The 62,610-nt window shown below is 39.9% G+C and overlaps 3 protein-coding genes across 4 annotated transcripts; 1 reads left to right on the forward strand and 2 right to left on the reverse strand.

Annotated features, from left to right (window-relative positions):
• Positions 1 to 17,913: 17,913 nt before the first annotated feature.
• Positions 17,914 to 19,517, reverse strand: LOC130461540 (uncharacterized). The gene is made up of 2 exons (XM_056829682.1): positions 18,278 to 19,517; positions 17,914 to 18,041 (listed from the first exon to the last, which is right to left on the reverse strand). Exons 1-2 carry the CDS (start codon positions 19,515 to 19,517, stop codon positions 18,007 to 18,009), a joined length of 1,275 nt encoding a protein of 424 aa, XP_056685660.1. The 3' UTR covers positions 17,914 to 18,006.
• An 878-nt stretch (positions 19,518 to 20,395) lies between these two features.
• LOC110789782 (chlorophyll a-b binding protein, chloroplastic-like) lies at positions 20,396 to 21,415 on the forward strand. The gene has a single exon (XM_021994484.2). It carries the CDS (start codon positions 20,505 to 20,507, stop codon positions 21,306 to 21,308), a length of 804 nt encoding a protein of 267 aa, XP_021850176.1. The 5' UTR covers positions 20,396 to 20,504; the 3' UTR covers positions 21,309 to 21,415.
• A 701-nt stretch (positions 21,416 to 22,116) lies between these two features.
• Positions 22,117 to 46,335, reverse strand: LOC110789781 (probable starch synthase 4, chloroplastic/amyloplastic). Of its 2 annotated transcripts, XM_021994483.2 has the most exons (16): positions 45,968 to 46,335; positions 44,150 to 44,471; positions 41,014 to 41,095; positions 39,831 to 40,893; positions 39,679 to 39,730; positions 35,101 to 35,223; positions 34,940 to 35,015; positions 34,091 to 34,275; positions 33,813 to 34,007; positions 33,662 to 33,733; positions 28,784 to 28,993; positions 27,416 to 27,541; positions 24,555 to 24,704; positions 23,091 to 23,152; positions 22,877 to 22,952; positions 22,117 to 22,698 (listed from the first exon to the last, which is right to left on the reverse strand). In XM_021994483.2, exons 1-16 carry the CDS (start codon positions 46,111 to 46,113, stop codon positions 22,522 to 22,524), a joined length of 3,117 nt encoding a protein of 1,038 aa, XP_021850175.2. In that variant the 5' UTR covers positions 46,114 to 46,335; the 3' UTR covers positions 22,117 to 22,521. The 2 variants fall into 2 exon arrangements, with proteins under 2 accessions (XP_021850175.2, XP_056684103.1); XM_056828125.1 differs by lacking the exons at positions 44,150 to 44,471; positions 45,968 to 46,335 and having other exon boundaries at positions 41,010 to 41,070.
• Positions 46,336 to 62,610: the final 16,275 nt, after the last annotated feature.

Consider the following 62,610-nt stretch of genomic DNA (forward strand, 5'->3'; position numbering starts at 1 on the left):
ATTATATACTTTTTATTGTGTTGGTACTACACAGCATCAAAGAATGATTCTGGCCCTCAAATACAATTTCCTTTGGATGTTAGTACAGTTGACTTGAGCACTCTCAAGTTCCTGTACTGTACTGAAGTACGATACATAAACAGCACAATCCCAGATAACATAAAAAATGATTTCAGTTGCATACTTGTACAAGTACTACACATATGTACCGCAGTTTGAAAAATTAAGCCTTTTTATTAAGAACATATACATATAGATATTGACAAAGTATGGCTTCTTAAAATGAGTTAAAATTAATTAATAATCAGTTGGCTAACAATAATATATGTATATAAAAGTAAAGGCTATCAAAAATTTTTAGAAGATCTTCTGTGAAGTCGTCTCAACTTTCAAGGTAAGACGACAATGAGATGTATATAAGTGACTCATTGTAATATGTTGCTAACGTCATCCTGAAAATCAAAATGTTGACACTAAATTCTGTTCTCTTCCACCAACAGTCACTCTTTAGGAAGTTCGGAAAAAAAGGTTCACCTATCCTAGTGTAGAAGTGGTTTATGATTAAATTTTCCAATAAATCAGTACTTCAATTAAGAGATGGAAGAGGAATAACCAGATCCAACATTTATTAAGCATCTACGTTACAGGGAAATCCGGACTCTAAATATACTAAACGAGAAGACTTAGTAACAAGAACAAGTCAACAAGTAATACTTTGGACTGCACCATTTTTTTAACAGAAGGACAAACCATTTTACAAGTGATATCAAGAAACTTTTCCCCATCTGAACATGTGTACCATAACCTGCACTAACTACTACAGGAAAAAAAAATCTTCTGTGTTGTTTTTCTTCCAGAAGAAATCTCAACAACATTGTTATCAAAGAATCTGATACTAAGGCCTGCTGATTTTATTACATTTACTTATGAAGCACCAAAGTTTTTCCAAAGAATCGGACTCACCTACCAAAGTTCGGAAATTATGCAGCACAAAAAGTTTCAAATTCATGTTTACCTACTACACACAATGAAAGCATCAAAAACCCTATGTAGAAACATATTAAACAAGGTTGCTACCTGGTAGTCCCACAGTAGTCCATCTCAGCTAGCCTCATCAACGCAACACTGCAGATGCATTGGATTACATGTTATATGACAAGTACAAAGCATGCAATGTAAACAAGGAATACAAATTTAGGCCAAGTGACCCCAAGCCAGTGCTAAAACATGTTAACAACAACCACTCAGTGACAATCAAATAAACCCAACCCTGAAGTAATTAATGCACTGTTTACATTTCTTACCCGCAATTCCGGAAAAAAGTACCGAGTATTAATATTTTCCATGTGCAATCATTTAAAAGGGTGGCAATCCTTACAATAAGTTCATTTTATTATCACATTAGATAAAACTGCGATTTTCCAACATTTGGTATGAAAATTTGCCAATTTCCATAATCAAAACATAGATCTGCCCCTGATATTCCCGTGTTACATGGACTCCGTTACAAGTATCAAATATTAATCTAGGTCCTCCATTGCCAAATTTGGTTCCATATAAAAGGGTGTTAATTTCTTTAGTTGATTGACTATACTGTCACGTTTTAGTAATTAATAAAGTTGCATTTATTTTCCCAAAAATAATAACCTACTAAGACTAAAGTTTTGACCAACAACAATAACCTATAATACAGTTCTTAAATCAGGGAAGAAGCTTACAACGGAAGGATTCAAGAATAAGAATTATCCAGCAGCAAGTTCAAAAATAAGAGTTACACGGTCGATGTTCGATAGGGATTTTGGAGTAAGGGTTTTCTAGATAATGAAATTTTCATTAGCACTAATGAAGACAACCATTCTCCAGAAACTAAGTCATGAAAACAGCACTCCCTCCCACAAGGAATGTGTCCAAAACTGCAGAGTCGTCCAATTATCCTTCAAGCAATGAGATAATCAGAGTAGCAACCCCACAAAAAAGCTTAGTGCCAACTTCAAGCTTAGCAGCTAAGATTACATTGTCTTTGATAGTATAAGCTTGCAACTGATCAAATACTCAGACATTTCTATCCAACAACAACAATTTTTGTCCTTCTAGTAGTGGTGTAGTACCCATGTCTGACTATCCTTATCAAATATGACTATCTCAAGGCTGAATATAATAAATTCCAATTCCAAAAAATCACAACACATGCTACACAGCACCAGAATAAGCAAACCAAAAAACGGCACAATGAAGAAATTCTTACTCGACGAAATCTCAAGATTACACAAACTCCCATCTTCTTGTTTTAGCAATACCCTCACCCTCCCCCTCTGCATAAATTCTCTTGGATACGCCTTCTCAGCCTACAAATTGAAAACCACTTTAAAGATAGGGGACATTGAGAAATTCAACGAAATTAACAAAATGAATCCAATAAAATTCAGACGAAATTAAAAAGCAAAATTGAAGACGACGATCAAAATTACAAATAAAATCGAACCTCTTTATGGCAAGGAAGATTGAGAAATTTGCAGCAATCACCAATTTCATCGCAAGTAGGATTTTCGCAAGCTTTGGTAGTGCAAATTCGGCGGCTTTCAGCAATTGTTTTCTTCGAATTGAGTGGGGAAGAACACCTCTGTTGTCGCCTGAGAAGGAGGAGAGAGGGTGCGAGTGTGGTTTCGCCGGTCACCTGAGAAAGAGGACGTTTTGCGGGAACTGTGAAAGGGAGGAGAGAGCAGGAGGTTAATTTTATTTTTATTTTTTTAAGTTCCTAGGTTAAAGTTGCGCTTGTATGGGAGGGATATTTTCAGATTTTAATTAATTTTTTTTTAAAAAAAATATTCTTAAAGGTTACCCTTATTTGATAAGGGCAACTTTTGATGAGCAACCTATAAAGATTTTTCCTCTAGTGTGCTTCCGTATTTTTCTGTTCCTTAAATTGCTTTAAGTTCGCAAAGAAACTCACTCAAGTTCGGAATACAATTCACCCCCCTCCCCTCTTGTGCGTGTTCCTATAAGACTATCACCGCCACACGTCCAGTCGGAGAAACATGCAACAACACTCAGCGCAAATAGGGCTAGTCGTCCAAGAAAAAGCAAGGGGGCTAGTCGTCCAAGTAGCAAGAAGGCTAGTCGTCCAAGAAAAAGCAAGAGGTCGGGCTAGTCGTCCAAGAAAAACCAAGGGGGCTAGTCGTCCAAGTAGCAAGAGGGCTAGTCGTCCAAGAAAAAGCAAGAGGCCGGGCTAGTCGTCCAAGAAAAAGCAAAAGGGCTAGTCGTCCAAGAAAAGAAAGGGGGCTAGTCGTCCAAGAAAAAGCAAGAGGGCTAGTCGTCTAAGAAATGCAAGCGGGATAGTCGTCCAAGAAAAAGCATGGGGGCTAGTCGTCCAAGAAAAGCAAGAGGGCTAGTCGTCCAAGAAAAAGCAAGAGGGCTAGTCATCCAAGAAAAGCAAGGGGGCTAGTCGTCCAAAAAAAATCAAGGGGGCTAGTCGTCCAAGAAAAAGCAAGGGGGCTAGTCGTTCAAGAAAAGAAAGGGGGATAGTCGTCCAAGAAAGAGTAAGGGCTTTAGTCGTCCAAAGAAATAGCAAGAAACTAGTTAAGAAAACCACCCAGACCTGATGGGGGCTCGTTATGACATCAAGCCTGGTTGTTAACTCCTCAACTAGCATCTTTCCCCATGTATTCCTATCTCTTCTTCAAGGCAACTGCAACAGTAAACGTACTACAGTCACTCTGATGGGACTAGTTGTACGAGGTCGTTATTATCTCTTTTTTCTCAAAGCATCTGAAGCAATAAACATACTACAGTCACTCTGAGGGGGCTAGTTGTACGGGATTCCCTATCGGCGTACCGGACACCCTTTATAGGCAGAATGGTCAAAAAGGCCAGTCAGAGACATTTAGTCCCAATCGGCATTTTAACCTAATCAGGTCCAGTCGGCCTAATTAGGAAGGTAATTCCACGTAAGCCTACACAAGTCGTTGTCCTACGAATCTTCCGCTAGATTGTCCGTACGGGTCACCCGCCTATATATATGGATCCTGATTTATTGCCAAAGGTAAACTCACCAATCATTTCACAGTTCATTAATTACAGAGCAATCTACATTACTGACTTAAGCATCGGATGGGTGATACTCGGACCACCGCCCGAGGTTAGTTAACCCATTTTACTGTGCATGTCACAGTCGAAGGTGATACATACAATCCCAGGTCAAGTCCTCCAACCGTTCCAAGTCCACTACCGGAACAATATCTTTTTCGCAATAATATGATGGTACACTTTTCTTTTTCATCCATTTAAAAAAAATTGGTTACACTTTTTCTTCGAAATAATCCAGTTGAATATTCTTGTACAGTATATATCTTAGGCTCTGTTTGGCAACACCAACTGAAATGAAGCTGAAACTGATAAATTAACTAAAATCGATAAGGTAGCAACTAAAACTGATAAGGTACTGAAATAGATAAGATAGATGATTAGATAAACTGTTTGGTAAAACTAATGGTTTAAGTTATTGAATTTTTAGCAACATTTCATTTACTCCTATATCAACGTTTTTTTTTTCTATAAATAAATAAAATAGTAATAGGAAGTACATGGTATTTTAATTTAGGTTCTTAAATTTGGGTCTCTAAAACCAAATAATTTTTAAAAGAATGATAAATGGGATGGGTCATTTGACAGACTTGCTTTGGATTGGTTTTGTAGAAAATATTAACGTCATTTGGCAGATTTATTTAGGATTTGCGTCATCTCTCTCATGTTTTCTTCTCAATCTTTATTTTTTTATGTAGTTGGTAATTCTCCCACTTTCTTCTGCATCTCTCCTTCCCTATTTCTTTATTACGTTCAAGAACAAATAAATTCGCCATTATTTTCTTTCTTTCAGATTTTCAAATTCGTTCAGTTTAATTCTAAAATTTTGTCAAAAACCTTAAATCTCACCTTCAAATCACCATAAAACACTTTAATTTGCTGAAAATTCAGGAATTAGCATAATTGGATTTCTAGGCTTTGATGAACAAGGAAAGATGTTGTCATTGAAAAAATTGATATGAGATTTGATGATAATGTGAGAATTGGTTTCCCTGCCTTCACATTGATTGTGTAGTATCAATATATACAAGGTAATAGTTACGAATTAGCAATATCCTAGGCTAGATTTACGTAACTAATTTGTACAGCATATTTGCTAAATAAATAAATACATATTCTATCACACCCCCGCAGTCGAAGCGGGAGGTTGTCGTACGCTGAGACTGTCCCGAAATTCGTCAAATAGTACGCGCGGAAGCCCTTTTGTAAAGATATCGGCAATCTGGTAACGGGACGGAACATGTAAAATGCGGACTTCACCCCGTGCAACCTTCTCACGGACAAAGTGAATATCCATCTCAATATGTTTAGTGCGTGTTAGGGGGGAAAATACCCTCTTGGTGACGTGGGCATGCGTGGCAAGAATTGTGTGCGTGGATGCCAACAAGGCGTGAGGTGGCACTATTCGAACGGTCTTCCCAACTGCTGAGCTCAAAACGGACGTTACAACCGTTGATGAAGACGGACTTCATTACGGATTTATTATCTAATTATGGGCAATTATTCCATAAACGTTACACTCATGTTGTAAATGCCTATAAAATGGCTTAGTCATGTTTGTTTTAGATACGCAATTCTCAAGCAATAAACTTACAATTACCTTATGCTTTTACAACTTGTTCTCACCATATTCAATTATCTAGCTCGATCGATTGTTAGAACCACCATCAAGACAAGTTCGTCCCTAAGTCAAATTTGTCCAAAACAATTTGGCGCCCACCGTGGGGCTGATAATCAAAAGCAGCTCGATAATACCATTCCAATCACCATGGCCGGAAATGCTAGCTCATCCGACGAAATCACTCGTCGCTTCGAAGCCATGGAGCAGCGCATCAGCATCCTCCAAAGGGAAAACGAAGCGCTGCAATCCCAAGTCAGGTCTACCGCCTCCATCGCCGCCGGATCCAGGTTCCAATACCGACGCGACACCTCCGGGCTGAGCCGCCGCTTGGATCTTGATGCTACCCCGGATCACCCCCTCCATGTACCCTTTGGCGAACCTGGAGGTCCTGTTCTCCAGCAGATCCGCGAATTCGATCCACTACCGAATCATCCCCGCTCTAACCCGAGTTGGCTTCCCCCACCTTCAACTCAACCATTTTCCGCAGGAACATCGACGACAACCGTCACCACGACGGCTGCTCGGGTCATCCCATCTCAGGCCGGCACGGCGACATCCGCCATGATGTCAATCCCTACCTCCCCTCCAGCATCCCGACCGTTACCACCCCCAATGGTGACCATGTCGATGCCTCTACCCGTTTCACTCCCAACACAAGGATTGGCGCCGGTAGCTCAGATGCAACGGGACCAGATCCTCTCTCGGCAAGTCGTCCAACCTGTTGTCAACGTAGTCGCTTCGGCACCAGGAGCACCCCCCCCCCCCAGTTGATGAAAGCTCCTCCAGCCAGCCAGGCACCACAAGCAGCGTTGCCAAGCGCACTAATGCGACCTGACTCTTCTCGAAACTATTCTCCATACACTCCTCTTAACAGGTCAGTCGCTCCGGTTAGTCACGGCTTTGTAACGCCTTTCCCTTATGTTGCAGGTACCCACGCGACTCAAGGAACGCCCCAATATATGCAACAAGTGGTACCGCAGTTTACTCCCCACCAACCTCATGGCGTATACCCCCAAAATACCGATTATCAGCATCTCCACGCCAGTCTTCCCGAAACCTTCAGCCCACTCGTCCCGGTGCTCAACAGCATCTGCGAGAACACCAATTACCAACTCCAACAAATTATGACCATGATAAACAAAATCCCAGGAGTACCAACACCAATCAAAGAAGCCAGCCTAGACAGTTATGCCGACTCGCTGTATGCTGATCCCATTGATGTAATAGACATCCCTAAACGGTTCAGTCCACCCAATATGCCTATGTATGACGGGACGTCCGATCCAAGAGAACATATCCTGACCTATAAACAACGGATGATGACCATTCCAGTTCCCAAACAAATGAGAGAAGCCAGCCTCTACAAAAGGTTTGGTTCGACGCTAGTTGGGCCCGCCTTGAAATGGTTAACCAACCTACCAAATGGATGCATCACCTCTTTTGCTCATCTCGACAATATGTTCAATCAACAATTCCCCAGCAGCAGGTGCCTAGAGAAGCAAACAAGTGACTTGTACCGAGTAATTCAACGCCCTGACGAACCTCTGAAGGACTACATAGCCCGTTTAATTAGGGAGAAGGTGACCTTCCCTGAATGTGATGTCCCAACAGCTATCAAAGCATTCAGACAAGGGTTATATGGCAAAACCAATCTCTGGAGGGATCTAATCAAATACCCCTGCAAGACGTTCGAAGATGCTCAAGCTAAAGCAATGGCCCAAGTGAGGTTGGAAGAAACTCTTCATTCTCGGAAAGGGGGCAACGACTACTCGAAGACGGAAAGACGATTGCCCTACCCCGAGAGAAGCAATGATCGTTCTGCTCCTTATTCCCGACCTCAGCACGTAGCAGTGGTGAAAGATGATGACGACTCCGACTGGAAGAACAGCCCGGATCTACCTCCAAAAATTAACGAATATTCTTTTTGTGTTGACACTGTAGGTCTAATGAACCATCTTTCAATGATGGGGAAAGCAGTGCAATGGCCGCCGAAGTCTAGCAAACCCGAGTCGAAGAAGGATCCCTCGAAATGGTGCGACTTCCATGCTGACATCGGCCACACAACCAACGATTGCGTCTCATTGAGGAGAGAAGTGGCTTATCGGTTAAAGAACGGACATCTAAAGGACGTCATGTCAGACAAAGCTCGTGGAGTCGTCAACAAAGACAATTCTAACTCTCCATCTAGACCTCCTCCACCTCCTCCTCATACTAAAACTGTGAATTTTATTGCTGGAGGTTCTGACATTTGTGGTTTAACTTATTCTGCAGCGAAGAGGCACGCTCGAGAGAACGAGATAGATAGACCGGCCCGAGCCGTAGCCGCCAAGTATCTAACCCCTATATCCTTTGATGAATCTGATGCAGGGGACATCTCGGATAAACATCGCGATGGCCTAGTGATCTCCATTCCCGTTGGGAATTGCATGATCAAACGCGTCCTTGTCGACAACGACAACTCAACTAATGTGATGATGCTTGATGCCCTCAAAGAGATGGGGCTTAACCCAGATACGGACGTCATTAAAAAATCCACCGTGTTGATAGGGTTCAGGGGCGAAGCAAACACTACCTTCGGAGAAGTCACCCTACCTGTTTACGCTCAAGGGATCAACCAACAGGTAAAATTTTGTGTTATTGATTGCCCTTCATCTTACAACATTATCTTGGGCAGGCCATGGATCCACGACATGAAGGCCATCCCTTCGACGTATCACCAAACCATCAAGTTCCCAACTCGATGGGGAGTTCAGGAAATCAAGGGAGATCAACAAGAGTCCAAAGAGTGCTACAAAGCGGCCCTGAAGCCTTCGGCCACTAACAAATCCTCTTTATAGCAATTACAGTCCAGTTCTGAACCGGTAAGCTACAACGAGCCCAAGTCCGAACAGCTCGATGAGGTCATCCTGGATCCCGCAAAGCCAGACCAAGTTGTTTTTATTGGATGCGATGTTCCTGACGACATCAGGTCGGAACTTGTCGCATTTCTCAAGGCCAACGCAGATTGTTTCGCATGGTCCCATGAAGATATGCCCGGTATCAGCCCAGACGTCATCACTCACAAACTCAGTGTCGACCCCAATCATAAGCCCGTCAAGCAGAAGCGACGAAAGTTCGCTCCAGAACGCAACCAAATTATCAATGATGAAGTTCAGCAACTGCTAGATACAGGGAAGATCAGGGAAGTGAAGTATCCGGACTGGCTAGCCAATGTCGTCGTAGTAAGAAAGAAGAACGGGAAGTGGCGAGTCTGCATAGATTTCACTGACATCAACAAAGCATGCCCAAAAGATTCTTTTCCTCTACCCCACATCGACGCCATGGTTGATGCTACTACAAGACATGAGATGCTCTCATTCATGGACGCGTTCAGTGGATACAACCAAATTTTGATGCACCCAGAAGATCAAGAGAAAACCGCCTTCATCACGGAGCGGGGCACTTATTGTTACAAGGTCATGCCGTTCGGCTTAAGGAATGCCGGCGCCACCTACCAACGCTTAGTCAACAAAATGTTCAGAAACCAGCTAGGCGACACAATGGAAGTCTACATCGACGACATGCTCGTAAAATCCAAAAAAGCCTCGGATCATATCACACATCTCCGACAAGCTTTCGACGTTTTGCGAGAATACAGCATGAAGCTCAACCTCACCAAGTGCTCATTTGGAGTCTCTTCTGGAAAGTTCTTAGGCTACATGGTTACGCAAAGAGGGATCGAAGCAAGTCCTCATCAGATCCGTGCAATCATCAACCTACAATCACCTCGGAACCAGAAGGACATGCAAAAGTTAGCAGGCAGAGTGGCCGCCCTCAACCACTTCATCTCCATGTCGTCCGACAAATGCAAATTGTTCTACGATATTCTTAGGAAGAATGAGAAGTTCAGCTGGACCGACCGCCACGAAGCCGCTTTACAGCAACTCAAGCGATACCTGTCGAACCCTCCCCTGCTATCCAAACCAAAAGACAATGAAGAATTATAGGTGTATCTTGCGGTCACGGAGTCGACCATCAGTGCAGTATTAGTACGAGAGGAAGACGGGAAACAGCTACCTGTTTATTACATCAGTAAGTATCTACTTAGCGCCGAAACAAGGTACTCCCATCTCGAAAAACTTGTCCTTGCACTAGTTGTTGCTTCCGTTAAATTACGTCCTTATTTTGAATGCCATCCTGTTATTGTTAGAACTAACTATCCCATGAAGTCAATCATGAGGAAACCCGAGTTATCTGGCAGGATGTCCAAATGGGCGATTCAATTAGGTTGTTACGACATCAGGTATGAACCTCGCACAGCCATCAAGTCACAAGCTCTAGCAGATTTTGTGGCCGACTTTAGCCCGAGCCTCCAACTCGAAGTCGATCGTGAAGTAAACGTACTAACCGACACTGGATCCTCCTCAACATGGACCCTACACACCGACGGCTCCTCAAATATACGGGGAACGGGCCTCGGCATCGTGCTGAAATCACCACAAGGGGACACCATAGTGCAGTCTGTCTGTTGCGAGTTCAAAGCTACCAACAACGAGGCAGAATATGAAGCTTTGATCCTAGGATTATCACTAGCGCTCGACATGAACATCCGCCGACTTGAGGTACGTTGTGACTCTTTGTTAATTATCAGTCAGATTAATGGTTCGTATGCAGGAAAGGATTCGAAGATGCAGGCTTACTTGGAAATAGCAAAAAGGCTCATGAACAAGTTTGACTCATGCACTTTACAACAAGTACCAAGAGATCAAAACACCCAGGCCGACGCCTTAGCCAATCTCGGATCCAACATCAAACCTAAACTCACCTCCATCCCCGTAGTCCACTTAATGTATCCAGCCATCACCAAAGATAACCTGCCCATCACCGAACAGCCCCAACCCACTCAAACGCCCTCATGGCGCGACCCATACATACACTGGCTCAAACACAATACCATCCCACCTGGAGTTACCCACGAAAGGTCCTTCCGCATGAAGTCCTCCAGATTCATCCTCATCCATGGAGTATTGTTTAGAAAATCAGTTGCAGGACCGTACCTGAGATGCCTAGATCATGACGAGATCGAGTCGACACTGCGCAACATACATGATGGCGAGTGTGGAAAACACGCCGGAGGAAGAAGCTTAGCCCCCAAAACCCTTACCATGGGATATTTCTGGCCCACCATGAAGAAGGACGCAATCACCTTTGCTAAGAAGTGCGACTCCTGCCAGCGGTTCGCATCCATCTCTCACCAACCTTGTGAAGTACTCCACCCGATCTTGTCCCCTTGGCCCTTCATGAAATGGGGGATGGACATAGTGGGACCATTACCACAAGCGTCAGGGCAGCGCGTCTTCATGTTGGCAATGACTGACTACTTCTCCAAATGGATCGAAGCAGAAGCTTTCAAGCGAGTTCGAGATACGGAAGTCATCTCGTTCATCAAACGCAACATCCTCAGTCGGTTCGGTATCCCTTCCGAGATCGTCTGCGACAATGGTTCTCAGTTTATCAGTAACAAAACCAAGGAATTCTGCAGCAGATATAACATCACCCTACACACTTCAACACCGAGATATCCTCAAGCAAACGGCCAAGCCGAATCCAGTAACAAAATCATCATCAACAACCTCAAGAAACGTCTCGACGACGCCAAAGGAAGATGGGCAGACGAGTTACCTATGATCCTTTGGGCCGACAGGATGACACCCAAGACGGCGACCAATCACACTCCTTTCTCCTTAGTCTTCGGTTGCGAAGCAGTCATTCCTCCCGAAGTCGAGCTCCCCACAGCAAGAAGTAACTTCATGACTCCAGGGATGAACGACTCAGTCTTGGCTTACGACATCGATACCGCTGACGAACTCAGAGAAGCAGCATTGGTTAGGATGGCATCGTACCAGCAAACAGTAGCAAACAACTACAATAAGAATGTAAGGGTTCGAGTATTTCAACAGGGAGATTGGGTTCTACGCAAGGTCTTCCCAAACAAATAGGATCCTCGACACGGTAAGCTGGCCCCGACATGGGAAGGTCCCTACCGGATCGTAAGACGAACAGGTCATGGAGCGTACGAGTTGGTTGACAAAGATGACACACCCATCCCAAGAAGTTGGAATGCAACACACCTAAAACTGTACCACTTCGAAACACTCAAATGTTTTTTGCTTTCTAGTTTCTTTTTAAACGCAATAGGTACTCTAGAAGTCATCACCATTATGTCGACACCCCCGAGATAGGGTGCGCACGGCATATTGTGAAGTCAAGAACATCTCGAGCTGTATGCACTTATAGGCAACCAGAAGTTAAGTTCTTCCCCTCTATCTTTTTCCTTTCCTTTTTACATAATATTACCATTACTGACTTAGGCATCGGAGGGCCGTTGACACCACCAACGGCCAATCCTCACGCCACCATCTCGTTTTGCAGACAACATCATGACGACATCATAAGTATACACTTGGGAGGAACAGCAAACATAAGGATTCGACTCGACCTCGTCCAGTATTCTTCCTTGAACTCCCTCTTTATCTTTTTCTCCTTGTCGTAATTTCCTTTCATTTTCATGTCGCTCCATACTGACTTAAGCATCGGAGGGTCGTTGGCTCCACCAACGGCCAATCCTCACGCTCTGCTATGTTGACAGTATGATGCCTACATGGTGAAGGTACAACAAGGAGAAAACAGATGAAGCGAAAATGTGCAGTACAGCATACAGGAGAACATAATTAAAATTGCGTACGCGTGTTCAGAGACACAAAGTGATGAGAAATAAACGTTTGTTTTATTCAAACATGATTGTATACATTACATGTTACGAAGCTTACATTTACAATTTACATCTTACGAGTTGGGCCATACAAAATGCCTGGAAAACAACTGTACAAATTACAAAACACAATTTAGGCCATTACAAAAACGCCTGGTACACTACAATGTACAATACACATACAATGGAATACAGTTATACATTTTCTACAGTTTACATCTTGCAGGTTCTTCTCTGACAGACTGGAGGCGTCGCCAAAGTCGATCTTGAGGTATGTGCCCAACCTGCAAAAACAAAACACCAAAAAAAAAAACACATTTTTTCCAAACACAAACAAGCAAACACAGGATTGGAAACCCACACAAATATTTACATGACAAGCCCCAGAAGCATCCAAAAATACTGCCGCCTTCAAGGCGACACACAGCCACAAAATATCTTTTCGACCTTCCCAAAGGCCGAGCACACAACACATTGTTTAAAAACAAAAGAAACCATTGTGTGACAAACACAACATTCAAATAATTAATTTTTTAAGGAGGGGGGACAGAACTACTCCTGATGGTCTGCTGGGCCTGCATTCTCCCCTTGTTCGCCATCGCCTGGTGCCGCCATCGTCTCGACATCGGGGCTGGTTGCAGTTGCACCCTCCTCGACGTCCTCTTCATCGATAACGGCACCAGGGGGGATATAGTCCTCGGGGAATGCAGTGTTAATCTGAGCAATGTCCTCGTCAGGAGTCCAGTTCACATGTTTGCCCGCCTTGAACTCCTTCATCATCTCGGCCTTTATTTTCCAAGTGTAGTAACCAGCACACTCGTAAATCCTCGCCTTGACTTTGGAGAGAGACGTCTTCAGCTCGTCAACTTGGACAACCAGCATCTCCTTCTCAGCATTCAGCTGCGCGACCTCAGCAGCCCCCTTCTCTTGACTCACCTGCAGCGCCTCAGCCCTTGCCATCGCCTCCTTGGCCACATCGCCAAGGCGACCAACCTCCTGCTTTGCCTTCTTCATGTCGTTTTTCAATTTTACTATTTGATCTTCTAACATTATGACATGATGACGTGTGGCTAAAGCAGATTGCAGGGACTGTTTGAACGGAAAAGAAAAAATTCAAGAGTCACTACACTGACGAGACGAAGATGGCATGCAGGGAACGAAATTACAATAAAACAACAAAGGGAGCAGAGACATACCCTCCAGGCATCCGAGACGCTCTCAACAGTTGCAGCAACTGGGGACAGGGTCTCTTGACGCTCCCGGCTTGACGGCATCCACAGACGATCAACCTCGGGCCAGAGCTGAACCCTTGGCGCGTCTGTCGACCCATAGTCGTCGGGGAACTCCACTGCAAACTTCCTCTTCCGAGGCGGAGGTGGCAGTTTCTTCTCAGCAGGCATGAGCAAGCTGGTCTCCCCTGTCACCGTGGTGTCCGTTGAAGTCTTTGGCGGCTTCGGAGGTGACAACATGGTGATGGGTTTGGCTTGGGACATATTCCCTAGCGACTCAAGCCGCTTCTTCAGCAGTGCATCCGCAGAGGGGGCCTTACCAGAACGAGTCGAGGGGCCAGTTCCTGTTAAACAGTATTTATTGACGACTTAGTCTCGTCACAACAATTGTAATTTGAAAAAGGGCAACGAACCCGAAGTTGTAAACTAATCCTAACCCATGTTTACCTGTTGATGTCAACATGCTCACAGATTTAGAGATCTCTTCTTCTTGAGGCTCTTCACGCTCGAACTTGATGCCGATAAAGGCTCTGTCCTTTAGGGGAATTCCCAGCAGCACAGCAGTCTTCTCTATGGCTTCAGCACCGACACCAACTGTGTCAAAGGATGCACCTACAAAAACAAAAAAGTGAGACAAAGTCAAATCAACAAGCCCAAAAACACCAAAAAACAAACAAATACCTCTAGCCATCCACTCCCCCGTCAAAAAGTCGGAGTCGACCCTAAACTAGCCAACTCCACAAAAAAGAACCGACCCATCCACCCGCGGTCGTTCGACTTGTCCGCACCAAGGAGGGCCTCCCTGTCATTCTTGACATGCAGCAAGTACCTACCAGCCCCATAATTCTGGACCTTGTAGGTATACACAAGGTCCTCAACCCGAAACTCCATGTCCAGTTGGCCCCCCAAATGGTCAACCAGGCGCATTACCCTCCAGACCTGTGGCATCAGTTGCGCCGGCGGCACCGCCAGCGCCCTCAGAACTCCTCTCACCAGAGGCGAGAAAGGATAAGTGTATCCAATTTTGAAGGGGTACTCGTAGAAGCACACCCAACCGTCCGATACCCAATCGGCCCGTTCATCGGGCTGCGGCAACCGAATTACCGCCGACGGAGGAAAGCCACACTCCTCCCTAAGTGCCTCCACATCCTGCTTTCCCCAAGTGGCCGGCCGAGCATTCTTCTTGTCCAGTATATGGGTAGGGGCGAAAATTGGGCCCTCAACCAGATCGCACTCTACCACCACCTTCTTGTTCTTCGCGCGAGTGGATTTCATTCCCATTCGCTGCGACATGAGGAAAATCGGAGAAGAAGAGGAAAAGTAAAGAAGAAGAAGAATTGAGCAGTTACTTGAGGAAAGGAGAGAGAAAGGGCGCCGATCGTTTTTTCTGGGAAAGAGAGGAGAGAGATTGCAGAAGTGATTTCGGATGGTTGGAAGTGCAGCCTTATTTATTGGCGCAGGTGGACGGTTGGTTTGCCCAAGGCAAAGATCATCATGATTCTAACGCCGTCAGCGTTGGGGAGGTTAAGAGGCGGTTTCCCTTTTCCTATTTCGTAAAACCCATTTTTCCTTTTTGAACTTCCCGGAATAAAATTCAAAATGGGTTTGGGGACAATTGTTAGGGGGGAAAATACCCTCTTGGTGACGTGGGCATGCGTGGAAAGAATTGTGTGCGTGGATGCCAACAAGGCGTGAGGTGGCACTATTCGAACGGTCTTCCCAACTGCTGGGCTCAAAACGGACATTACAACCGTTGATGAAGCCGGACTTCATTACGGATTTATTATCTAATTATGGGCAATTATTCCATAAACGTTACACTCATGTTGTAAATGCCTATAAAATGGCTTAGTCATGTTTATTTTAGATACGCAATTCTCAAGCAATAAACTTACAATTACCTTATGCTTTTACAACTTGTTCTCACCATATTCAATTATCTAGCTCGATCGATTGTTAGCACCATCATCAAGACAAGTTCGTCCCTAAGTCGAATTTGTCCAAAACAGTGCGTTAATGCTGAAATGGATTACCTGTGAGGTATATGGCACTAACATTATCGCAGTAGACTAATGTAGCTTTTTAAATTGGGCAATGTAGCTCTAAGAGGAGATTACGGAGCCAACAAGATTCCGAAACAACATTAGCTACACCTCGATACTCGGCCTCTGCACTTGACTTGGAAAGAGTTGGTTGTTGTTTGGCAGACCAATAGACCAAGTTATCACCGAGAAAAACACAATACCCGGAGGTGGATCGACGAGTGTCTGGGCATCCACCCCAATCTGCATCTGTATATGATCGACGAGTGTGACGGCGATGCCCAAGAAGTAACTCAAATAACCCAAGTCTTTCATTGCAAATTCGGCATTGAGAAGCGACATAATAGACTTGCGTAGAGAATCTGTGGAAGCTGTTAGAATTATGTCATCAACATAGAGAAGTATGTAAGCAATATCAGATCCACGAGAATAGATAAATAGGGAATGATCAGATCGACTGTGAGTAAAACCAATGGTACTTACATAATCTGCAAACCGTTGGTACCATGCCCGAGGAGCTTGTTTCAACCCATATAAAGATTTCCGTAGGAGACACACATAGTCTGGATGAACAGGATCTTTAAATCACATGGGTTGATGCATATAGACAGTTTCATTGAGATTACCATGAAGGAAGGCATTCTTGACATCCAACTGATGAATGGGCCAAGATTTTGAGAGAGAAATACTCAACACAGTCCGTATAGATGCCAGTTTTACAACCGGGCTAAATGTTTCTTCACAATCCACGCCAACCTGTTGACCACTTCCATCACCTACAAGTCGGCTTTATGCCTCTCAAAAGAACCGTTAGATTTCTTTTTGTGACGAAAAATCCACATTGAACGGATTAAGTTAACATTAGGAGGGCGTGGAACCAAGTCCCACGTCTTATTTTGAGCCAAAGCATTATATTCATCGGTCATAGCAGCCTTCCAATTATGGTCATTTAGAGCACTAATGGGATTCCGGGGGATGGGTGAGATGGTTGTAGTAGTGGATATGCTCAAGTTGAATGGCCGTTTGGGCTTAAAGATGTCGTGTTGGCTTCTGGTTGCCATACGGGCAGGCTGTACTGGTGTGGGCCGAGGAGGAGTGGGAGATGTAGAGCTGGGCTGATTTGGCGTGGGGCCTGTAGGAGTTGTTTGAGGAGTAAGGGGTGCTGACTGTTGCGTGGACCCAAGAGGAGAGGAAGGAGCAGTGGTGCCTTGTTGGTCCGTTGGTTGCTCAATGGGAGTTGGGCCAGGAGTTACGTTTCCAGTAGGCAAGTTATATAGAAATTGAGGAGATAACCCATTGTCAAGGAATTCATAAGACATGGACACATGCTTATTTAATTTTGCAAATGGGAATTGAGACTCATCAAAAATAACATGCCGTGAAACGATTATTTTGTTGTTTGACAAATCAAAACATTTGTACCCCCGTTGATTTGTAGGATAACCTAAGAATACGCAGGGCGTAGAGCGAGCTTGAAGCTTATGGATTGTAGTGGAAGGAAATAAGGGATAGCATAGACACCCAAAGACTCGAATATGAGAGTATGACGGATCACGATGATACAAAACTTGGGTAGGAGATTTGAATCCTAATAGTTTAGTAGGGAGAATATTAAGAAGGTATGTGGCCATTTGTAGAGCATGATGCCAAAAGGATGGTGGCATAGAAGAGTGAACGAGGAGTGTTCTAACAATATTGTTGATGGATTTGATTTTCCTTTCCGCTTTACCGTTTTGAGGGGAAGTATGGGGGCATGAGAAACGGAATTGCAAGCCACTATTTTTGCAAAACGTTTGAAAGGGGCCATTATCAAACTCTCGGCCATTGTCACATTGAATGTTTTTGATATCTTTTTCGAATTGAGTGCGGATTAATGCCTTAAAATCTTGAAAAATAGAAAAGACTTGGGATTTTTTAGATATTGGGAATGTCCACAGAAAATTGCTAAAATTATCAAGAAGCAAGACATAATAACGATGACCGTTAGAACTCAATATGGGTGATGTCCCCAAATCACTGTGAATGATATCAAAAGGTATAGTAGTAACATTCAAAGATTCATAAAACGGTAATTTCATGTGTTTCCCCAAAGGACAAGAATTGCAAAAACTACGAGTCTTATTACATTTGATAAAATCATTGCTACGAAGAGAATTAAGAATGACGTCTCCCGGATGACCCAACCTAGAGTGCCAAGTGTTTGAGGATGCAGCAGCAAGAAAAGATGAATGGTTTGTGATGGCGTGATGATTGGCAGTAAATGGATAAAGCTCCCCGAAACTCTCACATCTCATTAGGCGTCTCCCCGTCCGGAAATCCTTCACAGAAAACCCAAAAGGATCAAACTCAACGGAAACCATATTATCATTAGTGAATTTTCGAACGGAAATTAGATTTTTGATGAGTTTGGGAGCATGCAAGACATTAGATAGGATTAAGGGGGGGTTAGACTGAGAGAGAGATTTATGACCATAACCATGAATGGGGATAGTGCTACCGTTACCAACAACAATTCCATTATTTTTGCTCAATTTTAAATAAGACGTGAGACTACCTAAGTTTGCAGTCATATGAGATGTTGCTCCGGTGTCCATATACCAATTGTCATCCGGCTGGTGAAGAGAGAGTGTGTGCATAGCTGCTTCCACATCGGTTGGCATATACCCAAAATTTGAGACAGGAGCAGTAGCATACCCAAAATTCGAAGCCTGCATATTGTAGGCCTGTGGTGGCCGTGCACCCAGAACCCTAGCCTGATTGTTGGAACGCTGCTGCTGTGGTTGATGCTGCTGTGGTTGCTGCCACGGTGTGGTTGGATAGGGGCAGGGTGGCATGGGCCACTGTGGAGGCGGCGGAGGAACCCAGCCGTATGGGTTGTACGGCCAGAATGTTGGAGGTGATGCTTGGTAGTTGCTGGTGGTGTGATTTCCACGGCCACGACCACCACCGATATTGTTACCATGGTTATTCCCTCCGTTGTTATGACCTCCGCGGTGGTGGTTGTTATTATGACCTCTGCCACGGTATGGTTTCTTACCTCGGTAATTGTTCCTCCCATTGCCATTGTTTGGGTTGTGACCCCCGTGATTCTGTGGTGGTGGAGGAGGCGGCTCCTCATCGACGACCAGAAGGGCTGCGCCGCCGTTATCACGAGCGGCCCATTCTTTGGTTGTTGAATCTTCGAGCTTGAGACGCGAGCACATCTCTGCGAACCCTGGTAATGTTTTCTTTTGTTGCATTTGAGACACGAAGTGTCGGTAAGCCTCTGGAAGGCCAGCAAGAAGACGCAAGACCAAGCGATGCTCGGAGACAGGGGCTCCGACATTGGCAAGCTGGATGGCTAGGGATTGGAGGCGGTTGGAATAGGCAATGATTGAGGGGAAGTCGGCCATAACTGTGGTGGTGAACTGGGTTTCAAGGAATACTGCTCGGGTATTCTTATTGTCATGGAACAAGTTTTCCACACGTTTCCATGCTTGCAGTGCATTGTCGCCCTGGACGAGGATTGTGTCTAAGATGTCAGTGGAGATTGTGCCATAGATCCACTGCAAGACGACATTGTCTAGTCGAGTCCAGAGAGGGAGGTCAGCCTCCTTTGCGGCGGCGTAAGCCGTTGCGGCAGCAGAGTCAGTTGGGGGTTGGATGTGTTCAAGAACGCAATGGACGTTGGCTTGAACTATGAAAAGGGTCGCCCAAGAGTGATATTTTCCTGTTTCCATGTTCAACGTTATAGGAATTAGAGATTTAACGTTGGTTACAGTGAGTGCTGAGTGGAACTTCGAAGGTTCACCCATGGTGGTTTGATGAAGAAGAAGAGAAGGAGGAAGAAGAAGAAGATTTTGGGGCGACGGCTAGGTTAAGATCGTAACCGTACCTAATCTGATACCATGTGAGAATTGGTTTCCCTGCCTTCTCATTGATTGTGTAGTATCAATATATACAAGGTAACAGTTACGAATTAGCAATATCCCAGGCTAGATTTACGTAACTAATTTGTACAGCAGATTTGCTAAATAAATAAATACATATTAAATAAATAAATACATATTCTATCAGATAATATAAGCTGCATGTTTCTAGTATTGAGTATAGATTCCGGTGAATATTGTTTGTTGTTTGATTAATTGTTTCGATGGATTTTGGTTTTTCTATCTTCCTTTTTTTAAAAGAAAATTACAGAGGTATAAAATTTTCATGACTGATTTCCAGACACTAGTTCTAGTAAAGTTTCAATTTCAGTCCATTTACCTACCTTAAATTTTATTCCAGAGCTCCTTACCAAACACTCGTACTTATGTAAGGTGACTTAAATTATTAGCGCCTAATCGTTTAAGGTGACTGAAATTGATTGCCAAACAGAGCCTTAGGCAAATATACAAATCTGCAAATATTTAAGATGAAAATATTAGGCAAAAATGTAAACGGCTCATATTTTTTGGGGGTCTTTGATTATCCGCCAACTCTTGTTAGTAAATGCGTTGGCAGGAGTGCGACATGAACATGAACTGGATCAATGCAATCCCAATATCCCCACATGTCCTCTCCACATTGGTCAATAACTAAACTTTAGAAAACATCCGACTCCATGGCTTAGAGCTTGCCACCTAGGATGGTACCAAAAATCTTCTCAAGCTAATAAGAAAGCAGATGAAGATATCCACTTAGATAAGAGGATACCTTCTTTCCTCTATTTATAATAACCAATCTTGTACATTTTTCTTCATCACTTGAAAAATTATTTAACTCACTACAAATTACTTTCAATTCCTCTGTTTTTCCCAATGGCTTCCTCAACAATGGCTCTTTCTTCCCCGGCCTTTGGCGGTAAGGCGGTTAAGCTTAACCCAAGCACCTCCGACATGATTGGTGAGGGAAGGATCAGCATGAGGAAGTCAGCTGGGAAGCCCAAGAATGTATCATCAGGAAGCCCATGGTACGGTCCCGACCGTGTTAAGTACTTGGGCCCATTCTCCGGTGAGGCTCCATCCTACCTTACTGGTGAGTTCCCAGGTGACTACGGTTGGGACACTGCTGGGCTTTCTGCTGACCCAGAAACCTTCTCTAAGAACCGTGAGCTTGAGGTGATCCACTGCAGATGGGCTATGTTGGGAGCTTTGGGCTGTGTTTTCCCAGAGCTTTTGGCCCGTAATGGTGTTAAGTTTGGTGAAGCTGTTTGGTTTAAGGCTGGATCACAAATCTTTAGCGAAGGTGGACTTGACTACTTGGGTAACCCAAGTTTGGTTCATGCACAAAGTATTCTTGCTATTTGGGCTTGCCAAGTTATCTTGATGGGTGCTGTTGAAGGTTACCGTGTTGCTGGTGGGCCACTTGGTGAGGTTGTTGACCCACTTTACCCTGGTGGTAGCTTTGACCCATTGGGTTTGGCTGAAGACCCAGAGGCTTTTGCCGAATTGAAGGTAAAGGAGATCAAGAATGGTAGATTAGCAATGTTTTCAATGTTCGGTTTCTTTGTTCAAGCTATTGTTACCGGAAAGGGCCCATTGGAGAACCTTGCTGACCATCTTGCCGACCCGGTTAACAACAACGCTTGGAACTTTGCCACCAACTTCGTTCCCGGCAACTGAAAAATTTGTGAAGCTGGTTCAATTGTGTCACAGTTTCAGCTTTTAATGCCTCGGTGTAGTAAATGCTTTCATTTTTTTTAATGGATGAGCTTCTTTTAAAATGCCAATTTTCTGTGCTAATCATTTGGCTCATTGCTGAGAAATGGTGACTTGTTACATAATCTCTTCTTTTGCCCAAAAAGATATATAAAAGAAATTTCAGTAATAGTAATCTACAATTAGGAAAGTAAGAAATAATTACACTGTCATTCTACCTGAACAAATATAATCTCATACTGAAATTTTATACTAACAAAAATAGGCAGTACATACTTCAGTAACTTGTAATTATAGTGTGATGTAAAGTGGACAATTCCATAAACTAAACCGTTTTTCTTGTATGAAAACTGTAGTGCAATTTGAAAAATTCACCAAACCATAGTTTTATTTTAAGTGCGTCTCCAAAAGTTATAAAAAGCCAACCAACAGTTTAGTGCAATATTATTCAATCAAAAAAAAATATTATTCAATCAACAAATTGTTATACCGTTTTAAACTATTTTTTTAAACCACTTACAATATTTAAGAGAGTGGTTTAAGCTACCTTCAAACAAAAAAAAAAAAAAAGAGTGGTTTAAGCAAACCTATCGAACCATAATTCCCGGTGTCGTGTGGTTTAAGAAAATTCCAAACTACATTTTTGTGATTTGGTTTGGATGTCAAACTGTACCAAACTGAGCTTCACATAAGGTGGCTAACACTAGTCATTGTGGATTATGGACTACATTACTATCAAACATCCGCCTACCATGGAAAAGGAAAACCGAAATTAAGTATCAAACAGTTCGTTCTTCTTTCATTTGAGTATTATGTACAAAGTGCTATACTTCCCCGCCTCCGCTAAAGAAAAAGCAAAACCTTAATCTACAAATATAAGAGATATAAATCTGTACAGATACAAAACAAGCATTCCTCTGTTTAACTTATTATTGTTCATCAAGAAGACAAGCTCCTTGAAAATAATGATATGCATCTCTTTTGATCAGCCGAGTAGTTCCCAGGATTTGTTGAATTGTTAAGTAACTTCATCACAAAGATCACTCTCGAATATGTCTGCAAAGGATGTGACCTCAACACAACAAGTCAGCATGTCTGGCTTTTATGGCTGTAATTGATGTAGTAGTAATCCTTGCATGCTAAATTAAATTGCTGTATACAACTGTGGTTAAAGAAATCAAACACGTTTTGTAGCCTTCGCTCTAGTCACCGACTTCGCATAAAGTTCTTCATACTGCTCAGCTGAAGATTCCCAGCTAAAATCCATACTCATAACCTTCTGGACAAGCTGTTCCCAAGTCTCTCTATCATTTTTGTAGTACTGTATGGCACGGTCTAAAGCACCGTTAAAACCCTGCATTGATTTTCCCAATTCAACAACAGAAAGAGAAATGTCAAAAACTCAATAGAGTGTCATGTTTTCTGATCTGACAACCCCCCCACATAAAAATTATTGTAACACTGTCATCCATGAACATTAAAAGAGAATACTGTCCACAAGAAAAGAAACCTAATTTTACAGTTCTACTTACCTGTTCATCAGGGGACAAGAATGTAAATCCGTTACGGAACTGATGTGGTATTGTCTCATCATCAACATCGAAAACACTACAGGTTTACAGATAGCAAGACATAAAAAGGTTAGTGCATCCTTTTCACCAAAAAATAAAAAGACACTAGCATACAGCCATCCAAGAGGACCTACGATCAATTTATCAATCCCAAAGTAACAAATAAAGAAAGTACCTGTCATTCAAGCCACCAGTCTTTCTCACAACAGGTATAGCCCCATATCTCATTGCTATCATCTACAACATAATCAGTAACTATCAGTTTGTTATGAAAGCCTGCTGACAAACCAAAATCGCATATCATAAAGCAGGTGTTACACCGTGAAGCAATTAAATTATTATAGTGAAAATTATAATAGTCAAACCCCAATTGAGCTTGAATCTTCTCTCCAGTGGAGAGTTCTTCTGCATTCTTTACTTATTTTTTTTTTGTATATAAACAAGCGGCCCAAAAAATATCACCTTATATAATAAAAGTACGGAGCTTTTGTTTCATAAATGTTGTCTGGATAGGTGGTTTAACATAACTCTAAAGCTTCTCTTTTACTCCAACAGGCCGCTGGCCACATTTTTAACTTTTTGTCATTTTTCCAACTTACCTTTGTTTAACATTCTTCTTCCATTTTCTATGCTTATGCTGGGATTGGAGTTATATTTTTTTCCTTTTCTTGATTATTTTACCGAAATACGATGCATTTTATTTCCTTTTACTACTCCTGTTTCTGAAAGATTTTATCTTTTCCGTTTTATTCAGTTTCTCAAAGTTCTTTTCACTTTGGTTTATTTCATATTTGTCATACAAATTTTACATTTATACCCTCATTTGGTCCACAACATACAACTTACAATATTTTATTTTGGGAGTCCACCACAACATACCCACTCACACGAAGTACTTTTCTTTCCAAATGCACCAAACCCGACAAAGTGAATCTGCTACCATTCCTTGATATTCCAAGGTCTAACCCAAGATTCTTCATAAAATGCAAAGAGTCGTTTCCAAAGGTAGCATACCAAAAGGCATGTGAGCACAACTCATTATTTGCCCAACAAAGCACGCAAATGTCAGGTGATATATCCGTTCTTGGGCGCAGTTTTGAGTATATCATTCGTGTTGAGCCTTCTCAAATCCAAAGTCCACACAACCCTAAGGGGGACCTTTGTTTTTGATAAAATAGTACTCCGTAATTACATTTTTTATTTTTTTATTATAAATTAAACCTCTACATTTTAAATGGTTATTGGAATAATTCCTCCAAATATGATAATCATTGTAATTAACCCCAAAAGTTGGATTGTGTTGGAAACATTGCACCCAATGGACTAAAGAAATAAATAAAATAAAACCTCCTCGTTATAAGCTAAATAGCTTAAATTAATCGGTGCACCGCTAAAAAGTAAAGCAAGATTTTGAGATTTTGGAATCGAAAGGTCTAGGTAGTTTGTCAGGAAAAACACTCTGTAAAAGACTCAAATGCTCTCACGTCAGTAACCCACTTAAATCATACAAAAGTGGCACCTTCATTCCAACCAACGTCATCCCTCTCAGATGAGATACTCGTTTCTTCTTATGCCCTCCTTTTAGTGAACCAAGTTTCTTAAAATTAAACAGTGAGATAACACCAAAAATCAAGCTTACCTGTGTAAGTCCACATGGCTCAAAGATAGATGGAATGATGAATATATCAGATGCCGCATAAATTGAACGAGAAAGTAATTCATCATATTTCAGTATCAGCCGAACATTATCATGATGCTGAAACTGGTTCGCAATACCCTCAAATTCTCTCTGCATAGGAGAAAGGAACCATAAAGTTTAAAGTATAAAAATTAGATATGCACGGCAGAAAATAAAATATCTGGGTGATATCATGGTATAGGTTAACAGTGTGATGCTGCAGCTCATAAATTATCAAAAATATTGAACACTATCAAAATATTGGGTGTCTTAATGTGACAACAAAAATAAACTTAGAAACATGAAAGTCCCCGAGCACTGTTACTACTTTAGATCCTCTGAATAGCACTCCATACTCTTGAAATCTTCATTCAAGCCAAAGTAGTTACCCCCTCGGGGCCCCCGTCCATTTGAAAAATATTAACTAAATTATTAACACCGTGATGCTGCAGCTCAACGATTATTAACATGAATTGGCTCCGTTGAGAAATTGCGAGCCTTCATTCCTGAACATCAACACAAATCCCCGCAGAAAAAACAAAATAAACTTCAAGGTGGAAGAAGGGGCCTAGAAACTCTGTTACTAGCTCTCCCCATTGGGATCCTTGGAAAAGTATTTTGAGTAAAAAAGCAACCAAGTACTCTCTTGGTTCTGCCAAAAGTTTCACTTAACAATTGGTTTGGTCCATGTACTTAATGTGTACCCTAAATGCAATTTCAGTAAATCATCTTACCCTGTGGCCACCATATGAAGACACTTTTTGACTAAATCTCACACATTATCTACACTCAATACTTAAGCCAAGCCAACTACAACACTTCTAAGTACTCAGAAACATGTGCAATATTCAAAAGCTATGTTCATCAGAAAAGTGTAAGTTTCGAGAATATGAAACTGGTGTATACAAATGTTTATTGGAAAGCTTAGACATTCCCATTGTGCCTTTTGAAATTTCTGCAGGATTTCCATGATTTATGACTTAGTTGTCTCTCTTAAGCTGTTTTTGCCTATTCTTCAGGCATTTACGTACCTTTTCCTCTACTTTTCTTATGTTTTTCTGTGTTTTGTTCTCGCTCTTTCCTCTTTGTTAACTTGTGTGTCTTTTGCACCTTTTATAGTAATAACCCCTGTCTTCCAAAACCTTTCTTTCAATGGTTTCCACCATTGTAGGGAGAGTCGGGAGCATTTAGATGGCGAAAAGGCACCGTTTAAAGCTTGGATCAAAGGAGGAAATCATACGAGGATCTGCCACTAGCCCTTAGGTGTGGCTGCACCTGAGCCGCCTTCCAAAAGTAGCCCCAGAGAAGCCTATATTTTATGCAGCTTGCAGCATTTTAGAGCCCAAATCAGAGGCTCATAGAAGGTTTGATGTGACAACATCACTTCATGGACGCACCAGAGAGGAGATCTTCAGACACGAATAAGTGCGCCTACACCCTGATGCTTGTTTTGCTACTTTGGTCATTTCATTAAGTTTAACTTTTTAATGTCTCGTGTGCTTGGGTTAGAGTTCAATTTACCTCAATTGAGTGCGTTTATTCAAGCTTGATAGTAGTCGCAAGATAAATCTGAGTTTTGCAATCCTTCCCACCATTATATGCTTGTTGATCATGAAATTGAATGTGTGGTTTAGGTTAGCTCAAAGTTGTGCATCCTTGGTAAAGGATATGGTTTGAGTCCCAAATCAAGGTTTCCGATCGTAACTCCCCAAATCCCTAACTGGTTTCGAATTCCGCTTCCCCTAGAGCCTTTTATCATTGAATTTCGAATTTGCGTTACTGTCTAGTTGTTAATTGCTTTAATGTTTCATCCTGTTTAGTTTGAACTCAATCAATCAACTATAGTTCCGAAAAACTTGTTTCCTACTTGCAAATTTGTCCTTCCTTGTGGGATTCAACTATTTTCTTGCCGTATACTTGTATTTCGTTGGTTTACCTATTCTACTTAGGGAGTTTGTTAGCAACCAAATTCACCCTTTATCAATGAGCAGACCACTCCAAATGTGTTTTGATAAAGGTACATCTAAGGGTACAACTACAAGGATATGTAAAAGAACCCAAATAAGAAAAAATAGATTTCTCGGACACTAGAATATTTAAAAACTGCATCTTAGAAGGACTATCTGTACTTACATGCAATGTTTTTACAACACCGTTATTTGTAGCATTTCAGTCTAACTCTTTATTACTTGCCCATTTCAGAAGTTGAAGTTTCTATTTACTCACTTTCGACAATTATCCAATTCCAATTATGATCTTAGTTTTTACGAACCCACCCTACTGCCCATTCCATATACTTTAGGCTGTTCTTTGGTTCCGAAGTCCCAACCACTTATCAACTGCCTGCTTCGGGTCTACAGTTAACATCCATTCTACAATAACAAGAGTAGGATTGCATAGATATACCCGCCCTATTATTACACCCTACGCGAGAGTGTTTAGAGGCATTGGAAGAGTAAGACATCGTACTTCCACCAGCACCGTTCTGCCTTAGACACCTTCTAAAGGAACAAAACTGATAGTTAGAAATTTATTGATTTAAACTACCCCTTGGGAGTAATTAGGCAGTACATTTCAAATGGTCCAAATCACTCAAGCCAAAAGGCTTCTTTTCCTACTAATGATAAAGTGTGCACAGTTTACGCAATTCAACCTCACCATTCAAACAATAGCAAGTATTCGATGATGGCATTTGCAGCATATAGACCATTCTGCTACGATAACCTTAAGGTCCATATAATCATAAACGCATCAACAAGAATCGCATATCTTAGAGAAACAAGAGTACATTGCACATAACCATTGCTGTCAGTAAAAAGTACCTGAATATGATGCACGGGACTGGACCCAAGAAGAACAAATTGTCCTCCAAGTTCTATAGTCCTATAAATAGCATGTCTTATCAAGTGTACCCCCTTTTGCGGAACGAGCCTTGTAATGCAACCAACCTGCTCAATCAAAAATGAAGTCAATTGCTGCAATCAAGAATTTCTGACATGCTGGACGACAACACAGTGACAGTGATCAAGGTGGATGCCTCAGAATAAAATGTTGAGGTATCTATTCTTAAACTAATTTAGTTCATCCTATTTTAAAGAGCCAACATATTATGTCAGCATAAACAAAAACAAGTATGTGTACTGTTACTGATACTGATTAATTATAGGGTAAAGATAATATCTCCAAATACGTATGTTAGAAAAATATAAAAATTTGATATTGTTAAACCACACATTAAGACGAACAAAATAAGATCTCACATGAATATATTTTGAAGTACGTATTGGAAAGAAATTAGAATTCTCTTTCAATTGTGAATATTGTCAAGATTCCAAAAGGGACTAATATTCGAGAACAGAGGGAGTAAACGAATTATGGAAGATGCATTGGGTATGGAGAAAATGAACTTGGCCCTGATACATAAAAATGATGTATATAAGAGAAAGATATGTAGAAAGAAGGGAAAAGGAGAAAAAAGTCGGAGCACAAGAACAGGAATGAACGGAGAAAGAGACAGAAGTAAGTCAATTCTGGCAACAAAAAGGAAATCAGACACTACAAAATTATCTCTTCTTCTAATTGGCTATGTGAATATGTCAACAAATAACAAACAGTAAGCCATATTTAGACGTAAAACAAGACTTAAAACCAAATACTAGCTGCAAAATACTACTAAGAATATCAAAAACTGGCATTGTTCATAAATAGATTTGTATGACTGTATGAGAAAGCTAATAAGAAAATAAATCACTGTTAACCTTCCTAAATGAAGTTTCAATAAGTTCATGAAAGAAACATGTAACACCGAGCTTAGTGGTGAGGTCAAGTCCTGTATGCTAATGAATGTAAAGAAGAAGTAAAAAAGTTAGTATTCTGTACTTCATTCCATGAACAAACTAAATGATGTAGCATTTGTAGTTTGAACTGCAGAATTTTATTAAACCACAATAGAACACATTCATTAACACTGAAATATCACCGAATCATAGTTCATTATGATAGCTTCACTTAATAAGAGTATTATGAAATCTCATTATTGCACAATTGAATAATAAACCACATGAGAACAGTCTATAAATGGGAGAAAAAGTAATAAATTGCCAAATCCTTGAAATGAACAAGATTTAAAGTCAGACAAAAACTAATCCTAGCATCTAATGGCCAGAAAGAACTCAAGTTAAAGTACCAACCAAAGGCCGTGTAGAGTCTGAAAGAAGAAGTCCAAGATGCCTTCTTAGCGCTTGCTTATTCGCTGCTTTTCCCTGAAGATCGCCTGAATTATATTGCACCTCGATACGTGAATCAGTAGCAGGATTCCATGTGTCTGTATCAATCCCATTAAGGATTCCTATAAACTTTTTAGAGTGAGTATTAAGTGTCGTGTGAAGTCCTTTTCCACCCTGTAAAATTTGAAAATGCTGAGTAAAGCTTCACAACCTGAAGTCTAAAGCACAATCTAGGACTAACTGTCGAATAATACAAGCCAGGAGTTATGGATTGGTACATGGACAAAAACACGGGACCAGAGAGTAGAGATTGAATTCATAGTAATCGCAACATTTTTCATATTTTTATTGTTATGGACAGGAGAATGGGACAGACTAGATGTTGACGTTCTATCTTTCTTGTGTTTTGACTATGAACTGAAATGACCAATTACAGTTCAACTGCACCGGATGACAGATAGTTCAGTCTGTCGCAGTTTGGTGTGGAGTGCCTGCAGCTCTTTTTGCTGCCCGGCTGTAGAACAATGGATTCTGAACATAGCAAGATACTCCCTCAACCCAAGATTTATGACGCTTATCAAGACACATTATTTTTAGGTGATGAGTTCTTTGGTTACCAATTGTTATTTTATCAGAAAGTAGATGTGAAGAGAGATAGTGGGGGTATTATCTTATTGAAAAAGTAGATGTCATTAGAGAAAGTGGGGATTTTTTAATTAAACGGGCAAATATGGGACCAAATATTTTGGTAGTGGGAATAGAGATGTATTTAAAATGGTAGGCTTTAGGGTCTTCCCAAAAGGATGTATAAAAACTAATTTAGGACAGATGGAAAGATAAAACTACTATGGGACAAGGGAGTACCATTACTTTCTTAAATGGGAGAAAAAGGAACTAAAGAAGTACCAAATCATTACTTGGTTCTCATGTGTCATTACTCATTAGAAACTCAACGTTGCAAAATTCCGATTTAATAAAGAAACGATGTAATGGTTTGCATCCAACATATAATATTTCCTTTTTTACTTGATCAAGTCATATAGCTTCTAAAAAGATCACTGTTGAAAGGAAATGTAAGAAGATCTTCATCTAACAAACTCAGAGGGCGTTTAGCCAAGCTTCCAGATCGTTTTTTTGAGTGAGAAACAGAAACTAAACAAGGATAAATAGAGAAGCAGAACCCCGTTCCCAAGAAGCCCAACTCATTTGTTTCTAAAACCTCGGGTAACATAATACCATGGTGTAAAAACTCGCCCGAGTTAACTAGGTTTTGGAGGTTGGAAATACGATGTATCCCAGTTTGTAAAGGTGCTTTTAAAAAAGGCAACCGTCGAACCAATTTTGTCCGCATTAACGTTATTAGCCTCACATCTACTCAGTTTTCACCCAAATTCTCCATGTTTTCGACTAAAAGAAAAAGAAAAGGAAAGAAATAGAGAAACTCCCCTTAAATAGAGTAGAAAACTCCATTTTCAGATCTGAAACAAGAGAGGAGAGAGGTGGGCAAAAGGAATTCATTTAATTATGTTACGTGTACGGTTTAGGGGAGGGGGGGCCAGGGTAGGTAGTGAGTGGGGTTGACATCATAGATAAAAAATGCGGTATCGGTCACGGTCGTGGGATCGGTCGCGGAGTCTCGGTCGCGGAAATGATGCGTTTGTCGCGGACCGTGTCGCGGTTGTCGCGTAGGAATTGGAAATTTGAAATAGAATCCCCATGTCAGCCCCACTCACTACCTACTCTAGTCCCCTCCCCTAAACCGTACACATGACCTAAAATGAATTTCTTTGTCTACCTTCTCTTTTCTCTCTTGTTTTAGATTTGAAAATGGAGTTCTCTACTATATTTCAGTGGAGTTTCTCCATTTCTTTCCTTTTTCCCTTTCTTTTTGTCGAAAACATGGGGAATTCGGCTGAAAACCGAGTAGATGTGAGGTTAATAACGTTTAACGCGGACAAAATTCGTTCGAATCGGTTGAACCGGCCGAGATATCGCCGTTTTTAAAAACACCTTTACAACTCGGGATATCTCGTATCGCCAGCCTCCAAAACCTTGTTAACTCGGGCGATACGAGTTAACTCGGGCTAGTTTTTACACCATGGTTGACATGGGGATTCTTTTTCAATTTTCAAATTCCTACCGCGACAACCTCGACATGGCCCGCGACTAACACATCATCTCCGTTACCGAGACAACACGACCAATCCAGCGAGCGCACCCCCGATACCGCATTTTCGATCAATGCATAATAACCTATACCCCTAATAAAATAAAATAAAAAAGGAATGACCACAATAATAGAACATCCATCGTCCTCTCTGTCTCCTTTCCCCTCTCCCTTTCTGAATTCCTCGGCAACTTGCACCGAATTTCCAAACATCTTTCTCTTTCATCTCCACCATGACAAAAAAGCAAATCCATATCCTCCTCCATCATAACGGTGAGCAATAATTTCGAAATTAATAGATCTAATTCTTTTTTGTTATGGTGGAACCCTAGTTCCTCTAAATTTCAATAGAAGGGGGATCCTTGTCCTCCTCCTATAACTAGTCTACTACATGGCCAAATAATGCAGCACATCAGGGCTTAGTTGAACTTTGTTTTATTTTCGTATCTACATCTTAAATTACAAATCAACTTTTGGTATAAAATGCAATGCACTTCATTTTTCTATTTGATTGTGAGTTCACCATTAAATTCTTGTGGATGGATATATGCGGAGACAGGCATACTAAAAAACATGGTTGGTAAATGCGACTCTTGCATATTGATTTGGCCGGTTTGTAACAAAATTGAAGATTGCTGAACCAAACTATCCCGTTTCATACAGCGTTTTTAAAAAGAGAACTCGGCCGGTTAAACCTTTCTTAACCCCAACTATGCCAATACTTACGCACACCACCAGAGTAACCTAAAGTTTGTAGCTTTCTCCTAGATTTTTGAAGTTTTAGTGTAAAATTTGCATTGAGAAAAATGAGAACGAAAATTGTATAGGAGTGAAAGTGGAAGGAGAGAAAGAACCGAACATAGATGGGTAGTGGGTAAGAATTTGTCTAACTCCCAAAATACTCCTAGTATAAGTGCAATCTTTACCAAAAATGGATGAGAGAGGAAGTGTAACTAAGACCTTGTTCTCATCAACTTATAGGACCTTATTTAAATAAGTTTTAGGTCCTATAAGTTCAGATAAGTTCTAATAAGGTGCTATAAGTTAAATAAGGTCTTATAAGTTCCTTTAAGGTCCTATAAGTTCCACCTCAATCACACTCAAGTGACTCAACGTCTCAACCACAACAACAACAACAAAAACATTACAACATCAACACCATCCCTCACTGCATTCCTACTTCAAAGACCAGCAACCAACAATGACCCTTCTCCTCCTCGCAAGCTCTCGCACAACCAACAAGCCTAAAAAACTAGTCTTCCTAAAATGTACTTCCAGTGTCGCAATTGAATTTGATGGATATTTATGCACAAAATCTCTTCCATAGCTTCATCACACACAAAATCAACAACCAAGGCCTAAATTCGCAAATTAAGGTTGAATTTTGGAAAGAGGAGAGAAAAAGAACGATGTAAAGCGGCGTGTTTTAAGCAATCAACAACGAAGGCCATGTTACTTTACAACACACCGATTAAGGTCAACATCATTTTCTTCAACGATCAATCTCTCACACAGTATTTCCGATTTTTTTTTCAAAAGTTGCTAACAAAAATAATCAAATTTGTTGTAAAAGGAAACAAATTTCAGGAATATTGAAGATCATTACTGAAAAACAAAAATTCTTCGTTTAATAATTGAAAAAACATTGGTATCAAAATAGTGACATTGATTGAAAAAGATGAATCTGGGTTTTCTGAATCAATAGTCGGCTATGGAGAGATAGAAGAGAAAGGAGTGGGTCAGTGGGTGGGCGGATGGGCTTGGAAGAGGGAGAGGAGACGGAGGTGACATGGACAAGCGGCGGCGCTTGACAGACTTGGCCGGCGCCGGCGAGGGCTCTTGCTGTCGTAGCGTTGGCGGTGGGTGGGGGAGGGGGGCTGTGGTGGTTATTTGAAGGATTAGGGTTATTTACTTTAGTTAGCGTTACTTCAATTAACACTAATGACTAATGGACTTAGACTTTCATTATAAATTTGGGCATTTGGTGAATTTCAGAAAAAATAGAGGTATTTGTGTATTTTGGAAACTTAGCGAGTATTTGGTGCATTACACGAAACCTTGGGCATTTCATGAAAAAAAACGTAAAATAAACCGTCCAAAAATTCTTATAGGTAAACAATGGGCCAAACATATAATAATTGCGTATATTTGTTAAAAGCCCTTCTAAATTATTGTGGCCAAACACTTCTGTTTCTGGTAAGTATTCCTATAGAACAATTTATGAAAACTAATTCCTGGAAGCATAAGTTTTGCATAAACTTGCTCAAACTGACTCTCAATGCAACACGGTAATCTACCGCTCTACACTTTTAGAGCATGTTTGGTATAGTGTTTTTAATGTCGAAAATGGAATCAATTAGCCGTTTCCCTTACCTATTGTTTGGTATGAGAAGTGGGGTAACACTTGGCATTCCTAAGGGTGACCATTACCACACATTAATTATCTTTTTAAACCTTATGGTAACAAACATGTTATCCTCCTAAATACCCAATTTGATACAAGGGATTTCCTTTCTTAGTTATACCAAACAACTTATAATGGTGGCAGTTCCTTACTCTTGTATAATAGTAAATTCATTCATGGAACACACAAAAAACAATAACATATCCCTGATGACTGGAGCAGGAAAAATGATGACGTAAGGTAATATCTTCCTAGATGATCCCGTTCATACCTCGGGAGTCCGAACCTCTTGCGCATAGGTGGGTGACACTGTTGTTACAATGTTGGAGAACACCACTGCACCCTAAAATACTAGAATATGTCAGAAAGATATTGACAGGTAGACAAAAGTCTGGCTGGTTAGAGATGATGAATTCTTCTACCTTGACAGCATTAATCCTATCATGAGCAGAATTGTCCTGCATCCTGTCTGGCCTGTTGAGCTGGGAAACATCAAGACCACACGAAGCCAATTCACGAGCTGGAGCAGTGCCTTGATACTCAAAGTTGTGGCATGTGAAAGAAATCCTTGCTGAATTTAGTCCCTTTGACGCATAAAGATCCCAATACAATGGTGCCTATACACAGTGTGACAGTGGTGACTCAATTAAAAACATCAGCATGTACAAAAGCCTATAGAGCAAAATTGTCATGCACATACAACAAAAGCTGTCTGCCAATCATGGCAATGTATTATGTCTGGCTTCTTCCCAGCTTGAAGAATTAATTCTAGTGCTGCACGACTGAAAAATGAGAACCGCTTAAAATCATCATTCTCCCCATAATATTGTCCCCTCCAGAATAATTTATCTGGGTGGTATGGCTCAATGAAGTAGACAGGAAGACCTGCAAATTATTTTGAATACTCATGAACAACTGAAGGTGTATCCATATCATAAAGAGTAAGTGGCAGTTACCCTATATACTTCCTCCGTTTCACAATAGATGCATCATTTTGACTTCTCACACTATTCATTTACTAACTTTGACCATATTTATTAATAATAGTAAAGACAAATTTTGTGTTGGCTTAATCTCAATACATATTTTCAAAATATCTAATTTTATAATTTTTATTAATATGTAATTAAAGATATTGATGATCAAAGTTAGTACATGAATAGTATAGAAAGTCAAAATGTGCATCTATTGTGAAACAGAAGAAGTATATATACTAAGATGAAACAATGCGTGCGAATATTTTCGAGATTCTAGTTTATATGTAAGCAATGCTGTAATATTATACTTCGTATAATGTTCTTTTTAACAACTTAAACTCAAGAACGGGTATTACTAGTATTTACACGGATACCAAAGTGCTCAAGAGTTGGCTTATATAATAGAAATATGTTGCATAAACGAGGGAAAGAATAACAAAGATGTCCAAATTTATGTTCATTCACTATTCACTTTATTTTGACAGCTGATGAACAAATTTCTAGAATTGTCAGATTTGTCACTGTGAGAAATCATAAATAAATGTACAGATGTAATCATAAACTACTTTCACCTTCAACTGCGCCAACCCATATCTTGTTCTTGTATAGTTGTCCATCAAAATATGACTCTACTTCCACGTCCAAAGCCTGCATGAATAAACAATAATATATGAGGGTACACCCAAGGATGGTGATAATAGACCATAATGCAATAGAATAATGGTTAGTGTACCCGTAAGTTATGGATGAGATCATACTGCATACAATCATATTTAGGAAGAACAATTTCCACGAGGTGCCCTTTCTTCTGAAGTGCTTTACTGAGACCAGTCACCACATCTCCAAGACCTCCAACCTTCAAAGCATAGAAAACAAACACTGAAATTCAAGAAACAATTTCGAAAAAAGTACGCAGATTTTATCACACTGAACCAAAAAGGGAGACTTAGGTACCGGACTCTCTACTCAAATTACCCCAGATCCCTATTTGGATAATTAATCTTAAGATGTCCCCTGTTGGGTACTAGAACTAAGAAAAGTAAGCCATCACTCACTTGTTCCTCGAAATCAAATGTAACGATACCAAACAGCTGAGTCCCTTCAGTCTCCTTACTAACCTAATAGAACTCGCCCCCACCTGCCGAAACTTGGGAGTCAACCATATCCTTAACCTTGACTTGCCCCTCAAGCTCCTCCATGAAATGAGTTGTCTAGGATACTGATGATGATAGGAAATTAAATGCAGATACGTTTAGTGATGTAAGTCCAACTCCCCTGCTTCCAAGGGGTACAGCAGGGGAATAATGGTGACATGTTTTGGATTAGAGGGATTACATTGATCATCATGCTTCATCAATTTCTCGCTGTTACCCCCTCTTGTTGGCCCAGTCACCCTTCTCATCATAAGCAGTAGTTTTTTTCCAATTCTCCTGATTCAATCAAAACTTAATACGGCAGTTTAATTTAGATTATTTTGATGAAGTTCCTGAATTTTTATGGGTAATAGCGTAGCCAGAATATAGTATGCATTTTAATTGCAGCACTAATACAAACAGTTATCTAACTTCCCACGCTTTCTCTTCTTCTACCTCATTTCTATAATTCTGATTTCCATTTTATAACATGATGGATCATTTGGTTATTTGAGTTCATGGATTGGTAGTAGATGTGGAAAGAAAAAGTACCAAGAAATTAAGGTGGGTTTATACTAAAATATTATACCCTTTGATATTTTTGTTGTTAAATTTAAATTGACTAGGAGTATAATAGTTCTTATTCCCCTATTGCATAATATGCTTGTTACAATTTTGTTGAGATATTTTAAAACAATACGAGGATTTCTCCGCCAAGGGACCGGAGAAATCATTTGAAAATTTAAAAGCAGGTTCAGCAATCAGCAGTTAGTGTCAGCATAGTAAAAACCTCAGAGAAACAGTACACCTTCTTATATATAGGATCGTCGGATCAATTTGGTTGACATTCAAGTTTCCTACAAATTTATGTGTGTAACTCGGGTGGATTTAGTAAATCACAAGATAGGAAAATAATACAACAATGTACAAAATAGATTTTTTTCTCCTAATTTTAGTAACGTAATTGAAGAATAAAAATTGCACAAATACTTTAGAACCTTCTTATTTCTAAATGGTACTCCCTCCGTATCTTTTTAGGGGTTGCATATACCACTTCCGGACATATTTATTAAGGGTTTCTTTTCTATTTTTGGTATGTTTTCTACCTACTCCCCGATTATTTAATACGGAGTATATCTTAATTTTCTATGGAGACCAACACTACAATACATTCTCTGTTCTTTGATTAAAATACTTATCCCACTATCTTTTTTCAATTTGTTCACTACTTCATCTCCCACTTGCTTTAGTATTATATTACATTCAACTCCCCTTTCTTAAAACTGGTGCCAGTCAATGCGAAACGGAAAATGACGCTATAAGTCCCAACATTGGCTGATCATTTTTAAAAGATCCCAACTTTTGATTAATCCAAGGCAGTCCTAACTTTAGGGGGTCTCTACTCTAAACGGTCCTTACCTATTATTAACCTGTTGAACCGTTTAAGATAGCCATATGGCATGTTTTTATTGATTGTTCGAACTTTTTATTAAACTTAATTTTAATTCCTCCCCTTCCATGTCTTTCCCCCATAACCACAACCACACAGATTTGTGCAAACATCGGTTTACAAATATGAAAACTTGTGTAATCATACATGACACGAGAAGGTAAAACACATAGATCATCAACAAGCTATGCTCTTCTACGTTCTCACTATACTGCTAGTCGAAAATTTTACGCAGAAAACAGATGCATAAGTCGAAGATAGAAATTACTCCGGAGAATATGAATTGAGAAACAAAATAATTCAGCTTCTTACTCCTCAAAAAATCCGAATAACAACTTGAACTCAGATTCAAATTCACAGCTCAATCAACAGAAAATTCTGAAAATCATCAACTAGATCTTTAATCTTAAATTTAAACAAGTTCAAGTTTATTAAACAAAAAGTTGAACTCCGAATCAAATTCATACCTCAGATAAATTCAACTATTTTTCAGCTCAATTTTCAAATTAAAAAAGTAGTCGACCAACAAATTTAATCATGTGACCAATCCTCATCTCTTACCCCTGCCACCCCCAAACGTCCACTTTCCTCAAAAAATGGCGCACACCGGCGGTGGAGGAAGCAACATCAAAGCAAGCCTCGCGAATGTTATGAAATTTGCGGAGAATAGATCAAAGAATTTGGGATCGGATTTTGGGCTGCGGTTCTTGGCGGAGACTAAGGAGAGCGCCATTGGGTTCAGAAAGGAGGGAGAAGATAGAGGGGGTTGTTGCTGCTGCTGAGAAGGGTCCTAGTGGTGGACCAAAGACTTATTGGGGGTTGATGCACCAGCGGAAGGTAGTTGGCGGCTGATATGGGTGGGGTGGGGGATGCTGTTGCAGGTGAGGTTTGGTGAGGTGAGGGATTGAAGAAGAAGGTAAAAATAAAAACTTGTTTTAATGTAATTTTATTTGGAAAGATTATATAAAAAATATAAAAAACAACTTGTTAGCAGGTTGTAAGTAACATAACCCTTTTTTAGAGTGGAGACCCCAAAAGTTAGGACCTCTGTAGATTAATCAAAACTTAGGACCGCCCTAAATAATCAAAAGTTGAGACCTTTTAAAAATGATCGGCCATAGTTGGGGATGGTAGCATCAATTTTTATGTAACTCCTAAAAGAATACGGAGGGAGTAGTACCCTACAATATTTTTTATACGAACTTCCCATTGGAAACAACGAAAGTACTATCTCTGTTCCTTTTTGTTGGCTACAAATACTATTTTGGTCTGTTCCTTTTTGTTGGTTACGCGTTCTACTTTTTCTTATTTAACACATTTTTTCTTACACAAACTCCACTTGCAACACTCTATTGCTTACTTTTTCTAACATAAACCCCACGAACAACAATTTGTCTCCTACTTTTTCTTACAAATACCCCACTTTCTATATTCTCCTCTACCCTCCTTAGTTTTTGTTAATATACTGTAACTATCATTTAAAAATGGAGGTAGTACGTTACTACGTAAAGTACATATAAAGTGAGCTTTGGATGTATAGATTGTAAAAGTTGAGGACCTTAGAGTGCTATTTTCAAAAGTGGCTACCTAAAAGGGATTTTCATCCATGGCTTAGTACCCAATTTGGTATAAAAGACCAGCAAGGAATTGTGCAAACACAAATGAAATGCATTATAACCTTAAACGTTTACACGTTATTGGTACTTCTAGCCTCGGGGGCTACTGTCTCAACATGGATCGATCATGTAAGTTGGACAAAAGGGATTGAGCAAGAAGTTCAAGTGTTTTCAAGTAAAATGTGTTGTCGGAACAGGAACAAAAAAAAGATTGGAGCACTTGTTATTCTCGAGCACCTATAGTTAGAAATGACCACAATTTTCATAACACTATAAATCTCCATATTTGATAAATGATAGGGTTCTGAACTTGTTTCCTCTTTCCTTATGGAACTGTGCTGGAAGTTGCTACACACACCACACCTTAGTTTTAATAAGCACGAGGCTCACCAAGGCCAAGTCCCTGAAGCATAGGTGCAAGGAGCAAGGCGAAAGCGCGCGCCTTTTGCAGGCAAGGCGCACATTTTCTTTAAGTTTTTGTGGGATTTATTTTCTGTAAAAAAAAATATAGTATTACTTGTTGTCACAAAGGGGTAATATAGTAATTATAGTAAAATTAAAAGCCTTTTTGAAAAGACAAAAAGAAAGACAGGGGACTAAGGAAGGCTTTTAGTCACTGACTCTTTATTTAGATTCCCAAAAGAAGTATGCCACACCTTAGTACCTTACATAAAACCGTTACTTTAAAATAAAAAATAGGAGGGGTTTACATGAGTTGTCGGTGTCTGGCTGGAAGAGACACGGATAAAAAGGGAGAAAATTTGGGGTTTCATCTCTCCTCTTTTCCTCTTAGTAAATTCTAACTATTGGGGAGCAATTAAAGTTACGTGGTTTTGGCCTTTCTAAAAAAATTATTACATGTCAGCAATTGGAGCCTTGTACCATAAGGCGCATAAGACGCTGCGCCTTGAGCCTGGGAAAAGGGATAAGGCGTGCCTTTTGTAGGTGCTTAAGATTGTCACGCTAAGGCGCTAGAACTTGCGCCTTGAGCCTAAGCGCGCCTAGGCACGCTTTTTAAATCTAAACACCACACTCACATGGGCACACAAACATAACCGCACACAAATACATAAAAGCACTTTGCTTTACCAATTTTTGGCAGTCCGATGTACCTTTGCAACTGGTGCCATCTCTGCTGCAATGTGAATGACATGTAAAGCAGACCTGTGAATAAACAGTTTTCCTTAGCATAACTAATAAGATGGTAAAGGAGATATTATCGAATTCAAAACTTGGGACATCAATATCTACTCTACGAACATACCGTGTAGGTGTAGATGTCAGACTCAAAAATTTAGGCAACATTTCACGTTCACTCTTCTCCTTACATTCCAAGTATGCATCACAGATAGAACGTTCTCTCTTCCACACCATTTCTCTTAACATCTTTGCGTCATTTGATGACAATTTTTTCTCAAGCAACCATCCATCGATTATTAGCAGCATTTGACTCCAAAATTCCCAGGGCAAATCATCGACAGGTCCCTCTACAGCCCTCTCCTCATTCTCTTTTTTCAAATTACTAAGCGTATCTTGAAATTCCTTCATTGATTCTTGATACATGAGAACATAAGAGTTTATCTCTTCATCGGACCTTCCAAGGCGCTCCTCCAACAGCTTTACTTTTTGCTGCATTAATTCATTGTATTGTTGCATTTTCTCTGTCGACTGCTTAAAATCATTTGCTTCGGCAAGAGATTCTTCTAACCTCTCCACCTTTTTACAAAGTTCCTGGTTTTGCTGCAAGACTATTATAGCGTGTTCAGCTTTCTTGGTTGCATTATCAAGCAATGCTTGCAATTTCTGTACTTCCTCACACAAAATATTATATTCGTATTGCAGGGTAGAGAGTTTAGTTACATCCTCCTGAGATGTTGCAAGTTTGAACTCCAAATCCTTCACAGTGGAATGCAAACTTGAACGCTCCTTCTGCAGTGAAGTCACTTGTCCATCTGTTATGTTAAAATTACTAAGTTCAGCTCTAAGAGTATTTATATCATCCTTCAAAGAAATATTCTCTGCCTTAAGTGAACTAAGTTCCTTGCTTTGACTATAAAAATCACTGCTCAATGACTGAGGATCTTCGTTGCTAGAAATTTCACGTACTTCAGCATCATTCTGAGAAAATTCCTTCCTCGTCTTCTCCAATTGTTTTTGAAGGTGCTCAACCTGTATCTTCTCCTGGGAAGCAACTTGGATTTTTGTATCAGTTTCTGCGAGTTTTAACTGCAGGACATTAATTTCTCCTTGCAGCATCTCCTTCTCCTGGAGAATCTTCTCCAAATTTTCAAGTGCTCGAATCCGAGCTTGATTGAGGAGGAGAACATCTAAAGTACGGCCAAAAGGCATGCATTAGTGAGCTTAACATAACTTAAGTGTTATAAAAACTACATTAAGAGAGCTATCCTAATTCCGTCAAAACAAAACCAAAATAAGAGCTTGCCTACTTTTCTCAGCACTCCTTATCATGTTGATTAAATCATCAAATTGTAGAGATGATAGCTGCTCCGCACCAACTAAGTTCAAGGACTGGAAATCGGAAAAAAGGATTAAGTCACATTCCACATTTCATAGATGAAGCAAGAAAGAACAGTTAATTATTAGTAGTAGCTATTGGAACATTTCCAGTCAAGGAGTAAAGCATACAAATATTCAGAAAATGTACTAAGGGTTGAGCATCACAAGCAAGCAACTTTCATATCAAACAAATAGAAAATCAAAGTCATGTGTCCACACACAAATTTTGCACACACATCTAGTCCTATTGATTTACAACAAAATCAAGTCAATAGAAAAGGTCACATGCAACTCAATTGTTGTCTTTCCAAACTCATTTGTTACCTCTTTTGTCAAAAGCCGCTTTAAGCCTACCTCTCCACTGAAACCACTTGTGAACGTATTTTCATATATGTTGCACTCAATAACCATTACATTTACTTAAGGTTGAAAAAAAAATAAACTGTTCCCTTAACCAAAAAAAGTGCGTAAAATTTATTAAGAGAGGCCTCCAAAACTGGGAAATTTTACATTTTCAATTGGTAGAAAAGGCTAATAATATCATGTGCTAACAATCCATTATGCTAAAAAACATGAAGAAAACAAAATCAACCTCCCTAGATGAATCCTACACAGCCTTACGTCCAACAAGAGTAAACTGGCAGCGACATTGATCCCGTCCATTTACAAATTACGGCCACTTTGACAGAGAAGAAATAGATGCTTTGAAGAGCTTGTATAACAAAACAAGAATACAAAAGGGTTCCTAACTGGGATACATATGTAACCACAAAAGTGAGTTGCATTGTTTACAAGGAGATGATTATCATAACTCGTCTCTTACCCTACTGAGCATAATTGGGTGTATGGTAGCAATGCCCATAAGTGCAAATGTGCTAAAACACACCACTCACCACTTCCCTATAAAGAGGAATATACCTCCTTGCTCATGAATTCCAAGTGAACACACAAAAAACCAAACGTAAGGAGGGATAGAGAAGGAATATCAGGTTGTACAAATGGGTCCATAACATAAGTGATGCATATAGGCTTTGCACAGAAGCATTACAAAGTTCTTGAAAGTTCTGGAGGAAACCTTCGTAGTATATCTTTCTAGATTCCTGTCATGCCTCTTGCAAATATCTTCTTGTTCATTCTACTTGTGTAGAACTATATAAGCGTTGTGCATATGCCACTTGTACAACTACACTCTTAAAGCTCTTATAAGCATTTTACAAGTTATACAATCACTCTTAAAAGCTAAGCCACTGGGAGACTTGACTTGTATTCCGACTTCTTCGACTAAAGACAGAGTCGTGACAAACTTCTTTTGCACCTTTATTTTTTTTTCTTCTAACTCGTATAGAAATTAGAGTAATTACCAGGCCTGGCCTTGGGCATAGGCGAGGTGTGCGACTGCCTAGGGCCCAAGGCCGGAAGGGGCCCTAAAACAAATCTGCGCACAGTTATTTATTATTAGTACGAAATAACGCCATGGAATAAGCATAATATTCTCTATGGCTCAGTGGTACTCCATCTGTCCCTATTTGTTTGCCCCATTTACCATTTTAGGTCGTCCCTAAAAGGTTGATACATTTGCCCCATCACTTTTGTCTCTTCTCAACTCCACTCACCCATTTCTTAATAAATCACATTTGGTTCGTGGAGCAAACAATAAGGGGGACAGAGTCACTTGGTTGATTATTGTCAATGTGGTTTGAACCCCGCTGAACTTCTCTTTCCATTCTTCTTTGGTTTTTCTTTCACTATGGCATCTTTCTTTCTTTTCTTTTTCCTTTTTTTTAAAAAATGAATTCCCTAATACAACTTCTTTTTTTCTTTTTTATTCTCTTTTTATGTTTGATAAATTTAAAGTCTTATCCTTCCTTTTTTTTTTTTGTAATATAATTTTTTGAGTTATTTGACATATTTAATTCTATAAAATCAATCTCTAATAAAAATCATTCAATATTTTTTTTAAATATTAACATTTATGAAATTTACTTAAGAATCTTGTCCCATCAAGATTAACTTTTCATACTCTTCTTGCACGATCTACAATCAGTTTCATTCACACATTTATGATATTCATGAAACCTATATACAAGAAACAAAATATTCCTCATCTTTCTTTTAACGACATCATAGAAATAAGATGAAAGAAAATATTGATGCATCTTATTAATCTCTACAAAGTACTTCGTAACGAAATGTACCATAAAAGTATAATCAAGCATATTATTTTGATCAAATTATTTGTCATGTAATTTTGAAATTTAAAATTCTTATTTGTATATAGGGCCCATATCTCTTTTTCGCCTGGGGACACAAAAGGTCAGGACCGCCACCGGTAATAACTCCTAAATGAATAACTCTTATATGATACATATTGTTCTACTTATTAAGACCGTACATGTGAAAGATGAAAAAAAAAGGAACGTGACTAGAAGGGATAGATAGCTACACAAATCCAGAGACTTAGGATTTGTTCTTTTCACCTTACTTAGAAACTACTAATTCTTAGAATCAGACCAAACTAGAGAAGATCATAAAACTTTAGACTAATTCTTATTTCCCTTTGCTTAATGCCATATGTATTTAATTTCCTAGTAACAAAAATTATAAAAGTTGGGTATTTGAAAAATACACGTTAAGATGGATTGAACAAGATGTCTTTTTTCTCGCATTGTACTACATACAAATACGGTCAAAGTACAGTTAGACGAGTAGTCCACCGAGTAGATATGACCACCAAAATTACAAAATTCAAACCACGACACTATTTTAAGTGAAGAGAACAAATCCTTAATGTATGTATATCTTTATATCCCTCGGTGAGTGTGGAGGATAAATTCTATTACCATGCATGATTTAGAGGCTCATCAAGACATAGCATTGAAGCTAGAGTATGATACTCGAATTAAATCAACATGTATAACAAAGCCACCAAATTTTATCTTCTTATAGGAAGAAAGGTAGCATATCCAAGGCAAAAAGTCGCATGAAAGAAACTTTTTTTGGCATGCTTAGTTTGTAAGAGTATCCTAACTATGTGACATGGATAATTTCTCAAATCATTAAGCTTACCAAAGATTTAGGATCAACACTAAAACCATCAATATGTGCCATCATGGTGTTGTTTAGTTGAGTTGCATTGTTGTGACGTGGTGGTGGCAACATCAGAATTTCTTTATCTAACATTGTCAAGTTATCCAAATTATTCGCATTCTCGTCCTTGTTGACTTCATTGTTATCAGTGTCACTCTCTTTCCCTTGTTTAGAGCTTGAGACATCGTTGATTAAAGCATTCCCAAACTCAACATCTGTTTCGTCATTTGGTTCCAGGTTTGCATCAATACGGAGTTTCTCGGGAGAGGTTTTCTTCACCTGGCGGCGCTTAGGTTGAGAACTGAAATACACACGCAACAAAATGCATAAGCGGAGTTATCAAACAACAACAAAGATTAAAGTTGAAACACAGAGGTATGCCAAAATCAATTTCCAAAAAATTTCCCGGCAGTTTGTTTTGTTTTGTTTTGTTTTGTTTGATAACCTGTAAGGCTGTAACAATTAATTATGCTTTGAAATCTCAGATTCTCAGGTACACTTTTAAAAAATCACTAGATGAGATCTCGTGCACGCACGGATATTATAAAATTATAATTTGACCATTTTTTATAAAATATTTTACTAACAGGATTGTTCGAAAATAAAGTAGTATAATACAAAAGATTTTGACAAATTTTCAAAAGATTAATAAAGTTTTCGTCAAATATACTAAATCTTTTTTCATAAAAAGTTATTGAAAGAAAAAACAAACAAAAAATTAGCGGAAATTTTTTTCACCAGTATATGACACATGTCATTATTGTCTGTATAATTTATAATTTTAAAGCACCACCAAAACAGACACCAGGAATGACACATGTCATATCCTGGTGTAAAATTTTCCCGCCTAAAATATTTTCCAAAAATATACTTCCTCCGTTCCGGAAATATCGCACCATTTGTTTTTTACACTATTCACAACACGATTTTGGCCATTTTTTGTGATCCGTACGTAAGGAAATTTTAGTCATACGGGGTCATGTTAGATTCGTATCGATATATATTTTCTAAATATTAATTTTTTATAATTTTTACTTGCACATGATTTGAGATATTAAGAGTCAAAGTAATGGTTAAAGGAGTAAAAATCAACCATGGTGCGATATTTCTGGAACGGATGAAGTATATCTTTTTATTCTCTACCTTTTTGTAAACTATCTTTATATGGAAAAAATGTTTATAAATTATGACAATAATAGATATCACGTAATAATAATTTTGCTAAATATTTTTTGATAATATTTTAGTCAAATCGGTACTATAATAATGGAAAATATATTAACTCGATATCTCGATCAAATTAGCATATTACACATATATAATATGCATATTAGATGAATACATTTAAATGAGTATGTTAAAATAAAATTATAATGCAGTAGTTTGGGAATATTTAGTTAAATATTTTGTAAAAAATAATTATCATAATCCGTGCGTGCAGGGATCTAGTCTAGTTGAGTTTATAATTTTATGCCTATGCACTAATTCATCTAGTAGCAAGCTCCGAATGCTTTGAAGTATTTAACAAGAATCATTTCAATCGATCAAACTATATATAATTTTCCCATGTCCAGAAGAGCAATCAAAGGGATTAAAACGTGAAAACTATAAATTTTTGAGCTCTCAGTCTAGGTTATCTAACCTTGAAATGCAATTTAAATGAATAAATAACCTTTAAAAAAATTAGTTCTAACTGAAATCAAATTTTAACTCAATCAAAGACTCAAACAATCAATCAATCAATATATTCCGACTAAAATCACTCTAATTTGCCAAAAACAAATTAAAAATGAACACCTGATATTACGCTGGCGAATTTTACAAGATGCAGGAGGCAATCGATGATAATGACGAGAGAAATCAGCATTGCACAAATTGGAATTCTTGGCGTTCAATCCAATCAATCCATGGCTCAAAAAACAGGTATATAGCTTCGCCGCCATTGCCGCCGAGCTCACATTCACTCTGCTAACTTACAGGAACAATAAAACTGAATAGGGAGGAAATAGAAAGATACCAAAGACGATGACATGTAACGGTTTCTTCGCCACAAAGGCTTGCTTTGCGCTTTTGTTTTGAGTGTGTGTTTTCAGATTTTATTATCCGTTCAAAATGTTATTCCGCCCTCTCCACAGTTTTCGCATCAATCTGACTTCAGATTTTCAAGGGCATTTTAGTGATGAGTCAGGTTACATAGCGATAAATGGGCAAAATTATATTTTCGCTTCATGAGTTGAAAAGTCAAATAAATTGTTAAGTATCGGCAATATGACAGTAATTGATACAACAATTACGGTATTTATGCAAACGATGATAATACTTATAAAACGCTTGACATACTTTTACCCATTCATTTAATATGCAACACTTTTATCCATTCATTTGAGTGGTCCCTTTACTTTTTCTATTTCATTACACTTGTATACATAATTTCCTTTTTTTTTGGGTGATTGTGACAGTATTTTAATACAACAATGACAATACTTATATTACCGTTTGACAGTATATAACAAGTTAGCAACCGTTGTACACATCTATTTAAGGGTGGACCATCTTTCCAATAACTTTTTTTTAAAAGGGATGTGATTACCCACACGATGTAAAAAACTGATCCAACATATTTTCATCTATTTCACAAATATTGCACAATTTTGGCTTTTGCATTTCAAAGACGTGTCTTTGACCATCTTTTGTACTCCTGACGTCACTTTTTGGTGTTTACGTTTAATATCATGCCCGCGATTTAACGACTACGAGTAATTAATATGGATTGATATTTCTTCTATTTCCTCCATCCCTTGTTGTTTTTTTTTTACGTTTGGTATCATGTACTTAACGACTAATTAATGAGGTTGAGATTCCTTCTATTTTATTATTTAAACAATGTAAATTACGTTTATTTATAACGTTTTTACTTTTATCCAAAATCAGACACTGGGAAAATGTGAAAGATATAATGTATCAAGGAAAAGTGTGAGAGATTAAATGCCCCAATTAATTTCATTGGTTAAAATAAAGGTTGGGCACAATTTTTGACAGAATATTTAAGCATTTGTGTGTTAATATAAAAGGAAATATTCTCAATGTGAAGAACAAAATGGGATACCTTAAATTGGATGCATAAAGAACATAATGGGACAGAGAGAGTATTTTTTTTCAACAATGCAAATTACCTTTATTATAACGCTTTCACTTTTCTCAAAATCTGACATTGGGAAAGTGTGAGAGAATAAATGCCTCAATAAATTTAATTGGTTAAAATAATCCTTGGGCACAATTTTTAAGATTATTCTTAGGTAGACCTAGTCCACATAATATTAGCGTGGACCCAAAAATACACACGTGCGGAACCTAGTTTCAAAGAAAGGTCGTTGCCATTTTCTTGCCTCACCTGTCGGCATTCTCTCTCTCTCTCCTCACCTCATTTGACGCTCGTTCCCTTTGTTGTGAATGAAAAATCTTGAAGCAAATTGAACAAAGAAATGGAGGATCTATGGATGAATCCGATGAACATGTCATTGAAGGTAATTGCAAAATCATTTAAAAAATCGTATTCGACTCCGGGACTAAACCCTAATCCCCAATTCTTCAATCTCTAGGTATGATTTATTCCTCCTCGGATTTACAAAGGTGGAGTTTGCTGAGCAGCATCGCGATAATCACAAGTGGCGTCGTCGGGCCTTCGTCTTCGACAATCTCATCTTTGTTAATCAGGTCAGTCATTTCAATTATGATGGTTGTTATATAATTCGTGGTTGAATGGTTAAGCTAGAAATCACTATGATTTGGTACTAATTGGTATGCTGAAAAATAAGAAGTAATTTGTTGTTAATTTTACTAATTTAATCAATCAGCTAGCTAGAAAATTTATCTTCTTTTGGCTTTTGTGAGGGTTTGATTGGGGAGAGCAGGGGTTTTTGGATGGAATTGATCTTTAGTCACCAGGTATATACCAGTGTCAACTAGTGCTTTTTTTGACATTTGTTCATATTTTTGCATGAATACCCATCAATTAGAGTGTAAAATTAATTACAGATATTCAACTTACTACTACAACTTTATTGGCCTTTAAATCTTTGAATTTGATTCATTGTTCATTATTCAAATTTTGATGTACTATATAACTGATAAAGGTAACTATAACTTGTATAAAATGTAACCGTGTGGGAATGAGTGGTACGATCGGTAAGTCGGTAACAAAAGCCATCCTAGAGACTCAGATAGGAGCCCAAAATTATAGGCTGGAAACTAAGGAGTACATCTATTAAGGAAACACTAGTTCCCCATCCAACCATGAAGTTGGGGGAACCATTGAGGTCCCATACGATTTCTCTAAGACAATAAATTGTATGAACTTCTTGTTCTGTATTTGTTCTATATTTGGCAAGTGAATTAAATTCCTAGAAGAGTCTAATTTATTTTAATAAGACTTATTTATTCAACCTTGTTTAATCTTCCTTTGCATATTGTAATTTTCTTCTTATTATTCTCTCTTTATTGGAGGGCAAGAGATGGGATGAGAAATGGATGATTACATGGATATTTGACTTTCAAGTTAATTTGTTAAGTTTCTTTGGGTCATTATTACCAGTGTTCCTGCCGATCGAGAAAAGGAGTTGAATTTTTTTGACTTGCCAGGTGTCACGGTCCGAGTGTTTTGACACCAGATCGTGCGACGCGCTCTTGCCTATGGGGTGGCTGAAGGAAATAATGCCCTTGGTCCAAGTATGCATTCAATGCTAAGTCGAATAAATGCGGTTCAGTATTAATTAATTATACAAGTTAATAATTCAGTGAGATCAAGTAAACTGTATGCCTAGCTAGAGGCCGCTTCAGTTCGAGTGGAATTAATAATATTAATCCACAGCTTACTCTTGACTGAACCCGTAGGGTCACACAAATAGTACTTGAACGAATCAAGTATTTAAGTGAATTAAATACTCCATTTATGGATATTCGGAATCGACGGATCTCGGTTCCAGTGGGAGCTGAAATCGTCAAAAGGCAAATTATGAATACTCCGGAAACGATGATATTGCCGGAAACGGAAATATGGATCGTATCGGAAATATAAATGTTATGCAAGTCGTAGATGTTGCCGGAAAAGGAAACATGGTACGAATCGGAAAATATTATTGGAAATGGAAATATTGTCGGAATCGGAAATATTGCCGAAAACGGAAATATTGTCGGAATCGGAAATATTATCGGAATCGGAAAATAATTCCGGAATCGGAAATATTAAATATTTGTTCGAAACGGAAATTAATTCCGGAATCGGAAATATTAAATATTGTTCGAATCGGAAATGAATTCTGGAATCGGAAAATTAATCGGAAGCGCGTCGTACGAAATAAACATCGGACGAGCTTGCTAGACGCAAGGCCCAGCACGAAGCCAGGATTGCGCCTAGCAAGGCCCGCACGCAGCAAGGCAAGCAGCAGCCCGCCAAGCACCGCAAGGCCCAGCCAAGCAACACGCAAGGCCAGGCCCAGCGAGGCCAGCAGGCTGGCACGCCCAAGGGTGGGTTGCAGCGCTGCTGGGCCGAGCACTCCGCGCACGCGCGCCCAGCGCCCCTCATGGGTTGTGCGTGTGTGTGCGTTGAGTTTGTGCATGCGTCGAATCCTTAAGCGTTTAGGATTAGTTCGATTAATTATTATTTTCCTAAAACTACTAGAGTTAGTTGTTGAATTAAACACTAACTTAATAGATTTAATTGGAATCTAATTCTAATAAGATTAGGTTAATTAAATCCTAGTAGGTTTCTAGTTCCAATAATCCTACCCTATAAATAGGTGATGGCAATAACAATTTATACACAACAATTCAAGTATTCATATAGTTTTAAGGTTAAAACTAAAGTTAATAATTTGCCACAAATTATAATCGAATAAACATAAAACCTTAGGCTAAATTCTAGTTAATTGAATCTAAGGCGGATTCGAACGTGTTGTGGACTATCTACGGAGGGACTACACTTGGAGTCCTAAACTTGTTCTTGTTCGGTTCGGGAGCAGCTAGGGAAGGCACGCTTCGAATGTATGCATCCTAAATGATGCTAATTGTTATGTGGCAGTTAATTTGGATTCCTGGCTTTATGGTTTTCCGCATGATTTTTGTAATTAATTGCAAATTCGTGCGATTATTTAATTATATGTTCGCAGAATTTTCGGCAGTTTAGTCAATAATGGTCGGAATCGTATAATTTTACAGTGATTTTCGCATGTAAACGGCATTTTAAAATTTTGACTAAAATTATAGATTTAATGCCGAACCCAGAATTCCCAAATTCGAAGCCTAACTATGACTTTTCGGAGGTTTTAGTTTTTCGAACGCAAAATTTGTAATTTTTAAGATGTTAAATTAAATATTTGCGATTCTTGTTGGTAAATCTTGAATCTATGATTGACCTACTGTATATGTTTAACAATTTTAATGCCTAAGCTTGTTAATTATACAACCTAATTTGTGATTGTAATTAATTTGTTGAAATTTGAATAATTTAGAATTTGATTTGATTTTCATAATTAATTAGCAATTTAATTAGGAATACATGATTAAAAACCACCATAAAATTTGTTAAAATTGAAAAGTTTTAAAATTTTATGACCTAGATTTGAATCCATGAAAATAAACTTGATCGGAAATTAATTTGAATAATAAATTTTGGATTTTCGCCCTAAATTTATGAAATTAATATGATTTATTAATTCGTCTATAAATTTAAATTATAAAGTTTTGATTTTTATAAAATCCGCTCACGAATGTTCCACGCACAAAGCAATGGACGCTAAGTGTTACCCTTAAGGGGTGTTGTATAGTGCGGGCATGCGACGACGAGCAAGGGAGCTCATCGCCCATGCGGTACGAATGCAGCAAGCAAGCGCGTGGCACGAGAGCACAAGGCAGCAGCACTGCCTTGCGTCAAGTGCTGCGACGAGTGGGCAGATGGGGTGAGAGGTAAGGCACCAAGCGAGCAAGCAGGCTGCGCGCGCGGGCAGCGAGGGATGCCTCGTCCAGCGAGCGCTGCCTCGCCACAGCGAGCGAGCTGCTGCTGCGCGTAGGCGTGGCTCGGCTTACTGCGTCTACGCGTGGCTGCTCGTGCCTTGCTATGCGATCAATCGAGTGGGGCGTTGCTACTACGTGGACTCGGCGGGGCATGGGCGCGAGCCCATGGCCTCGTCTTGACCCGATTGGTTCGTTTTAATTTAATTTTGATTTTCAGTTGAAAAACGATTTTAATTAAATTTAAAATTCGTAATTTAATTTTTTTCTCGGAATTTAATTTTGAATAATTTAATTATTATAAATTTTATTTAAACTAATTATTTTACTAAAATTAAAACCTTGATTAAATTTAAATTAGTTAATTTAATTCAACGAAAATAAATTAAAGGATTTATATAATAACTTATATGAGCTTTAAATTTTAATTAATTTTGTATGTTTCCGGTTGGACTAGGAAATACAATTTTATGTTTAAAATTAGTAAAGCATGTAAATTTCTTGGTTTAAGTGGGAGCGTTTTAGTCATAAACTCTTGATAAGGTCTACATTCCTTTAAGGTTAAAACAACTCGATTAGAATTAATAAGGATTGAATAATTTGTAGATTATTGGAAGCCTTGATTAATTGCTGCAAATATTTATGTGATGCATAATATGTTCTACTAACCAGCTATGTGGGCCATTCATTGATAAATGAATGGGTGAATGGTATATTGTAAATGTACTGTTTTGCAGGTTATGGAAAGTGACTAGTATGCCCAAATAGGATAGAAAGTATGGTTTGCGTACCATTAATTTGAATGTAAAATTGGTCTAATGCACCAAAGTTTTTAATTTAAATATGGTCTGCGTACCTGTAGGGGGTTTTTTTGTGAAAACTTGTTACCCGTTCTACAAGAGGGGCGGTTCTTTAGAGAACCATAGAATTTTTGTACCTCGAAGGAGTCGCCACCAAACATTTTTTAAAGTCTCGTTTGGAAAGACCGCAAGTGACTCTATGTTGGATAAGGCCTTGAATCCTTGAAACGGATGGGTGAGATCTGGGCACGGGAACAAAATGCTTATTCGGCGAGCTTTAGAAATATTCAAGTACATTGGCACAACATTGTTTTCGAAAATAAACCCTAGATTAGACTATGTGGGTTTGCATTAAGAGAAAATTGAATCTCTAATTGTATGGTGGTCACTTTGCTTTAAAGATTGATTTAAGGAACCTAAGGCCGGTTTGTCCAAAAATATCTTTGTTAAGCATGATGTAACCTTTGTATTTTGTTGTATTTAGCATGTTGGTGATGAAAGCGATAAAGCAAATAAAGAAACATCACAATACTAAATAAAGTGCAGAATTAGTAAATACAAGACCCCCTAGAAAAGGACTAGGGAGTAGGTCCACATTGCCTAGAAAGGGACTAGGCAAGTAAAGATGCGGAATGGAAAGTGCGATATTGAAATTGCGGTATTGAAATTGCGGTATTGAAAGTGCGATATTGAAAGTGCGATATTGAAAGGTGCGATATTGAAAGGTGCGATATTGAAATTGCAATATTGAAAGGTGCATAATTGAAATTTGTACTTGGGCACATGAGATTCGAACGCCAAGCGGCTCCTTAAAAATAAGTGCGCCCGACACGAATTCAAAGCCAAAAATCTCAACTTGGGAGAGGTTGCTCAACCCAAATGTCCTAGATTTTGCATATTAAACTTGAACTTGAAAGCTTGAATATTGAAGTTTTGAACTTGAACTAATTGAAGTTTGAACTTGAAATGATTGAAATTTGAACTTGAAATGATCCTAGTTTAGGGAAGTAACCATGAACAACCCTAAACATGGTGGGATCTTGAAAATTGAAAACTTGAACTTGTATATTGAAAGTGGAGTTTTGAATCTCAAAGACTAAACCTTTAAATGTTAAAAGGTGTCATCTTTGATTACCCCATGTTTGATGGTGATTCTAGTCCAAGAGGTGATTGTAAACAACTTGGACATCCTTGAATCTTTGAAAATTGTATTTTGTATTTTGGAAAAGTTTGTATTTTTTGAAAACGTGTGTGATTGTTGCAAGTGGTGTTGTTTAATGATTAAAAACACCAACTTGCTAATCATTTAGAAATCAAAGCAACATAGTAGATTAGAATGGGATTCGGATTTACCTAGTTAGATTTAGGCAAGAGCTCCCAATTGCTTTTTTTTTTTTTTTTTAATTTAGGAATTTTGTATGTGTTTTTGAGGAGTTTTTGAGTTGTATTTTGAGGCGTAATGTCGAAATTACGACGTTGTATTGTTATCCTCCTCCTCATTATGCTGGAAATGAGGGGTATTTATAGAAGAAATTGGTGCAAGGCACCAGCACACGTCAGCGCAGGGCGCTGGACCAGCGCTGGGCGCTGGTGACGTGGCGTGAATGCCGCCAAAGCAAGGACGGGGAATCGTCCTTGTTTCGTCTTGTAGTGTTGTACCTGTTGTACTTATAGTACTAGGTTTGGCGTTTTGTATTTGCTTGGAGGTTAAGGCATCGTTTAGCGTCTAAAAACAAGCCTTTCTCGGGTTTTTGAATTCTGGTTTTACGGGACGGGGCCCGGCATGCTCGGTTTTGTGGGCCGGCGCCCGAATTTGACTTGCCTTATATGATTTTGAGTGGAAAAGGCCTAGTAAAACCAATGGGATGGTCTACTAGATGAGATTGTACTTGGATTTTGAAATTGATTTTGAAAGATTGTATTTTGTACCGAGAACCGAAAGGAGAACGGTCTCGGGGGTTGGATTTTGGATCTTGAATTGGAAATGTTCTTAGCAATTGGGATTTCCGCCTGGAGTTACTCCAATCACCTAACAAGGATAATGGTATCGTCATCATCCCAAAGGGGAGACACAAATTAGGTGTCTACAGAAGCCCCCACTTTGACTGAGCGTTCGGTTAGGTAAGCGCAAGTCAAAGTATTTCGAAAGGGACGGAGAATGATCAAGATGTTATGCAATCGAGACCACCCTTTGTACGCCGGTACCTGCATAAAACAGGCGTTAGAAAAAAAGATAGAGTCTACCTCAGTGCGATTGGTGATGACTCCGGTTTGTACTTGTACCTTTCCGCCTTCAGTTCAGGACGGAGCTTGGCATCGAAAATTTTGAATTTTTGAATACCCGGAGTTAATTCGTTGGGGATGTGCTTTGCTGGGGTTAAGAGCTTTTTACTGGCCCTTAAAATTTGAAATTTCGACTGACTTTCCCGGAGCTTGGGTCCGTTGGGAGTTGGGCGCCTGAGTCGTTGTATTTTTTGGACTTTGTATTCTTGAAATATGCATCTGTTTGTACTGGGAGATACAGGTGTATACCCGTATTTTCGATGGATGGTTCGATGCGACGTTTGATGCTTGGTGCGGAAGACCGTAGCAGCAAAGGGCGTGCAATCAGCACGGGAGACTGCGCGCGCTGCAGGTTCGCGCATGCAGCAGGTCAGCGCAGTGCGTTGGGGCGGTGCTTGGCGCGGGGCTGAGCTATAAAAGCTCCCCTTTCCGTGCCATTTTGAGGCACACTCTCTTGAATTCTTTGCTCTTTTCTCTCTCAAAGGTCGATTAGGCTCTTCCCTTGATCTTGTTCTTGCCTTGTCCATGTAAGTATTTCATGTTTTTTGCTTATGAAATAACTCTAGGATTGCATGTAGTTTTGATTTTCTCGTATTTTGAAATGATGCTTGTATGCTTAAGCTTTTTGAATCTTGTAGATGATTGTTTGATAGCCACTTGAACTTGAACTGTTGGAACTTGTAGATTTGAATCCTTTGAAATTTCTTGAAAGTATGTTTTTGTACCGGCTTCGGCATGGATAGCCTAGGCGTTGATGTAGAACTTGTATACCTGTTTCGGCGTGGGTAGCCTAGGCGTTGGTGTAGGACTTGAATACCTGCTTCGGCGTGGGTAACCTAGGCGTTGGTGTAGAACTTGTATCTTGAACTAGAGGTCCACTGGGGATTTATCTTGAAATTTCCGCTTTGTATAGGCCAGTATAGGATAGCCCTCAGTTTAGAATTTTGACACTTTGTATGCTACTTGATTTAGTATGCCTCGTCACACTCGGAGGAAGCTCGCTGAATCATCTGTGGTTCGAGCCGGTGAGGAAGACGCTTCGGATGATGAAGCGGCTGCAATAAATGCGCCAGGTGGGGGTATGGTTCCCCGAGATGCGCCGGCTTTCCCTAGTACTGGTTGGATCCCTTCCGACCTGGTGTTTCGGCCGAATTGGCACTTGTCTCAGCGGCCTCGCGCTGGCATGGTGAGTCTTGTACTGTGCTTTGAATTTGTATCTTGTAATTGTATAGGTTTTGAGCTAACTCGTTCACCTGTAGGCCGATGGAAAGCCATTTCGTACCTACTGGTCCTTGGTGGAGGTTCAGAGGGCCTTTAAAAGATCTTCGTGCTGATGAGGAAGCTATGGAGATTTGGTCGCAGATGGGCCTGACCAATTTCTGGCGTACCATGGGAGGTTCTTCGAAGAGAACGGGGATTAAAAACCGTTTGTGGGCTTTGCTAGAGCGGTGGTGGGATACCACCAACACTTTCCACATGGCATGGGGGGAGATTACTATTACCCCTTTTGAGTTTGCTATGATTACAGGTCTTCCTTTTTCTGAGAGGAATGTGACCTTTGATTCTGAGCTGACGTGGCGCTCGACCGCTGCCAGGTGTGAGGTTATGATACATATGACAAAACATAAATCATGCGGAAAACCTTAATGCCAAGAAACATATTATTTACACATAATCATTTAGCATAATTCAGATGCATACACTTTGTAGCGTGCCCTCCTGTGAGGGGGTCGAAAAAGCACGAGGCTAATGCGTGACCTCGTCCCTCGTGGGTGTGACGTTTCTTTTTGTCAAATCAAGTGTAATTGGATTTCCTGTGAGTTTACACCCAATTGACTAGTAATATAGGAGTCGCCATTCAGTTTTTAACGACAATGAGAAAAACTGACAAAACCCGGTTATCGTGACATAAAGGGAGTGCAATTATGTTTGACCACGACGGCCGTAGGTTCCCTTGTGATCCCTGGTGGTGGGGATCGCTCAACGTACACCCGCAGGGTAGAGATTGAGGGTTCGGGGGACTGTAACTACCGAGAGGAGTACTCGCCCTTCGATAACTCTAGAGGCAGGATATCCTTACTAGCTCAGCATAAATAATTGAAGGGACATGTGTTAACTATTAAACTAATCTGAGTTGATTTTAATAATATGCAACATATAATACTAGATCGAGCGCGATTATCTGATTTAGATTTTTTTTAAGGGACCTAGCATGATAATCCAATTTCCCAACATATTATCTTTATTAGGCGTGATAGAACAATCAGATTTGATTAGTTTAACAGTTTATAAAAGGGCGAGGAAAGCAATTAAATCATGGAAAAGGGACACATTACGACGCACCCTTGAGAGGTGCGTCACGGTTCTCAGAAAACTAACCACTTTGACTTTGCTATTTCTCCTTTTATTTAACGAATCTCAAGTTACGGGACAGGATACGTTCTGTTCGATTTTTGGATCGATAGCGACAGAACGCGGGATCAATTTCGCAGCGTGAGGCTTAGGCTTAGGGGTTGGAGTCAATACTCAGAATATAAATTGTGTGTTGTTTCACGTCGAACTTGGGCCCTATTTATAGAAAAGAGTTCGTGGAAAGATAGAATTGTAGAACTCTAATCCACGAGGAATTAGGAAAGAATACGTCCCAGGTATTTTCAGCGCCCAGGGCTGGGCGCCGAAGATTTCAGCGCCCAGAGCCAGGCGTTGAAAATAGGGTATGGGCCGTTTCTTTGTCAGATTCGGACTCTTAGAATCCGGAGTGTATGAGACTTAATCGAGTCTTTTAGTGCGTATTAATTTTATGATGGAATGCATCTGGGCCCGTTATGAACTCTAGGCTCGTTAGGATTTTAATTAATACGTAACTCTTATTTTCGAATCGTATTAGAACAGGATCCTCTCGCAATTTCTATCTCATTTAGGATTTATGTTGGAGTGTAACACCTAATTCTGACAGGTTTCTATCTTTTATGACTTGCCACTTTTAAGAACTACCCATTACGGCAGTTACTATTTTTAGCAAGTTTCCATAGATGGCAGGTTTCTATAAATAGCAGGTTTCGGGTGAAATGAAAAGGGGAATTGAGATTCGTTATTTTATAGGAGATGCGTTGTCAAGTGGAGATTTATGTTCTCATCATCGAACCTTCCCTTTCGGGAATGGGGACAAAAGTAGGTGTCTACAGCTAGCCCCCACTTTGACTGAGTCTTGGAGTAAGACGATGGTCAAAGTATTAGACGGAGTGCGTCACACAAGCCATGGTGACCTGCTTTTGCGAGGGTCTCACGAGCCCCCGAGTGATAACATTTAACTTAAGGGTCATCACTTGAAGTGTCGACATATCCCTCACGTGTCATTGGGATTTATCAACGGATATTATAGAAACTCCCTCGCTTTGTCATTGGAAGTATCTAAAGAGGCGTAGAAACTCCCTCACTTTGTCATTGGGAGTAGCTACAGATGTTTTCGTAATCAAAGCTATAAAGTGTAATTGGGCCTGGCCAAGCCCAACCACGAGGTAAAAATGTTTTTAAAGATTCTCATTTTCAGGGCTAGTTAAACGAGAAAACCCCCTTGTTTTTATGGGACGTAAAACGAAGGAAAATCCAGCACATCGTTCTTTTTTGGAAAAACGGAAAACCAATCCTTTAATTTTTGGAAAAAGGGAAAACCGATCACATCGTTCTTTTTTGGAAAAACGGAAAACCAATCCTTTAATTTTTGGAAAAAGGGAAAACCGATCCTTTAATTTTTGGAAAAAGGGAAAATCGATAAAGGTTATCGCTGCAGCGACTAAGGACCTGCGCGGTTAGTGACGCAGACCCCGCCGGCTAAAGATGGCGAGCCTGTCCGCTAAGGGTGGACACCCCGTCCGATAGAAGTGGACGAATCTGTTTTTGAAATTTGAAAACAAGGACCTACGCGGTTTGTGACGTAGACCCCGCCGGCTAAAGATGGCGAACCTATTTTGAATTTGAAGACTTTATTTTTCGAAAACTGAGGACCTGCGCGGCCAGTGACGCAGACCCCGCCCGCTGAGGGTGGGCGAGCCCTGTCCGCTAAGGGTGGACACCCCGCTCGCTGGAGGTGAGCGAACCTGAATTCGTCTTTTTGATTTGGGATTCGCGTGCCGCGGTCTTGCCTGATTGAGGTAGGCAAGTCCCTATTTTTTTTGTTCATTGTGATTTCTTTTTGAGAATTTCTTTTTATTCATTCTTGCAGGAGCGAATTCTTTCGAGGGATGCTCGGATTTAGTTGCAACCTGAAGGTGGGTTGACAACGTGCTTAGACGGACCATTGTCTCGTGGTCATCATCTTTCATGGTTTTGAGCTAGTCTTTACGGCTCAATTTTGCCACTACTTGGGTCCTTGATTAGGGGACTATGTATAAGTATCAACGGTGACCTTTGTCTTGAGGTCGTAATCCGATTTTTTTTTTTTTTTTGAGACATCCAAACATGGGACTGCGTGTAGCGTAGTCCGGGAATATGATTTTGACTCCGCACACTCTTTGTTGGAGTATATATTTTTTCGCGAGCCCCCAAGCAATTGGGCTCGTCGGTCATTTTTCGCCAAGAGAAGTACGTATTTTATAACGTCTTTTGATCATGTTTGGGGTCGCGCTCGTATGTGCGAGCGGCCTTTAAAGTGGTGTGCTATTTTGGCGAAGTCGTGGAGTGCGACTTCAGTTTCCGGGCGACAAAGTTTATTTTCCAATAATATCCGGTTTATCTTGGCCCGGATTTAATCTTTTGACAAACAAATATTTTTTATTTTGAGAAACCAACGACTTAACAATTTTTTTTTGGTGTTTCGAAGAATGACCTTGATATTTATTTCGCTCATATTTGTTTTGAAAAGTGTACACATACATTCCTTGAGACGAGTCTAAGTTTTGACCTAGTTTTAACATTCATTTTTGATATTTGGGTGCTAAAGGTGCTTTTGGGCTTGATCTTAATTGCCATAGGGCCTCGTGTCTAGCGACATGGTTTTACGTCCTTTCCTGTTCCGCGTTCTGTGAAATCTGGGCCTTGGGCTGCATAATCAGCGCCCAAGGCAGGGCGTTAATTATTTCGGCGCCCAGCCATGGGCGCTGAAAGTCCTCACCTGGCGATTTTTGGTTTTCAGATTTCTTAACGCGTTTCCGAATGGGATCAGGATGTCACTTGATGTCTTCAGCTATATATAGGGGCTAGATACGTCCCTATTTTCTATCACTCTCAATTTTCTCCTCTCTTGTAGTTGTTTAGCTTTAATTCCTCCTTGCTTTTGTCATGTCGATTCCTCCCTTCTCATTCCAACGAGTTGTTAGGCGTTGGCTACGAGCTCTTACTCCTACAGAAAAGGCTTTGTTGAAAGAATACCACTTAGAGGCACTTTTAGGCTTACAACAAATTAATATTGATTATAACTTTCTGTATGCAGCCCTAAGCTTCTGGGATTCCGATCATCATGTTTTTGTCTTTCGGGGCAATGAAATATGTCCTTTGCCAGATGAATTTGCCGCGATCCTCGGTTATCCTACTAATGCTACCCCTGCCACCCCTGCCACCATTGAAGAGGGTAAAACAACCATAGGGGCTTTCCTAGGACTAGATGCTAACATGCTTGCAGAGATTGTTGTAGATGATGAGGTTAATTTGGCCAAGCTTGTAAAACACCACTTTAGACCTAGTAAAAATATGACCGAACAAAAATTGAACATTCGAGCCCTTGTATTTTGCTTGTTGAATCATTATTTGCTGTCGAATAACAATGGTGAGTTTGGTGACATAAGGTTGATCCCTTTGATTAGCTAGATGGAAAGTTACTATTCTATCATACCGTTGGTTGTTGCCGAGACTTTGCTGAGTGCAGATGAGCTGAAGAAGGATGCCAAATCTGAATATTTTAAGGGGAGCCCCCTATTACTGCAGGTAATCGATCTTTTCCTTGCGCATGTTTTTTTTGCATTCTTTTTTACTCGTCCTGCCTGGAGCTGAGTTTCAGCGCCCATGGCTGGGCGTTAGAATTTTCGGCGCCTGGTCCTGGGCGTTGAAACTGCGCCCTAGGCTTCGTTTGTTTATTTATTATTTTTTGATCTGATCTTACCCGTTTTTTGCAGATTTGGCTCATGGAACGACTTAGGCTCTTAGAAATTCCTGCCGATCCTAAACACTATCGCCCTATAGCCTTGGGTAACCGGAAGTGTTTGCATCGAGGCCAGGACGAGGCCGAGTGGGCCTCCTTTTTTACTCATCTATTAAGTGGGTGGTACCGTGGTGGGGTTTGACTACTATGACGGGGGGTTCTGATGTATCGGTTTATGTTTCTTTGTTGGGGCTATCCCGGCCCATTTATATCTTTCCTTACCGAGTCATGCGTCAATACGGCTTAAGACAGACTATCCCCTTTTCTGATACGGTACCACCTAAAGTAGCGGCCTTTTCACAAGCACGGGTTCAAGCATGGGCTAAGTATTATGATGGTCTCCCGCGTTGGGCCGTAGCTACAAATGGCTTTGTGGGTCTTTCTGAAAACTACAAGTTGTGGATGAGCTCCGATGATAAAGCTGTGAGGACCGAGGCTCGAAATGGGGAGCCGGCTGAGCTTTTGATACCTCGTATTCGGGTTAGATATGAGGGCCGTGATTCTGCCAATCCTCGCACCCATGGTATTAAGACTGTGAAAGCTCGTCCTGATCGGAAGCGAAAGGAAGTTCCTCCCCGTTCCAGTTCTAGGCCTAAGAAGATGCCTAACATGAGGGGGCCTGCCACTGCTAAAAGAAATGCAGGCTCTCACGGAGATCGTCGCCGGAACAATGTATGGGTCAGGAAGGCTCAGCCACCTGTAGAAACAGTGACTAATCTAGTTGATGTTGATAATCCTTATCCCACCATTGTCTGTGCCCTTGAGGCTGAGCAGGCTGTAACTGAGAATGATTCTGAAGTCTTGGCATCTTTGGAAGTTAGTGTCCAGAAGCCGGTTCTTATGGAGATTGATATAGGGGCAGTGCAGAAGACTGTGGGGGTGGATCCTGCGAACCTTACCCTCTATAAGACTTTATTTGATGACCCGGAAGAACTAGAATAGTGTAGTTCCTGCTTGGGTGTAGGTGCCTTTTGTATATTCCAGTTGTGTTTGTTTTTCCTTCTTAGCACTTTTGTTTTCCTTATTTTTTTTAATAAAGGCGTATTTTATTTTTGTTTTCGTTTTTTGCATCTCCTCCTTTTTTTATATATGTGTCTAACACTTTTTGCACAATGTATATATATTTTGCTATTTAATTGGACCGAATCCGTAAATAGGATTTGAAGGAAATAATGCCCTTGGTCCAAGTATGCATTCTATGATAAGTCTAATAAATGCGGTTCAGTATTAATTAACAAGTTAATAATTCAGTGAGATCAAGTGAGCTGAATGCCTAGCTAGAGGCCGCTTCAGTTCAAGTGGAATTAATGATATTAATCCACAGCTTACTCTTGACTGAACCCGTAGGGTCACACAAATAGTACGTAAACGGATCAAGTATTTAATGGCATTAGATACTCCATCTATGGATATTCGGAATCGACGGATCTTGGTTTCAGTGGGAGCTGAGATCGTCACAGGCAAGAAATGAATACTCCGGAAACGATGATATTGCCGGAAACGGAAATATGGATCGTATCGGAAATATAAATATTATCCAAGTCGTAGATGTTGCCGGAAACGGAAACATGGTACGTATCGGAAAATATTATCGGAAATGGAAATATTGCCAGAATCGGAAATATTGCCGGAAACGGAAATATTGTCAGAATCGGAAATATTATCGGAATCGGAAAATAATTTCGGAAACGGAAATATTAAATATTTGTTCGAAACGGAAATTAATTCCGGAATCGGAAATGTTAAATATTGTTCGTATCGGAAATGAATTCCGGAATCGGAAATTTAATCGGAAGCGTATCGTACGAATAAGCATCGGACGAGGCCTGCCGGACGAGGGCCCAGCACGAAGCCAGGCCATCGCCCAGCAAGCCAAACGCGCCACACGAACAGCCAAGGCCACGCCAGGCCCAGCGCAAGGCCAGGCCCAGCAGGCCGTGGCAAGCGCGCACAGCGCACGCAGCGCGCGCAGGTGCTTGCGTGGGCTTGTAGCTCGCGTAGGCCTCGCTACGTGGGCTGCTGCTCGCACGCACGCGCATGGGCGGCCCATCGTGGCTGTCGTGTGTGTGTGCGTAAGTGTTTGTGTTCATGCACGATTCCTAAAACGTGCAGAGTTCGGTTAATGATTAAATTCCTAATTCTATTTGATAAATTAATTAATTAGAGTTCTAATAGGATTCTAAGTTTAATTAATTCGTATCCTAATAGGATTCCAATTC

Source organism: Spinacia oleracea, chromosome 5 (genome assembly GCF_020520425.1).
Source record: "Spinacia oleracea cultivar Varoflay chromosome 5, BTI_SOV_V1, whole genome shotgun sequence".
In the NCBI taxonomy this organism is placed as follows: Eukaryota; Viridiplantae; Streptophyta; class Magnoliopsida; order Caryophyllales; family Amaranthaceae; genus Spinacia; species Spinacia oleracea.

What these genes read in the sequence shown, in the direction of transcription:
- LOC130461540 (XM_056829682.1), bottom strand. Translation starts at nt 19,517, where the DNA reads ATGGGTGAACCTTCGAAGTTCCACTCAGCACTCACTGTAACCAACGTT. An exon ending in TCATATGACTGCAAACTTAG is followed by an intron (nt 18,042 to 18,277) that starts GTAGTCTCACGT and finishes TTTTCTGTGAAG; the next exon opens with GATTTCCGGACGGGGAGACG.
- LOC110789782 (XM_021994484.2), top strand. Translation starts at nt 20,505, where the DNA reads ATGGCTTCCTCAACAATGGCTCTTTCTTCCCCGGCCTTTGGCGGTAAG.
- LOC110789781 (XM_021994483.2), bottom strand. Translation starts at nt 46,113, where the DNA reads ATGGCGGCGAAGCTATATACCTGTTTTTTGAGCCATGGATTGATTGGA. An exon ending in CTGACATCTACACCTACACG is followed by an intron (nt 39,731 to 39,830) that starts GTATGTTCGTAG and finishes GTTTATTCACAG; the next exon opens with GTCTGCTTTACATGTCATTC. An exon ending in AGCCATGTGGACTTACACAG is followed by an intron (nt 23,153 to 24,554) that starts GTAAGCTTGATT and finishes ATTATGTTGTAG; the next exon opens with ATGATAGCAATGAGATATGG.